Source organism: Dermacentor andersoni, chromosome 7 (genome assembly GCF_023375885.2).
Source record: "Dermacentor andersoni chromosome 7, qqDerAnde1_hic_scaffold, whole genome shotgun sequence".
Taxonomy (NCBI): domain Eukaryota; kingdom Metazoa; phylum Arthropoda; class Arachnida; order Ixodida; family Ixodidae; genus Dermacentor; species Dermacentor andersoni.
The window spans coordinates 108,299,449-108,371,537 of NC_092820.1; the positions used below are offsets into that span (position 1 = coordinate 108,299,449).

Here is a 72,089-nt window from a genome sequence, read left to right on the forward strand (position 1 = left end):
CTGATCAAGCAATAAACAATGTTAGGGAAGATTCCCACAGGCGAATTCCCATTCACTTTTTGACCACAGTTCATTTCTTCGTTCTTAAACTAATGTTTATCGGCCACAGTGGTTACTCGCTGCCATCTTAAACCTGCCATTAAATTACTCTCGCAAGATAGAAAACATGATTTCCGCCTGTTGGTTGCGGACCACAGAAGAAAGCAGAAAACAGTTGGTGAAACTTTAGAAGATTAGGTGAGTTCATATTGACACATTGTTCAAGATACTTTTACAGAGTGCCCCTACTGCAAGTTAATTCATTTTGCTGCTCCCTTAAATCAATGCCAGAGAAATGAGTATCCCACCGATCTCAAATGGAATAGATACACAAAATACATGACAGCCCCGGAAACCCCGAACATTTATTAAATCCCGGGTCGCATGTCAGGGCCGTGTAATTTTTTATAGAATATTTTCCTGTTTTGTTGCTTTCCTTTTTTCTTGTTTGCGTGAGTCTTCGTGTAATGTTACTTTATCCTCTTTCTTTCCTTCACTTAACTTCCCTACCATGGGGAAACTATGTATTTTCTTTAAGTTACGCCAAATTTTTTTTTCTGCAGGAACTACTGCACTCTATATTTTATGTAACACATAAACGGAAGGCAGAATGAATGCCCTTTTCACGCATAAAAGTTTTATTAACGGGATGTGCGTCATACAAAAAGATATAGATTGCCAAAATCAAAATTGTGGGATACATTGAACAAAGTTTGTAAAGGCCCCACGTTTGTATCTACTAAGAAAAAAAATTTAACAACATTTATGAGATATACAACATGTATTGCGCTCTAATAGGCACCATCTCCAAAAAAATCAAAATGTTTCATTGAACAGGTATCCCACTACAAAAATTTAAGTGCAAGCAGTACAGTTTGCCGTGCCGGGCTGCGGCCGCTGATGTTCCGGGCTCCCTTGCGTCGTCGTCGCTCTCAGAATCAAAGTCCGACGAAAAGACAGCATCCTCAGACTCGCTGCTGCTCGATCCATGGATAACATCGGCCGCAAACACCGCGGAATGGCGAGATCTGCGATCTTTCGAAGCGCTCACGCCATTCCCGGTGACGGCTATTTTTGCTTTCCGCTTTGACAATCGCCAAACTTCGAAAGGCGTTATAAATTAACGCGTGGTGGGGAAAAAGCGAGCTGCTTAGAAAACAAAAATATGGTTCTCCTCCTTCACGTCCTATGACGCAGAGTGTCCGTGACGTGCGCGGAAGGTCTCGAAAGTGGCGTTTCATATCATCGATAACGAGCGGCCATTTTCGCTTTCTACTTTGACGAACGCGAAAACTTCGGAGCGCGTTCGAAAATCACCGCCTGGGGGAAAAACGCGAACTGCTTCGGAAACAAAAGAATAGTTCCCCTCCTTCAAGTCCGATAGCTCAGTGATAGCTTCAAGTCCGACAGCTAATGTCGATAGCTCTGCCAACTACGACGGTTACACGAGTATTCTGCCATCCAGTATTGGCAACTCCCGTCAAGCTCTTTGCGACCAATGCGGCAACGGTATGCCATGAATGACGTCACATGTTGCGGTGGGAATGCAGGATGACAGCTTGAAGGAATGGCACCTTGCAGATGCAGTCATGTACGGCGGCCTCAGCATGTCTCTGTACGCAATCATATCAGGGCACTGTCCAAGAGCTAGTAAAATTAGCTTGACCTATTAGAACCGCGAAAATGCCACGAATATTCTGCCGCATTTTTAGCAACATGAGAGCGCTTAATTTTTTTAGCAAGCTTAGTAAAATGTCGACATTTGTTTACGACATTTACGCCGTGTTGGCAAGCACACATTATTCCCTAGCCTAAAGATGAGCACCTTTGTACCGTGATTTACAAGGATCAAACATATCCTTCGAGCGTCTTCTGGTAATAAATCTAAATAAATAACAAAAAAGGCTGTTTTACTGAAAACTCGTCAAACAACAGCTGACGTTTCCTACAAATAACAGGCTTCGTATCTAACATACTTAGGGATTCTTTAATTATTGCCGCCGACGATCGATGTTCCCGCCTGTTTTAATGAATTAATTTTGTTAACGATGCCATTTGAGCTAGAAGTTATTTGAGCCATGCGATTATGAGTCGTATTCCGGTTCCTCTGTGAAAAAGGAACGGGAAGTCGAGCTGGGAGCCTCGGGAACGCAGCAGAGGCTCACGGTTGCCATACTGCTTTCTGCGAAGGAGCGACTACTTTGTCACCTGTACAAACAAACTTCGTCGCCTGTACAAACAAGACCCGCCAGCAAATGGCGAAGCTAACCCGCCGTGGTTGCTCAGTGGCTATGGTGTAGGGCTGCTGAGCACGAGGTCGCGGGATCGAATCCCGGCCACGGCGGCCGCATTTCGATGGGGGCGAAATGCGAAAACACCCGTGTACTTAGATTTAGGTGCACGTTAAAGAACCCCAGGTGGTCTAAATTTCCGGAGTCCTCCACTACGGCGTGCCTCATAATCAGAAAGTGGTTTTGGCACGTAAAACTCCATAATTTAATTTTTAATGGCGAAGCTACAAGAAGTTTTTACTTAGAGTGCCTTTATGCGGTGTAAACTATTTTGCTCGATACATTAAACTTAACAAGTGAAACATTTCGAGATAATTAAATAAATGAATAACAATAGAGTTAAGTGACGTCTTTTTACTAACCACGCAGATTTAAACACTTTCGGCATCCCCATGCAGGCTCTTTTGCCAGAACTGCGTGACAGCAGCGTACGTGCGTCTGGATTGATTACAGTGGTAGCGCAAACGAAAAATGGAGCCGCATGACCGCAAGGTGAGAGCAGGTTGCTAAGGGTAAAGCTACTCCGTTACTTGTGTTGCGTGTATCTGCAGCAAGCTAAGCGGTTTGTTACTCGACGCGTCGTGTTGGCGAGATGTTTGCGTCACATTTGTAGCGGCTAGCCGACTTCCAGGATACACGCGCGCTTTCCCTCGACGTGGCCACGGGGTCACGTTGAGTGCATTACAAAGCAAGGCCGATCCAAAGCCGTTGAAAACTGAAGGCAATAGTCCACGCTGAGTAGACGGTGAAAGGCCTACGTTCGAAGCAAGACCACAACGCGAGCAGAATGCAAGGTATGTTTTCCAGCACTGTATTTGTTGTGACAGTCCCCTAGATCTGGAATCCCTTTTGTTGCCGTGTTACTGTGACTCCTATACGTGTGCTCGTGAATGCTGTGCTTGGAACGCGCCATCAAACAGGGACATTATTCTTAGTTGCGGACTTGTTGGACTGTTGGACTTGTTGGACTGCTTAGGAATCATTTTTTTTTTACGCACTTACGTTTTATTGCGGTGAAGCTTAGGTAAACCTTGGAAATGTAGTAGCATTATTGTTTTTTTTTCTCCGTTCTTCATTCGAAACTATTACTTTGTTCTCCGTATATCTATTGATTAAGAGCAGTATTGATTAAGAGTGGATTAAGAGCAGTAACTGGCGCCGTCAACAGGCGCCAGCGCTTACTTCAACGCAGAAAATAACAACTATTACCTAACGTATCTGATCGGCCTGCACAAGTTGCAGCATTATGGCCTGAGTCATTAAAAAGTCGAATGCTGGGTGCCATACACGCACACTAAATGATGGTTTAAGTTACAGCCACCATAAATTCAACTGAAATTGTAGAATTCTCACTCATACGCAATTTTTTTCTGAAATCTTTCCTTTCAGGGGCCAGACAGACTGCAATGGCTGCTGTCGCTGCTTTTTTAATGGTTCTGACGGTTTCCTGCTTCGCTTCTCCTTATGACGAATGTCCAGGTAATCAATATCGTGCGCAAGATAGCGCGATTCACTGATGACCTGCGAATTTAAATTGACGTAAGCAGACATCTTTGTAAGACATGCGTATATAGGCGCCTAAAGGCAGATATAAAATTTGCCTTCGAAAACTGATACAAACTGACGAGGTAAGACAAGAATTCGCTGATTGTGTAGTGAATGTTTACTCAAAACGACAGAAAAGGCAGCGTTGTATTCAAACGTTCCAAAGACAATCATTCACATAATTAATAACCGCAAAATAAGTACTAGAGACTAAAGGTTAACATCAGTTTAGAGTTCTGTCTTTTCGTGATATTGCAATACTAAGTAGGCCTACACACAGCCCCTGCTTCTGTTATTACATACATCCTCAGGCGTTCCTCAGACAGCTGCCGTAATGCGTAAAGACGAGAGCCATAGCTAAGGATGACCGCATGCATAGCATGTTCAAGAAGACGTTGTTACTGAATTTTAAGGTGAAATTAGTGGTTGAAATATTTAATTTTGCAGTCTCAAGCCGCGGAAGCAGTAAAAAGAGGAGTTATGAAATTATTTATGTGACAGCCGTTTCTTTAAAGCAATACCTTTCAGAGAGCAGAGATACAGAGTTAATGGTGGTTCCAGCAGCTGTGAATTGAATATATCAATTAGCCACGAAGCCTTCTAGTGTGACACATAGCCGCACCAATTTTAGTGCTTAGATTATTGCAGAGTAGCTAAAGTAAAAAAAAATATCAAACATGGGAAACGAACTGATAGATCAAGTCACGTTTTGTGCAAACGAACGTTGCTTTCAAAAGAATATATTCTGCACTTTCTGTAAATCTCCTATGCAAGCGTTTTTCGTAACATTCCTTAGCATCCTAAACTTGACGCAGAAAACAGATTTTATTTGCGCTATGAACGCCGTTCCAAAGTCAGCGCTCTAGAGGCGGTTCCTAGTGCGTCATCACATTATATATCAGCCTATTTATGTCCGTTGCTGGGTAAAGGCCTCCAACAGTGATCTCCAATTACCATAATCTTGTGTGAGCTGACACCTCCTTGCAACTGCAATTTTTTTTTTAATTTCCCCATACAACCTACAGTTCTAGGCAGTCACCGACTGCACTTCCTTTTTCTTTACACCCGTTCTGTGACTCTCACAGACTGCCAGATACCTACCCTAGGCATTACATGGCCTTCCAAACTCCACCTCTTCCACATAATTTCTCCTAGAATATCAGTTATACACAATTTTCTCTCTCATTCACGCCGTTGTTTTCATGTCCCTTAACGTCACGCCTATCAAGCATGTAGCTAGGTGACTATTAGGCACTGCTCCTATCCGGGAGGTTGAAATGTAGAGCAGCGGAAGAAGATCTGGTTTCTACACACAAACTAGAATGAGGCCGCACTTTATATACTTCTGCAAAAGAAACTGAACAACTTATCTTGTTATCATTTTTATTTTCAGATCTCCAGCTCGTACCCGATGTTGCCATCAACAACGCCATCCTTGCATTCACAAAGAGTGAATTCTCAACCGATGGCTCTGTGTTTGAGAAGTGGAGCTCGGGCCCTCTCGTCGCGAACGTGACATCGTGGCACTCCAACATAGAGAACGCTTTACAACCATTCACGCCATCCTGTGAAGGAGGAGACGCCATGGTTGACGCGGAGTTTGAGATCAGCTGGGTCGCGAGCGCCCAATACGCTGTCGGCAATGAAGAAGAGGATGTACTGGGCGCCGTTGAGGTGGTTTTCAGGCAAGCGGTGGCGAAGGTGCGCTTCCAGTTGAGCATGCTTTCTGCGAACGAAACATTCACACTGCACCCGCTCGCTGTGCGCGCGACGTGGCCTGGAATCGTCTCGGCGAGCGTCTACAGCGTCGCTCACGGATACTACGCGGGACCTGTGGACGTTCTCGCCAGCCTGCTGGCTAAAGTGTACGCGTTCGAGATACTGAGCTGGAGTTCGGCGCGTTCCGTCCTCACAAAGTTATTCGTGGATAAAGCAAATGAACTGGGCCCTTTTTATGTAGAGTTTTAGCAGGTTACGCTTAATCATACACACCCTTCAGGTGAAAATAACTTCTCAACGTCGAAAACTATAGTCCCATGCCATCTCTTGCCAACTAAGGAGCATGAGAAGCGTACATCTGCAGAACAGATAAAGAATGTTTATTTTTAAGTGTATTTCGCTGGGTTACCAGAATGCGAACTCCATTCGAGAACTACCTACATTAACGCCAGATACGAGAACGTGGACTGTTTTATGTCTAGCAAACACGGAAACCCCTGGTCCTGAAAGTAAAAAAAGAAATATGCTTTATGCAAAACGTTTCGAAAAGCATTAAACGAAATGAACCCGCTATATAACGCGCCCGGCTATATGGCGGCGTAGTGGCTATGGAGTTGCGCTGCTAAGCCCGACGGCGCGGGATCAAAGCCGAGCCTAGGCGGTCCCATTCCGATGGAGGCGGAATGCAAGAATTTCCGTGTACTGAGCATTGGACGCCAGCTAAATAATCCCACGTCGTAAAAATTGTTCCCAAATCCCCCACTACGTCGTGCCTATTAATGAGATCGTGGGTACGGCTAATGTAAAACCCTAAAATGTAATTATTTTTTACTTAAGCCACCACAAGACGGCATATTGCAATCCAGAGCGAACACCCAGCTGTCCACTTTCCAACTCGATTTCATAAAATACTTTACACATATTTATAAAACTTGCAAGGTCCAATCAACAGTGTTTGAAGGCGCATGAAACAAGTTACAAAGAATGTTTCCGTCGGCGCTCTTGCATTTAATTTGCTATCTTGGCGTGCCCAGTTGTATGTACAGCGCCGTATAGGGATATTTCTGCATTTCTACATTTCAATTAAAGTAACTTAATTTGTTCTATGCTTTCCTTGGCTTCATTATCTCTTTGTTTTGTATGGGCAAAACTAACGAAAACATTGAGCCGCCCTTCAGTTCGCCATATTCATCTAGAACAATTTATGACATTTAAAGAAAAAGACATTTCAAACATAGCTTTGGTATATGTTTGCTGGATTACCTAAGCGGAGCTTTTTTTCTCCGAATCCTTACGTTGCTAACGTTGCATAGATAACGTTCAGTAGAAATCACACAATTCCTATATTTAGGGTCACGTTTTACTACTTCTGAAAAACATTTAAAGATCTGCTCGTAAAAGCAAATTTCCGTTCTACCAACGAAGTTGAATTCACAAGAATATCCTGCAGTAGTCCTTCCAAGTATCTCTGAACACCCCCAATAAGCTGGTCACCTCACGGCGCTCGTTTTCGTGCTAACGTGTGCCCGTTTTATTGCACGCGTTCGTGATTGCAACGTTCCAATAAAAAATCTTTCAACATTCTCCTGGCTGTTAAACAACGGATGTTATTATGATCATCTTGGTGACATACCATCCTTTCAAAACCAGCATGTAAAAGTGCGTATGTGTTCAAGCGAAAGTCCAAGGCTGCAGTGGAGATTGACAATGTTCACTAGGCAATGTCCATTCAGCCAACTCAAGCACAGGAAAATATTTCTTTTTGTGGTCTGCCACCTGCTTCAATGAATTGTCCTCGAATAGTACTCTGACTACAATCGTTGTTTCTTGAGGCTGCTATGTAGAAGCATTATTCAGGGACGCAAAATAATGTACGACCGGAAAATTTCTTTACTGGCAACCGAAGCTTGAGAAGGAAATCCTTAACAGTTAGGGGACGAAAATGAGCCATTGCTAGATACCCCTAATTCTGTAATCTGCTCCACGGTCTGATAACTAATCTTACACCGGGGTGTGCGCACCAACCAGGTACAGATGCTGTCCCACTTGCGGAACTGGCTAAATGCCGGCTCCGAACTGCTCCCGCGACGTCTAAAGTTGGCGCTGCTCGTTCCGAGTTATTTCGGTCCAAGCGCTCAAACTCCACCACACATATCAAATTATGTAGTGGTCGTATATTCATACAACCACCGCATGGCGAATCCTACAATATGGTAGAATTTGACAATACCCAGAACACGACCCTTCACGAGCACCCAGAGGAGGCATGTAGATACCAGGGTTGCTATATGGTTGATTTACTTTCAGCCAAACTGGCTGCTTTTCGAGGATCGTGGCGGGAGCTTGCATTCCCTCGATCCCTCTATGCAACTGCGGCTGTTACCAGGTCTTCCGCGAAATGAGGAAACAGTGCTGTGCCGCTTACGTTTGGGCGTCGCATTCACCAACGCATATGCATTTCTGATTGGAATGGCTGATAGCGCCGAGTGCAATGCCTGCGTTGTCGAGGAAACCATAGAACACCTACAGTGCTACTGCCCATCTTTTGAAAATGAAAGGCAAGACCTCTGCACAGCTCTCAATCAGCTAGATGGAAAGCCGTTCACCTTGAACAAGATCTTGGGACCATGGCCTCGCATATCGCAGCTACAAAAGGCCACAAAAGCGCTGCTGCAATATTTGAAAGATACCGGATTGAGTCAGCGTCGGTGATCCGGACTGAGTGACCGACTGATATCTCCAGTGGACCTTCTCCTCTTTTAATCTTTCCGTCCCCCTTTCCCCAGTGTAGGGTAGCCAACCGGGCTCAGTCCTGGTTAACCTCCCTACCTTTTATTTATCATTTTCTCTCTCTCTCTCTCTCTCTCAACTTGTTTTTATAAAGAATGCCAATAAGTAAATTCAATTATTATGCTCAAAATGGCGCTTCACCGTACCAAGGCATGGAGCATGCAACGGCCATCATCATCATGTAAGAGGGTGTATTTCACTGAAGGGGAAGACTAAATCTCCAGCATTTGGAATTCGTTAGCGTTTCGGGAACTATTACTAAATGAAGTCTGCTGTTTGTCGCCCAGCCCTGAAAGGCGGGCTTGACTGTTTACGTAATAAGTTTTAAATAACTTCCTGTGCTTTCACTCAATTTTGGAAGCGACTATTCCCTTCTCAAGATTTCTCATCCTTCTGCAAACGAGTGTGATATCTCCAACAGTGAGCGTGTCAATTTCCTTCTATCCGTTCTTTTATGGGTATGTTTCTCTGCCCTTGCACATTCCTGTAGGAGACTATGATGACCGGCAGCGTTCATATGTCGTGCAGTAAAACTTTAGTGTTTGTACCTTGCAGTGTTTTACGCAATGAACAATAAAGAAGATACGTCGCCTGGAGAAATATGATGGCCTACCTGAAGGTCTCGCATCCCAGCCGAGGACGGTGTGCCGTCTTTTATCTTTCTTTCGTAATGCACACTTCAACGACTCGCAGTGCGCTGGACGGAACCGTTGCGAAATTGGTATCTAGTACTGCGAAGAAAGTAATGTTTTTCTTGTTTTTTTTTTTTAAGTGAAGCTTTCTTTGAGAATTTTCCTGTACTTTTTTAGCCGTGGCTACTGCTGGGCGCTGCTGCGGTCGTGCAGTATCGTTCACATTTAAAAAAAAAGTGTATCGCGTGCCCATTGGTGGGACGGAACCTTTACTGTTCGATCCCACGAACTAATGCTATAGCGCGTATCATTACGCCACAATCGCACGCGCACTTGCAACGGGCCAATGCCAACTAGCTCCTCGAGACAATCGCTGTGTACGTCACACTGCGTAGCATGAGTGTGCAAGAGCACGTGCGCCTGTCGCCAGGGGCCAACTTATAGCGTTTGATTACCTCTTTCGCGAAAGGCTTCGCGTCGCACAGATTCCAGGACGTTCGTTGGGTCTGCATATCATTTTTCTTTCTTTGTATGGCTGCCGATTGCCGCAGCTTGGTAACGTTTCTTTCAGTATAAGGTGGAGGGGGAGGTGTTTCCTTTTTTTTCCCCTTTTGTACTTTTGGCCACTTCTAACTTTTTTTGGACCTGGCAACCCTGTCGCATACAAGCGTGGCTGTAGTGGCGGCCCTATCGAGGAGACAAGCCTGCGCGTTGGATTTCTCGCGAGCGGCCACCGCGTGCCTGAACGCTTTCTCTTACCGGATGTGCTGGTCACGTGGAGACTGCGACGATGCGCCGTTTGTCGAGCTATACGGCGGTGCAAGCGCACCAGTTGCAACCTGCGCATCAGCTGCGCATTATTTGCTTCTCATTAGCAATAGAGTGTTGAAGATTTCAAACGCTCTGTATAGATAAGTTGGCATTAAATGCCTGACAAAAAAATTCCAGCTGCACTTGACAATACCGTTGCTTACTGTGACTGGCGACAAACAGCCAGTAATATGCGGTAACGTGGCGTCCTTACCTTAGTAGCATTTTTTCCACGACGCGTCCGAGCCTACTGCTCAATGCCAGGAGTGCTACTGTGGGTAGTGCGTGATTCCTTCCCGTTGACAAATTCGAATTTATGTCAGCTGTAATAGGCTCAGGGCAAACCGAGGCCACCCAGGGAGAACAGAACTGGGGCCCTTGAACACTGGTCACCTAGTTGAGTTGCAGGCGAATGTTGTTTGAATTCTGGTCTGTGGGGTGCATAGCGATGTGTAAGGTTGGCGTGTCCAAGCACGTTGGGATGACAGCATACAGCCGCGCATTGTGCATGTGGGCTTCACGCCAAAAGAAATAAGAGCAGGCGTACATTACATCGCGTGTATAGCCTGTAGCCGATGCTAACGCTCCAATAGTACGCAAGAACAGAATCAAGAAATACAGCCCATACGAAAGAAAAAAGAAAATCAAGACACCGACTAGATGACGTTTCTTTTAATGCGGAGCACACCTGTTCACATCGTTTCGGGCATCTTAAGTTTACACAAAATAATTATCCACATTCAATGCACATCATGTTGGAGCCTGTACGGCGCAAAGCTTTCGTGAAGCGGTCGCTTAAATGCTGGAAAACTAAATGCGACACGCACAGTCGTCTTTATTTTCACCTGTGCAACGTGTAATCTCGTGAAATGTTTATGTTTATGCACCGCACCAGCTGCAACGTCAATCCGCTGCAATGTTCGTGCGCTGCACAACTCACAATATAGGCCGAAATAAGCAACGCGAGTAAAAATGAACAGGAATGAGCAAAAGGCCACTCAGTGCGAATTCGCGCTGCGACTTCACTAAACACTGCGAGAGATCGACGGAAAGTGGCGTGACGTCACGAAGGTGACGTTTGTCGCGAGAAGAACGGCGAGGACAGACGTATGCCGAAAGAAGTAGGACGCGAAAGACAGGGATACGGTTACGCATCATTTCCTTTTTTTTTTTACCATTCCATACTTCCGTTCATAGCCTAATGGAAACTGGTGCGCATGCGCGCATGCTTTCAGGCGAACGTGATCTCGAGCGCACGTGCTAGTCGACGCGAGGCAGACGCCCATCAGGCAAAAAGGCCGCAACCACTGTCACGAAAGTCCGGGAGGTTTAGCTGAAAAGAGTTGCTGACACTAAACCTCGGTCTACCAACACAAAGAGTCCACTGCTCTAGCAATTAGATAACCATCGCACGCATACTCATCTCGCGCCGACGGGAACTAAACCTTTCAGAATTCAAACTGAATTCAATCTGTGCTTTGGCAAAACCACAACATGATTAGAAGACACGCCGCAGTGCAAGCGTAAAGACAACTTTTACCAGCCGGGGTTCTGGGTTTATGCGTTTCGCCCCCATCGAAATGCGGCCGACGCGGCCCTGAATCGATCCCGCGACCTCTGACTTAGCAGCACAAAGCCATCGCAGCTGTTTTCTTTCATTTCTTTTTTCGTAGACGATTTCGCAAGTGCGGCACGTAGCGTAGCACAAGCGACATCACGGACGCGCGAACCAATTTCTATTGGGCAACGGACACAGAAATTAAACGCGCCAGTAACAGTCAATCTTGCCATGGTCTCAGCTCGAGTCACGTTGCGTAACAACAATTCGGTTATACAGCGTTTCGTTGCTCCCATTCTATTCTCGCGGCAGCAAGCCATCTACGACGCTTTGTTAGATAGCAGTGCTTTTTGGATCCACCCAGGTCGCAACGCAGTAGGTTGTAACGTTGCTTCGCCGGAGCATGGAGTTTGCGACATTTATCGTGAGCGTAAATCGCCGAGGTTAACGAGGACGTAGATAGAACAACGACCCTCACTGTGGGCCCTATAACGTAAAGCTATTCCAATCTGTTTTTTTTTATCTGTTATTATTCGAATCTGCTGGCATAAATTTGCGTGACCACTTACGCAAGCATCGGGCGGTAACCCGCAGCGTTGTTTGAAAAGCCCAATCAAACGCGCTCCTCGCTTATAGGAGGTCGCTTCTTTGCTTTCAAAGTGAATAGGATTGCCTACATTGAGTAGATTTTCTTATCGAACTCGCTGGCACGAGGCAAAGAGCACGCTCAAGTGGAGCGAGTTTCGATGGGGCCGAGCTATCGCAGTGAAAGTAGATAAGCGGATGAAGAAAGTGGTACCGGCGTCAGTGGTTGATCCGCTTCCCCTTGCTTAGTTTGCGGTGATTCCTCGAAAATCGCGGCGGTGTGCAACGGAACGTTAACAATGCCGCCAGAACGGATCCTCAGCAAAGAGTTGGCAGAGCGACGTCGTCAAGGTGCCGAAAGGGCTCGATAACGTTATGCTGCCACGAAAAAAGGTTTATCATACGCAAATGAAACCAGGCTCCGCGGCCGCTCCGAATAGCGAGTGCCTGAGTGATCGGCGGGCAGCCATCTTCTATCCCTTTATTAACCGGGCAGCTTCCGGCTATTCAGAAAAGAAATCAGTTTTGTTCGGCATATTAATGCGTCTTTAACACGCACACGTCACTTTGTCGCTACGACATTTCGTGGTTTTGTGACGTCGCGTGACAAACATGCGAAGTGGGCGCAGCCAGAAAACGTTTGATCAATGGCAGAGTATTATGTCGAAAAAGGCGTCGAACGAGAAATAATTATTTTTTTTTCTTTCGTCCGGTCTAATCACGCATAATCCATGTGCACACATCATATCAGATGGGGGCGTTTTCGTGGTTTTCGTGATGTCGCATGAGAGAGAGGCGAAGTGGCGGTGCCCCGAAAATTTCTTGACCAATCATGGAGGGCTGATTGCAGAAGTGGAGTAGAAAACTTCTGTATAGCTTTACGTTATAGCGCCCGTATCACCAATGAGCTCAAAGAGCCCCCTCCTCCTGCTAAGTCAAGACACTTGTCCAGATCGTACTCTTGGCGCGACGACGAAGGCAGCTGCATTGGCGTTAGGCGAACAGCAGAGCGAGAGCGGACAAGGCATTTCGTAAGCTAGCCCTGCAAATTTCCGCCGGCTTCTTGTCACGTGTTATCATTAATATCCCCAATGCAGTACGGAGCTACTAGTGCGGAGCTACAGTGCTACCGACCTCGTCGCCGTAGTGGCCTGCTGTCTCACACAAGCTCGCGTCATGCATACGACTACTCGCCTTACACAAACGCATTGGTCCATATTGTAATGCTTTGTGGTACCATAAATGACGCTGGATAGCCAGCTAGCTGCAAAATGCTTCGGGTAACATCGATTCCCACAGGTCATGGCATCAGTACACGTTTGTTTTCTCAGTGTTTATGTCATTTCTCTATTGTTGAGAGACGGAAAGGAGGGGCTAAGATATGTACGAACCAAATAGGCATAACGATTTGTCTACGATAGAAGAAATGCTTCTTAACTCGAAAGAAGGAGCGGCATCTGCAAGAAAAGAAAGCATTCCTAGCTCCAGTGTGAAGCACCCATGCAGAGCCCATTTACTTCTTGGACACCGAGTGAAAGAAGAAAATGAGATGCGAAGAGCAGGGAGGTTAATCGAAACAGGTTCAAGTTTGCTGCCTTATACTAGTGTAAAGGTAAGGCGGATAGAAAGACGGAAAGAACATCGAAGAAAGAACGCAGTCGTGCATAAAACGGAAGTGCGGGAGCTTGCGTCTGCGCGTGCGTGCATTTGTGTGTTTGTGCACGTGCATTGTGTGTGCTGGAGCACACCGGGCGTATCTATGTGTAATCTAATATAGGTCACTGGAACGCAGAAACCTCAAGAAGGCCTTGACCAAACTTTAGTGTGACGATCGGCGATAGGTCGACATTCCAGGGTTGTCTGCTGCCTCTTGGACATCTATCGCGAACGAGATCTGCCATTGTCAGTAATGGCGTTTTCTGCTCTAGACGAAATCGAAATGCAGTAGTGGTCACACCGAAACCATGAAAGGGCCAATGCAAAAAAAGACGACAATGTCCTGGTCAGAGTGCCAAACCGAAAGGTTCTTTCTTTTCTTTTCTTTTTTTTTTTTTTTGTGGCTCTCGCTTTCGTTTGTCAAAAGCTGTTCATATCCGCTTCAAATCCTGAGGAAAAGAAATGTAACGGTTCAAGCCAATTTCCAACGGTTCATGTGCGTCTGCGTTACCTATGACTGACTACAGGAAAATGGCCCAAATTCGTTTGTTACGAAAATCGATGGCGCACGTGGGATACACGGAAAGAGTGAAAAAAAAACAATGATTAGGTACGTGCGTTGCTCTTCGTGTCGCAAGAAGTCAAAACAAAAGTTATATTGTAGAACAACACCTCAGAAGCAATACGTGATTTCCATCTCATCTACTACAATTTACGCACTAGTGTGACCAAAACCAACGTCCTAGCTATCTAATGCTTCTTCATTCCAGCGATCATGCTGGTCTCCCAGGATCGCAGAGCTATTTGACGGCTGACAGTGTCAAACGCTCACGAGTGCATTTCTAAGATGGCTGTTTTCTGAACCCCACGCTGACAACCACAATAACGGCGCCAGCACATGTTAAGTAATAGCAAGCCCGTCTTAATTTACAAATGACGTAACACTGTTAAGCCACAAGTTCAGGCAACGCAAGGATTAAAACCTCCAGAGAAAGTACCTCACGCGTACCGAAAAACGATATCTTTTTTCTTTTTCGGTTTCACTCCCGAGTTACGTTCCGGTTCAGTTGTGGCTGGTGCAAAAATAACCATCTTTATTTTATTTTAGCACTTTGTTGCGAACCTGGTTGCGATTTTACACGTGCTCACATATCTGACGCCCAAAGTTTCCCACCTTTAACATGCCGTTCATTACAAGTTATCTTCTTTCTTCGAACACTCTTTCATCTACATTACTGTCGCTCAATTCCACTTTAATATCCACTCAAACACACGCTCATTTAAAGCCTTCTTTTCTGCCACCAGCTTTCCGCCTAGTCTCTTCATTTGCCTAATTGTTCTAGCCTTTTTTAGGCACATACCTCCATGACCGCATAAGACGTGCCGGACTACTAATTTCAACAGCAAAAACAGCCCGTGGAAGAGAAGTTATATCCTGGCAATATCACGGATGTTGGTGAGTTTTCGCTAACGATTCCTAATTACCTTAGCCACACCTTCGACTTTTTTCTGATATTTTGCCTGAATCGACAGTAAGATTAATTCTTTTCGCCACCTTTGGTTTCCAGCTTCGGTATTGCCACGTTCGTGTACGTAAAGACCCATACCCATAAGTAATACGTAATAACTCAAACTGTCATTCCTCTTGAATTTATCTAAGCTACCCGTGCGGAGCAAGTTCTTCGCAACTTATTTTTCTTTTTCTAAAAAAAAAAGTCTATTTTCATCTACCTGAAGCAACTTGAGATTTCTGAGAAAAATATATTCGCGCACAATGAAAGAATACAATATTCACACGAAACAGTGCTCAAATATTCGGCGTCATGACGAATTCACTTAGCGTATCGTTCCTGGAAGAAAGAACCTGCCTCATCGCTCCCATCCTGTCGACGCCACATTCCCGCGTTGTCCCTCTTCTGTGAGTTCATCTATTGGCTGCCCAACTGCCCACCACACATTGTCCTTCTGTCACGCCGATCACAGCGCGCTGGTGAGCCCCAACTTCGGGTAGCTAAACCCACGCTTCGCGCACGCGCGCATTTTAAGCCTCTATTTCTGCCGGGCATCGAAAGGCCGGAATATCCTTCGTCGTCAAATCACTGGCATCACGTGGTCATCGCAATTTCTTCCAGTTGCACCAGCTTTTTCTCTCTATTTGAAAACAGAGGTGTCACTTTTATGTAGCATGCCTAACATTTATACAACAGCCTTACGGAATCAATAAGAAAATAATGCGAACTGAAACGTGACCAAGATATCAAACGAGCACTAACGAAGCCCTCGAGTAAAACAAGTCAAGCCGCACCTACTAGGTGCCCTGTTTGCGTTGACCAAAGTGAGTCAAGCCATACATGCATTTTGCCAGACTTTAGTACCGGCCTTTGTTGCTACGACATCTTTTCTAGCGCTAAATGCATAAACTTGGAACGAAAGGCAGAGAAGACGAGACGCACAAAAAAGAGTCTCGATTTCCGTCTCTCTTTGTCCCAAGTTTCTGGGATTAGCGATATAGGAAGCCATATATACACTGTTCCAAACGGCGACGATTGGGGCTCCGCCTCACAAATACCGGTGTCAGCGGCCCGACGCAAGGCGACAAGTCTCTTGCGCTGGCGCGCACCACCCCTTTCCTGCAGTGTTTGTCTCCCGATACCCCGAGCATCTCGCGTTCGAAGCCGTCACGAGGAGAAGAGTGCACGTGCTCTTCTGTCAGCACTCCACGACGCGTCTCGCAATCTCGAGCAGTCGGGGTCGATTCTCCTCTTGACTGGAAGCCCACAATCGACGAAGCGAGCTGTTTAAACCACCGCTCTCTTCTGCGTTGACGCTCAAGACAAGCCAAGCTCCTCTTGGTGCTGTTTGGAGGGCCCGCATCGGGACCACTGGCGTCTACGTTCGCTAAATATTCTTATCGCCCACAGGAAGCAAAAGGCGGCGTTCACGGCACCCGCGATGTGAAGGAGGCCATCGTAGGATCCCTGCTGATCCCGGTAGTAACCTGGAAGTGAAGACGCGAGCAACTTATGAAGGGAGCATTCTGGCAGATCGTCCTTAATGCTCGCGATAGCAAAGTCACGTACAAGAAAGGTGAAAGAGGGCACGGGCGTGCTTCGTAGCCGCATCGAGTGTTTCACAACGGGAGACAACAGAGGAAAACAAAGCAGGGCTACCGGCAAGAGACAAGATACAATCACAAATACGACTGAGTACAAAGCACAAATGTTCTTCGTATAAAAGAAAATTTACCCTCTACTTCATTTCAATAAGCTAGCGAAAAGCGTGTAACATTTACAACAACTACAACTACAACTTGCCAGAACTGCGACCATTTCTAAGCAGCGCTAAGTGAATTACTGTCTCATTTCGGTCAACCCTTACGCAAGATAAACGCTATAATCGATTACGTCATTGGAATTAACATTTCAAACAACAATAACCTTTATAGAATACGCACGGTTATTTGAATTCTTTCTTGATAGGTTAGCTCGTTTGGTCCGCAAATGGCACGATGCACGTTTTCTTATCAGCAGAACTGGTGTTGACTTACTCGCCCAGCTTTTGCTCTAAGGAACTGGTGTGGAGCAGTTGCTAGCCGCGCCAACGCACTTTTCTTTTTCTTTTGGTCACCTTTCTTTTTTTTTTTGGATGAAACTCCAGTAAATATAGAATGGTGGCAGTTTGAACTAGTTTGTTTTCAATATACCAATTATCGTAAAAGCGCAAGAGAAGACAGGACGAAAAGCAACATGGAGAAGCGCTTACCTCACACAAAGCTTAATGTGAAAAAAAAAGATGATTTTATACATGCTGTGAGAAAGCAGTCATGTCTTGTGCTTTGACTCTTACTAGTTCGGTAAACAGTTGTTTCTTTCTTCACCTAATTCCGTCAACACAAGCAAACCGCTCGCTTATAGGTGCTAGACGTTGCGTAGGAGTGCGGCGTACTCACCCACCAGCATCGGCCTCGTCAAGAGCAGCAGACCATTGCAGAAAGACAGGCCGCCCATCATTACGGGCAGCTGTTCTATTCCGAAGTCCCTAACGAGCAGCGGCGCTTGCAGCGAATGCCGGAATCCGTTGCTGATTCCTATGAGCGCCGAGCACACCAGCATCGTGGGGAAAGTTCTGAGCCAGACGAACAGCTCGAAGCCAGCGGCTTGAAGAACGTACCCGAAGAGCATCACAGAGTCCAGTGTCAAGAGACCCGAGTCGATGACGACGCCACTCAGCGCCCTGCAGACCAGGTCGCCGGCCGCGAAGGCGTACACGAGGAAGGCCGCTCGAGATGGGACGACGCCTCTGTCGGTGGCGATGTCCACGTACAGCATGAAAAACGTTGTCAGTCCGAAGATTATTACGGAGAAGGAGAGCGCGTCCAGCGCAAATCGGAGCGTCGCAAACCGTCTCGCGTTGGCGGTTACGTCCTGCAAAACCCCCTCTTGCGCTTGTTTCACGGAGGCCGTGTAGCGGAGGATCGAGCAAAAGTTCCTGAGGTTCCTCGCGTAATTAGTGCCCACGGACGCCTTGGGTGGCGCCAGCTCTGTTTTGCTTTCCAGAGCGGCTTTTTTCTCCTCGGAAGCGCGTTCCCGACTTTCGGAATATAAAGTCAGCAGGGGAGCTTCCGCCGACGTCTTGTCCTTCGGGAAGGTCTCGTCCTTCTTGCCGACGGTAGGGGGGTCCCTGACCTGCATCCAGGTGGGGTTTCGCACCACGATGACGGCGGGGCAGGCGTTCAGGATGAGGCCGCCGAGCAGCAGGAAGGCGCCCTTTATGCCGTACGTGACGCGGAACAGGTCCACGAGCGGCGCGGCGAAGAACATGTTGAGGCCGCACACGGTGAACATGAGGCTGCACGCGGTGGCGCGCCGCTTCTCGAAGTGCTGCGACACCAGCACCTGGACGCCGACGAAGACGCCCGACACCGCGGCTCCTGCGAGAGAGAGGCACGCGGAGAAGGTCGTCGAGTCTCGCGCAGTGGAGTTGCAGACACGCACACACACAGAGCGCGGTGGCCAAGCATAAAACGCATTGCTGTTCAAGTTGGCACGCAGTTCCGAGCTGATGGACTTGCGCTTCGGACAGATTGTTGAGTTATATAATAACAGTTATCGCATTCAATGAGCGATGGTTATCTCGAAAGTGGTGCGAATCTTCAGGATTTCTCCTAAGCGGACATGACATCAAGTACAGCTAGGCTCTAATTTCTCAGTTACAGCGTGCGTGCCGAGTAATTTAGAAGTTGAATAATGACTTTTTTTAATTAGGTATACTTGGAGGTTCCGATTTCGCAGGCAGGTATTTTTCGCCTTCTTTCAGAAATACGCGTCAGTTGTCTGACGTGTATCTGTCGTAGGCATTTGTTTTTAATCTGTTCGAAATGCAGAAACAACACGAATGATATGTTAAGGTGGCATGGCCTGACGCTTGGATTTGCTGCCGTGGGCGATTTCCGTGCAGTCATTCGTGTTAAAAGCGCGTAACAGGACTGCCGTGGCGCTGTGAGAAGTCCCTATGACAGGATCGAGTGTTCATGAAATAGCTGTTGCGTATGTAGGGCTCTCAGCCCCGTCTTAGCTTTAACGCGAAAAAGTAACAGGATGCGCCAATCAAAGTTGAACTCATAGTAAGATAAACGGAGCAGGAAAGAATATGTGTAATTTCGTACGTAATATACGCAATGCATGTATTTAATGTATGTCGTATGTAATCTACGTAATTTGTAATAAGTTGGGGGACAGGGTATCCTGGAGGGAGTGAATTACTGGTGGTGAAGAATTCCTAGTAGAGGCACGCGAATATTCGAAGTTTCGAATATGAATCAAATTGTTTCTGCTGTCCGATTCGTATTTAATTCGGGATTTAAGTATTTGAGGTTTTCGAATACTCGTTCCCTTCCAGTATTTAATGGACCCGAACCCTTATATTGGGAGCTTTGAGAGAGACAGGACGATGGGCGGGAGGACTGTTCCGAATGACTCTGCCGCAGGATATTGCTGCGTTTGGTGCGCAGGGGTACCAGTCTCTGAGCGAATGCATGGTGCAGATAACTTTGGCTCAATAATTCCCAACCATTCAATAAGAATGGCTCGCTTTTAGGTAGCCTGTTTACGTATGTGTTCCGCTTCATTATTCGGCTAATGACACTGCGTTCGTATTCCTCGTAAAACAACGTGCGTTGTTGTAGTATCGCACTTCGCTCCAGCAAATTAAACAATTATCAGTGCAGTGCAAAACTATAGTGACAACGGCATCCGAAAAAAAATATAAATTTCTTCTAGCACAGCCGTACGTGGTACGTGAAATTTCAGTAATGCATGACATTGGCCCAAATGGCGCACGCACGCAGTACCACTTCGTTTCAGCCATTATACCTAAGCGTCGAAGAAGTAAAAAAGGAATTTTAGCGGCACCTCTGCTCCTTAAACTTTTGCAGTCGGCTGCACACGCAGCTGGAAACGTGGCTGTTTCCTTGTTTAGTTACTGTCATTAGCACACTACTTCAAACAATTGAAACTAGTTCTCCTTATAATTCACGAGCTCATCTAATTGCCCAGACTTCTAAATTTGATCGGTATTACACGGATGGGACAATCTACACACACCCGATTCCTTTTTTTTTTTGCTTTTGGAAAGAGGACTCCGGGCAATATTCATGTTTCACTTTTTTAAATGATTAGAAAAAATTCGATGTCCGATTCCGTATTTGATTATTCTTTTTTTTTCTTGAATATTGTTATTGGTTCGATTCGGAAGTTTCGCCAAGCGAACACCACAAGTTTTTAGTTATGCCAGAAGGTGGGCGCGTGAAAAAAAAATGGTTAAGTCATACATTCCGGTACCCTGCTGCTACGAATTGAAAAAAGTTATATGGCAGATGACTATAACGCTGATTAATAACTATGCGTGCTCACATTAGTTGAAATTGTCATTCTTCGTAGGGCACCGTGGGTCCAATTGGCGTCCACCTGAATACCACGGAATAAGCACGCTTCCTACTTGTCCGTTTCATTTATTCGGAAATTGCTAATTTGCGCAGCAAATATTAGTAAGCCATCAAAACAAATGTTCTTTTCCACGGGCCTACGCTACAAGATCCTCTCAAGAAAAAGAACATAAATAAATAAAATTTATGACCGAAACAACAACGGGTGACAGTAGTTGTAAACAAACAAGTCCCCATTACTGAGAACACGTCCGCTGTATATTGACGAAGCCTTGCACGACAATGAAAGTTGTTCCTTGAGAGCTCGAATTATGCTAAGAGTTGACTGCCCTCTGTTTGTTGCGTATGCCTTCTGCTTCTGCTCCACACGAGACTGGCCATACGCACACGAGGTTGGTCACTGCACGTCTACAACTTTCGATATCCTTACAGCCCTAACTACACGCCAGTATTTCAAACCAATTGCGTGACGTTTCTCAGGTGGTTGCAATCTCCTTACCATGCACGAATCCCAGGACGACTGTGAGGAAGAGGACACCGTTTGCAAAGAAGCAGACGCAGACTGAGATGCCTGAGGCGAGAGAGAAGAACAGCAGCACCGGTTGACAGGAGAAACGCCGGCAGAGGTATCCAACGACGGGGCCTGCAAAGGAAGCGGATACACGGTGAAGCGTAAACTGGGGCGCTATAACGTAAAGATACTGCAGACTTTTCTATTCCAATACTGCAATCAGCCCTCCACGAATGCTCAAAACATTTTTGGGCCATGGACCGCCACTTCGACTGTCTGTCATGCCAAGTCACGAAAACCGCGGTAGATTCCCACCTAGTTTAACGTGTACGCGCTGATAAGTCATGATTAGACCAAACAAAAAAAAGATAATCATAAGATTCGACGCTTTTTTTTTTGGCCGTTAGCCCTCCGCTATTAGCCAAACCTTTTCGGGCCGCGACCGCTTTGCCTTCCTGTCACGCTACGCCACAAAACCGCAAGAACTCGCCATGTCCAAATGACGTGTACGCGTATACCGAACAAAACTGTATTTGTTTCTGAATAGACGGAAACTGCCCCGTTCCGAAAGGATTAAAAGATGAGTGCCTGCCGATCGTCCAGGCACTGGCTGTTCGCAGCTGCCGGGGAACATGAATCTATTTACGTGTAATTTATATCTTTTCCGTGCCAGTATAACATTATCAAGCCCTTTCGGCACGTATACGGCATCGCTTTGCCTACTGTTATTTGCTGGGGATCTGTTCAAGCCGTATTCTCAACCTACCGTTGCACGCCGCTGCGATGTTCGCCTAGCCACGGCAAGCTAAGAAACGGGAAGCGGACCAATCGCCGACGCCGGCTCCACCCTCCTCATCCGGTTATATATTTTCACTGCGCTGGCTCGGCCTCATCGAAACCCGCTCCACTTGAGCGTGGTCCTCGCCAATTAGATAAGAAAGGTGCTCAACGTAGGCACAGTTATTCGTTTTTAAATCAAACAAAAGTGACCTATAAACGAGGGGCTCCTGTCGCTGATGATTACTTGTGAGCGCCTAAAAGGCGGCCACGTGAACTTTGAGGAAAGGACTCTGAATCAGCAGCCTCAGCAATGGTGATCTTTATTGGTTTACTTTTAATGCGTTGGCTTTAGGAGTGTCCAAGCAAGAAAATTTATATATATATATATATATATATATATATATATATATGAAGAAAGAGGGAACCGAGGGGTCCGATTTGTATTAATCACATAATAAGAAGCCAACAAAGACGCCACGGACAAGATAGGTTAAATTGCTCGTACTTATTAATTGAATTAAACACATGATAAATTCATGGAAATGGAAGTGGATGAAAAATCAACTGCCGCAGGTGGGATACGAACCCACGTCTTCGCATTACCGCGGCGCGGTTTTCCAATCCACTTTCTGAGGTATTTATCTTTTACTTTTAGAACTAAGCCGGGGAGTGTTAGCCAGCGCCACCACGAGTTCACTCACGAGTTGACGAGTTCACTCGACACATGTTTGACATTTCTTATTATATGTCATTTGTACTGCATATATATATATATATATATATAGTGCAACTGAGTGTGGTCTGCTCCCGACAAACGTGAATTGCACTTCACTTCTTAAAGAGGCTTGTGAAAACGTATGCTTGTTTTCTTTTTGGCTACAAATAAACTTCAAACGTCAGGGATGTGCCCAGTGAGGTCGTGAGCAACAATTTACAATGTGGTGAACGCGGTTTAAATAATAAATCTAGGACCTAGAAGAGGTGCAACCTAATGCTGACGCATTCCTCCCGAATTTACCCCTAAAATGGAGGTGAATTTTTTTAAAGCCACTCTTTCATTGCGAAGCCTCCCGTATTTGCCTTACCGGGGCTGCTTGCCGGGTGCTACTTTGCATTTTGTCGAATAGCTTGCACGCAAGACAGCACTAACATCTTTACTACCGTTATAGTTGTTCAGGCTGCTGGCCTTCTTTTCTATGAAATTACTCGGTGATAAAACAAATTATACCTAGATATCCTCGTAACAGCAAATATACGCCATCAAGAGGACAATTTCTTTTACAAGTTTTTCTATGCCTACTTTTGCAACCGTTAGGTAACAATCGCACGCGTGCTTCAATCGTGCCAACGCCATAAGACCTCTTTGAAATGAGCGCTGCGTGTTGGTGATGATGACAAATCACATACTACGGCACACACGCGCCGCGGGGGAGTGGCCGAGAAGCAGGGGACACACTTAAAATACATAATAAGAAGTTCAGAAACATTACCAATATATATTGTCACGATCGTCGAAAATCTGATCAGCGGGTCAAGGGCGTCGGCTTTTATACATCAGTCGTCGAATGTTCCAGAGTAATCGCTGGGACCCGCGTGCCTTCCACAAAGTTCTACATCATTCGCGTCGCGCACACATGCGATCAGATTACACAAGGTTCGGTCACAGACAGCGGACGGAAGCATTGATAACATTCCAGAAACTTCCTATACATGCAGGCGCGTCCTGCGCTGTGCGATAACATATGTTAGGCGGTGAAACGTGTCGCCCGATATAGACAAACAAGTACACGTGCCAATATATATGGCGTCCCACATAACTTGAACCAAGAATTTATAGGTGAAAGGCGCGTCGCAAGCGAATTAAACCGAACGCATACTATTCGCAATAGCCTATAGTAACTCCGACATTTTTTTGTTTTCCCCATAACTCACTTATTAATCAGGTTTCATTACCCAAATTTTTAATTATTGGCTGAGGACCTGAAGTATGATACGCAGATTTGTAGAGCACCTTCAATTAAACTAAACTTAATCAAGTAGTGTGTTATGGAGAAAACAAAAGCTGTCTGAGTTACTATAGGTATTGCGAATAGTATGCGTTCGGTTCAATACGCTTCCGACGCGCCATTTATATTTAAATTCTTGGCTCAAGTAAAGGGGGGCACCCTGTATAACACTTGTAGTTATCTCGTAAAACGGGTGCGCGAGAGAACGCATATGCAGGCGCCATTTTCCTTCACGCCAAAGAAACAGTATTGAAATCTTAGAAGTTATAGCATTTGATTAACCACTTCACGACAGCTTCAAAGTGGGAAACGTTTTCGATGGCCAGCATAATACTGAACTGGCCTGCACCGCTGCGCATTCCTCTACGACGTCATCATAACCCCTCACCACACCACGGCCTTCGAGATCTGGAAGCGCGCGTTCTCGCCCCATCTCGGAGGCCACGGCCGCGCACTTGCGCTCCCTTTCTTCTCCTTTGGCGACAAACCAAGGTCCGAGCAGCGGCGAAGCGGTGGGCCAAAGCTCACCGTGTCCACACGAGAGGGAAATGGTGAGGTGAATGACCTGGATAGCTGGTTTCACGAAACAGCGTGAACGGGAGTGCGCGTGCTTCTGAGGCAGTAACAAGCAGCGCACGCTGCTAATTTTTGCTGGCGGCCCATTTTGCGACAATAAACGAGAACTAGTGATCGATTACAAAAAGACAACAGAAAGAAAGCAATTTCTTTTATATTTTGACATTTACTGAAGACGAATGCTCCCGCGATAAATTTTTTGTCAACGTATACTCTCAGATCACGCACAATGTGCAGACGCGGTATCGACCAAATGCATCCTGAATATTAAGAAATGGGAACGCTGGCAAGTTGGGCGACAACTGCGTTCATTTTCAAGGCACCCGGAGGCAAGGTCGATGAGCGTGTCATAAGCAAGAAAAAAATAATAATCTGTAACGTATAGAAAACGGACGTAGAGGGCAACTGAAACCGTTTTTTGTACGTATAGCTCAAGGAAACACTTCGTCCGCAAAATACTTCCTTTCCTTTCGTCATCATCGTTATCGTCGTCATTAACAGCACCAGCAGCAAGAAGAACAATGACAACAATCACAACAACAACCTATTGTATATCCAGCACAACACGAAGGCCCCTCCCAGCGGTCTCCGATTGGTCCTGTGTTTGTTCTGCCGAGAGTACTACATTCTATGCCCGCTTTCCTTTAGGCTTCGTCGACTGATCTCGTTCCCATCACGTATTTTTCTGCTATTTCCACCATTCAAAGAACAACCGATCTCGCGCAATACTTCTCATCCGTCAGCAAGAAGCCCTTCTGCCTTTCTTTGTCGTTCGGCCAGTCAGGCTATCAACCTCCTCTATTCGGCCGCAGCAGTCTCCCCCTTATACAGCGCGTTTGCGGCGTAACTGGGAAAGAAGAAAGTGCCGACGCTATTCGGCGACCTCGCCCTGCAAGTGAAGCTGCCTCGGTAATGCGAATCCTTGGCCTGTTAACGCATCTCGCCTTATCTCCTTCGCGCTTCACTGAACACGTATCAACTTAAAACAGCGACCGCACACAACGTTTGACTTCGTAACAATGCGTGCATTCAGCTGGCACCTTGGAAACGGTGCCGACAGTCGTACGCAGTTATTGCCATCGCCAGCCTTTCAAACAACGATGCAACCGTATCGACGCTACGAGCATGTTGTACACGCAAGGCACCAACATAGATTTACTCTTATACTGTTCATTCCCTTCCCCCCCCCCCATCTTTTTGCTTCCCTTTTGTCTTCTTTCTTTTCTGTCATTTTGCGTGCCTTTTTACACCCTTACCCTGTCCGTGTTGCCAACAGCAGATAACCTCTGGTTAAGCTCCCTCTCATTTACTTTCTTTTATTTCACTGCTTCACAAGCATTACCATTGAGGCTAATAAAAGCTGGGCCATTTTCCGAAAAAATAGAATGAAAGCAAGGTTAACGTGTGAAAACTAGACACTGAAAGAGCGTTAGTACAAAATATAAGGGGCAAAAAAGGCGGACAAGTTCAAGTCCTCTGTTCTCGTCGTGAACTTGCCTGCGTCTTTCTTTTTTTCTTTTTCTTTTTTTTTTTCATTAGTAATCGCGTTGCTAAACTAGTCACAACTGAAAACTCCCTTCAGCACACTAAAAATACAACTATGGACTTGGCGTTAGGTTTCCCTCGTCTAAATAAAAATTTTGAGGCTTCAGCCTTAGCGTAACAAACATGGTATTTATTTGGCTCTCACACAGACAAAACAATCCAAGAGAATAGGGAAAGAGCCAGCTGGCAATTTCCACAAGGACGGGCATAACGCCTGCCGGCTCCAGAAGAAAAACAATACGCAGATAAAAGAATAGTGCGTGAAAAGCATGGCAGCGATTTAGAGGGAGAGGAAAATGACTACAAAATGGGTGGGGAGTGTGCACAACAACACGATAATAAAACATGCATGTGACTCACACACTCGGTGAGTGGCACATAACGTCCGGAAAATTGTCCGCAAATTAACACTAAAATTGTATCAATATGGAGGGCTATAATGGGCGTTGTGGCGCCGAAGACGTAGCGGACGAGCTAAACATCGCCCCTCGTAGTTCGCGCTAACAGCGCGAAATTAGACCGGACGCAACGAAGCATACGCAGGCGCCACGAACAGCGGTGCTCAAATGATAGCACTGAGCTACAAAGCGAGATCCATAAAACAGAGTATTACAACCGCGCATGCGGGGGCGCTCGTTCTCTTACTGTAATATACCCTCTTTCCTTCTTTGTGATGAAAGCGTACGTAGTGCTCATGCAGCGATCCCATTCTTTTTCGATGCTAATTTCGCCTCGAAGACAAATCATTCAGGTGCTGATGAGAGCCCACGTATAGATCGGTTTCAGTTTGTATAGTGCATTCTTCAGTTGTGTGTAATATACCAAACCAGTTTCTATTTAATCGAATATCACGCTGATGAACGTTTACTCTTGTAGGATTTGATTTCTCTTTTTTTTTTCTGTACAAAGGTACACTTCATGACTCAAAAAGTAACGATCTGGGATTTCGCGTGCGAAAGCCACGATCTAGTTACAAGGCACGTCGTAGTGGGAACTTCGAATTAATTTTGACCACCAGGGGCGCGATCGAAGATCGCTGGAGGCGAAACTGAGCGCGAACTGAGTAAGTCTCCACACAACGGTCTGCCATCGCGCCCCCGCTTTCACAAAAAAGGGCTACCTCTCCCACCGTGATCCGCAAGATCTCCCGCCCTGCACGCTATTGCTTCCGCGTGCGTGTGGTACTCTCTAAGCGCTATCATTCGGGCGCCGTCCAGTCTCAGCAATATGGCACCTGCCGAAGAAATCACGGAGCGAGCAACCAACTAGCCCCGCGGCCAACTGCGTTTACTTGCAGACGGCGCCGCGTTCGCCATAATTCCCACCTGTGAGGCAAACGACGCTGGAGCTGAGCACGAGAGGCCAGGACGCCTCCTCCCTGCTGACGCCGTAGGTGTCGACGATGCCGAAGAAGAGCACGCCTGCCGACTGCTGCGCCATCATGGCGCCGCATAGCAACCAGCTGAGGAACGCCGCCGTCACCCAGCTCCAGCGGGAGTCCAGGCCGAAGTGCGGGTCCGACCGCAAGGACGCCTCACTGCGAGCCATTCGGGCGGCTTCCTATACAGATGAATGGATATTGAGTGGATGTCATTAGCCGCACGGTACCAGGATCGTGGGAAGCCAGCGAAACGACTAAAGAATGGATAAGAGCGCATGCGGCCAAGCATTACCAAGCTCACGACCATCCGCTTACGGTATCTTCTAAAAAAAAATCTACAATCATTGCGTTCTACGGGCAATGACATGTGAGCATTAACGTACAGTATTAACATAGACCACGGTGATTAACATGATGATGGCGATCAATTACATTGACATCCCCTACGAAGCACAGCGGCGACTAATAGTCGCCTAGCCTGCTTGAGCTGATCAGGTTTTACTCCATATATCGCAGCCTAGCATTGTGCCTATCACTTCGCGATCTTGTCTCTCTTCAAGAAAACCTCGCTCTATATTGCAAACCTACCTGTGCCTGTAACGGCTCCGGATCTATCAATCTTTTCTCTGCATTTTTTTTCACCAATACACTTGCGTACCTTTTTATCTCGCGTGAGCAGGATGATGATAATGATGATGATGATTGGCAACCCTTTAGAAGTAGGGCCAGGGCAAACAGTCACCCAGCCAGCTTAACTTATTCAGGTTTTACTACATCTATCACTACATACCAATTTGCCTATTTCATCTCAATCGTAACTTTCGTATTTTCAAACTCTATGATTATGTTGCACCATTACCTGTACACTTGGAATGATTCCGTTTCAGTTAATATTGTCCTTCCTTTTTTGCACGAATACTCTATTCGTCTCTTACTTTTCTCGACTGCTGACTAGTTCCATCTTCTTTGAATCCCAGCGCTTCTTATTTTGGCATTCAATTACCATGTGCCGAATCGTTTCCAGTCCCTTATTTTTTTTTCTTTTTGGAGCACACATCCGCCTTATTCTGTGGCGCATAATTGCCCCGATATGTTTTTGCCCTCAGGCGGCTAGCTCGGGCATCAGACAGCAAGGCACCGTTTTTGTGTTATCGTACAGATGTTCTTTTCTAATTTCTTTCTTCCCGTTCTTTCATATATCTGTGGTCTTTCCTGTTTCTATTCTTCACGCTGTCTCTGTTTACTGACCCTGTTTCTCTCAATTTCTGTTTTAAGACTCCTGGTTCTCTCCTTACACTGTCAATTAACCTGTACTTCGGTGCCAACTTTCTTGACCTCTGCCTGCATTCCCGGGGCACGCTTTTAAGGTGCAGATGTTTGTGCACTTTCGCCTGCTATTTCTTTTCATCCATGTTCCTTGATTTTCCTTCAACACTAACCTTCCTTTATGCTTCTCTGGCTTCAAAAGATGTCCAGCCCAGTTCACCTTGCACTGCATAATTTGTGTTTTTTTCGTAGGCCCCCAAAGCGAGTCGGCCCACCGCCCTCTCGTTAACCTCCAACCCCAAGGGGATTTCTGACTGACAGCCCAGAATTGCATTTGCGAACGCTAGCTCTGGTGCCATTACACTTTTTAAGATTCCTCGCACCACCTCGTATTTATTGTAGGCCCAAAGCGCTTTATGTTTTATTATTGCTAAGTTTCGCTTCCCTTTAACTTTTAGTTTATCTTAGTGGACCCTTGAGTAGGCCTCTTTTTTTTCGTTCATGTATACACCCATGTATTTCTATTGCTTCACTTCCTTTGAATTGATACCACGTCATCACTCGTCTATTCACTAAAAATCATAATTATTGATCTCTCTGTACTAAACAAATGGCCTAGATTCGGCGCTGCTTGGTCACTTGTGTTCGCAAGTCTCTGTATATATCTTGCATTGTCCGCCAGTAGCACTACATCGTCCGCATACATCAGCCCAGCGGCCTTCTGTTGTACCTATTGCTCATTACGATTAATAGTTCCCCGATAGTTAACTTCCAATGTGGACCCAGTGAAACGAGACATGCCGTAAAATAATTAAAGATTGCTGGCTAAATATGAACCACGCAGCGAAATTTTCTATTCGAGTGAAGTACACGCGGGGTGGCGTTTTATATTATAACTCCTAATAATTATGTTTGAAAGCTAAATCGATTTTGCGACGGCTGTTCGTTGATTGATATTTGTTACAGTACCCGCCTCAGTATGCTCGCCCTCACCGCTGCCTTTCGAAACCTGTTGCGGAACTAAGTTTGCTGTAAAACTGTTGCTCTAAGGTAGAGTAAACACTCCGAGCTGAAACTTCCCGCGCGTATGTATAATCCCTCGACAAGCAGACGTCACCATCGAACACTGTCTTTACAGCATCAGAGATAACAAATGCAGTTAGATAAACAAAGGGTTGTGCTCTGATCGCTGGCGGCAGCTCATGGTTTATCAGCTCAGATGATTAGAAACCACGTGAACAACGCGCGTGGCGGAAGTGAAAGTGTCCAGACGGCTAGGAGAGTGACGGGGGCACGGTCTCCTCTAAAGATAACGCATGACGCATATGGCGCTGAGATGTAAGAGACGTAAGGGGCGGGGGGGGGGGGGGGGGGGGGGTTGCACAAAACTCTGGGATAATAAACACGACACTCGAGGGATTCTCACACGACAATGACATCTCCAAAGAGCTTCGCTGGGCTCTGGTCAATTGCACTGCGACATCGCACAGGTATTCTAAAGCATCTACCGTTTCTTGGTCAGCAGCCGTAATCACTTACTTAACTCATAAATACCCCGTGAAAGAAATTACATATGCGGGGAGCAAGTAACATAACACAAGAATGTAGTCGCAAGAGTATCAAACACGAAATACATGGAGGTAAAGGCTTTAAATACGGAAACAAAATGGCACGAACAACGTAATATAGAGTACAAATATAGTATGCGAGGTCATCATTTGAACTGGTCATTAACAAAGTGTTTGAACTTCTTGTGGGTGCGCTAATTAGCAATGTCATGCCGGTACAATCAATTCCAGTCAAATGGGACAACAAGTAGACATGACTAATGAAAATAATTTGTTTTCGCATGCGTAGGCGCTGCATACTTAGGGGATTAAAAACTGTCACGATATCCATATTGGAGAAAAGAAAAAATAATTATCTAAGTCAGGAAAATGCTAATACGCCAAATGAGGCATGCAGACTCGACTGACCTGATGAAGGTGAGCTAGACCGCGGGAAGATCCAAGAATAACTGAATGTCAGTAACACTATGATGATGGTGGTGCTGTGAGGCAATGGAGCGTGAAGCGTGGTTTTCTATGGATTAAAGGCAACTAATTAGGTAACCTTGAAGGGAGTTCCAGACGGCCAAGGCGCATTGAAACTTTGCTCGTATGAATATATTACGTATGCTAGCTTACGCACAGCTGGAGGACAAAAGCGGAGCAATCGTTTGTATTGGTTTTTTTTTTCCTCTGGCAATTGATCGAATTATCGATTCTGTGTGCGTTCTTCTTTTCGTAAAATTTGTGCGGAAATCACGTAACAAGTATACCGGACTCCAGACCATTCCGTACAAATCTCAACGAGACGTTGCGACATATCCAATGCAGACTTTAGAATCTATGTGAAGCAAAGATTTCGCGAAACGGGTAGTGACATGCTACGAATTCGCCCACTTCATTTCTTCGTTTATTTTTGGGTGAAGGAAACCGTTTTACGCCATGTAGCAGCTATTATCTGATCTCATGTTTCTTAACTTATTCTTATTTATTTCATATGCGTCGCCCGCTTCTTGGCCAATCCCCCGCTTGGGTATGTGCTTTACTGCTATCGCCCGTCGGCCCATAAAGCGGTGAAGGCACTTTTGTGCTTCTTAAGGACGACGGGCTTGTGCGACCATTTGTGACTATTAATGCAATTTCTGTAAGGCCGCACACGTCAGCGAACTCACCGCAATCTCCTTCTTTCCTTCCCTCCTCTCTCTCCCTGTTATCTTTGTTTTCCCCCTTTCCCATTCCCCCAGTGTAAGGTAGCCAACCGGACGTTATTCTGGTTAACCTCCCTGCCTTCTGCTTATCTCTTTCCCTCCTCCTCCTAGCTATGCGGAAAGACAGCACCAGCACCATGGGAGCAGCCACGGTCAGGAAAGTCTGGGAGGATTCGCTTTAAAACTTGAGCGATATTTCCTTTATATATGCAAGTAGCCAAACGCCGTGAGCTCTTTCGTGCTGATTGCAGTTTTTATTAGGACCTCCACTAACGGCGATAACCCCGACGAAGACGGCCGTGACGGTGATGCTGAAGGTGAGGCGTTTCTGGCAGTCATGGGTAACGTTTCGGCGTCGCTGTTCGCGATGAGATTAAGAATGTTCATTTACCCCAAAAGTAAACGCTGGCCGATCTGCATCTCCCTGCGCTAGCAGCGTTATCAGGAGCTACGTAACACGCGAAAAGAAAACCTGCGGTGCCTTTGGTACGCTTTTAAATCCGGCCTGATTAACGGCTCATGCGAAGGAGCGCTAGTTCCAGCGGTCGACGCTAGGGGAACCTTTGTGCGCTTGCAGAAACCATTAATTTTCGTGCCGTTGACGTAAACAGTGGTGATATCACCGCGACAATCATCGCGTTTCCAAAGAAACCAACAGCGGACAGTGATCGGCGCCGTGCGTTTATCGAGCGAACGGTCCTCGCGGGAACTCTTTGCCACTGATAAATAGTTGCAGCGAACTCGACAAGCTCCCCTAGCGCCGACCGTTGGAAGAAACGCTCCTTCGCCGGAGCCGCGCATATCGCACGACCATCGCAAATAACGTTCGCGCATTCCATACAGTATGCACTGCTACTCCTATAGTACATGGAGATGTGGCACGGCCACCGCTCGCGTGTTCCGGTTACTTTCTGGGGCACCTGTACACCTTGCCAGAATTAGGCGTCTCTCCCAGATGCGGAAGATGGGGGTTCGGCTTTTACCGGCACCGCGTCGCCTTATCATCCACTCTGATTTTCTTCTTCCTTATTAGCTGCACGTTTAAAATGAACAGAACAGTATTTTTTTCCTATGTTTTCCCTGTCTTCATTGCCTGTTTGCTTTATATTATAGCTAACAAAACAATGGAGCCCTACCCCCCCGCCCCTCCGTTCACGATACTCTTCGCACTCACTAGCTGTCTGCGACTTTTCGTCGAAAAAGAGGTGTAAATTTGATATTTATCAGCTACAAGCTACCACCGCTATTTTTCAGAAAGTGGTTTGAAAGGTGACTGCGAACTCTGGCAGTACTTAATAATGACGAGAGGGCAAGTGAAGGACACTTCGACACTGGGACAGAACTGATGGTTGAAACAGCTGAACGAAATCAAAGTTGGCCAGAAGCGATGGAGCGAAGAGAAAAATACCAGCATTGTTAAAAAATAAATGCCGGCGATACTGAGCACCGTTATTTTCTTAACGCTTGATAGAATAGGAAAGTGCCCATACCACAAAAGTAATCTCGAACGTCAGTCACTCCCCTGATCCCGAAACACACGCGCGTGGCTTGCCTTGTAGCAATACAGCATTAAAGGACACCACAGTCTACATTTCCGAAGGTTCCAAACCTGGTCAGCCGCATAGAGCATTGCCCACTTTACTCAAAACGGATCCACTTTTAGCTGGATAGTTTTAATGCGCATGCATTCTAGGGCTATTGCACTCAGAAAATCTGTCCGTACGGCTGTCTGTAGCGCGTGACACGATGCGGTCCATAACTGTACATCGATCTTATGGGGGTATATATGAGAATGCCTTGTGACAACGTATGACTGCTGAGATTGATGCTTATGACTATATATATAGTGACTATATGCGAGTGACTGGGAAGAATGCCTATGCATTATAAGACAACTCCCAGTGGGGAGTTCCTGCACTAATTCACCAGTGCCGCTAGCCAGTTCCGTTCGGCCAACTTACAAGCAGACTCTCACAAGGACGCCCTCGCCCTCATCCGCCCTCCCCTTCGCCATGGAAAGGGTGAGGTGAGGATCGGCTTCCAAAAATAGGTGAAATTGACAGCGCGGGATTCTGGCGGCGACGATGTGAAGCTGAATGAGAAACCGCCGCGGGCACGATCTGTTTCCGCGCCATCGGGCTTAGTAGCGCGGCACCATCCATCATGACGGATCCTTATTGTCCGAGAACAGCGGACGAAAATCAAGTGCAAAATTTATTTCCCCTGCAAGGTGAGTTTCATCAGCAGCAAACGGTCCATTTCTTTTCCTTCAAATTTTTTTTTCGTTACTCAGTTACCCTCGGAGCTTAAAGCATTTACGGTATGCAATCTGTACCTGTACCAAAACGCGTAGAGTATATTCTATGCGCCAAATATGGTACTTGATGACGCAAATCTGAGGGATTGCATACGGGCATGAGCCCCACGAACTCGCCCAGCTCCCAGCCATAAGGGTTTCCACTTCCGCGTCACTCGTAACTCGAATGTTAAACCAGCACGAAACTACGCATGCCTATCTATCAGTCGATTTGATTTCATCATGCTGCCAACAGCGCACGCTACGAGATTCGTGTAGAAGGCGGCGCGGGCTCTTACCGACGACTAAAGGCTTTGTTTACGCGTTTCGCAAGAAGAGCTTCCGGTCAGCTGACGGGCATCGGAAATGTGAGGAAATGCAGCTTCGCAGAAGCGAGCTCGCTCCCGTCGGAACTTCGGGAGAGCTGTCACTGCAGGGCACTCAGCCAGGCAGGCAGCGCAGTGGTCGGTATAGCTGACTGCGCCCTCACCACGTCGCAACGCCCTTCCGAACCGCCAAGCAATCCCTACGCGCTTGCGATTACAGTTCCTGCGTCATCCTTTTCCTACAGTTGGCATCATCCATGGTGTCCGCAGTACACCCTCAGAAAAAACTGCGCCCTTTTCGGCTTGTCTTGTCCCTGTAAAAAAATAATAATCTATATCGCCTGCACTTCCTCTCTCTAAGGATGCATGCGTAGCCGGTACGTTCTGGGCACGAACGGCACGCGCGCATCGGCGTGACATGTGCACAGCCATAGAGTTTCTCACTATAATACCTAGAGGGAAATCTGGCGCCACCGTCTATGGGAGTTTCTTAAGGGGGCGCCGTGCCGTCATGGCAATGACGGTATATGTGCCTGCGAGGCTCGTGTTGGCTGGTGTTGTAAGAGGCTTCGTCTAAACCGTGGATATGGCTACACAAATAACGCGTCCTCAAAGTAAAATCTTAATGAAATGTTTCCATTCACGCATAATACATCTTTACTCACCCACAATGCATGACCAAGCGAAGAAAAGCAAGAACAGACGACCAACTGTTTCAAAGCGAGCGCGAACCTTGTCGTCTGTACAACTTTAACGGCCCGCTGATACTTTTTACGTAACATATAGTCGTACACGTAATAACAAGTTTTCATAGTTAAACAAAACATGTTTTCGCGTAATAATAAAGCTAATACAGCTTTTTACGCGCTGTTTTAGTAGAAAATGAATCATTGTGACAGACAGAACGGTACTTGCCAAGCGCGTCTTCAAGGTGTCCTGTCTCTCCGAGAACGATGTCAATCCGAAGTCACAACATACCGGCATTCCCATGCATACCACAGCGCAGCAGCGCCAGATTTCCCTCTAGGTAATGTAGTGAGAAACTCTATGGACACAGCCTTCCTGACAGGAAAGCGCCGAGAGCGCAGAGCTAAACGAAGGAATTGCGCGCAAGGCGTCGCTGACCATTATCCTCCGGAGACGAGATAAAACCCACAGAGCATAAAAAAGAAGTGTTTAGGGTGGGCAAACCAACCAGGCCAATCCAACACCACGCTGATCGTGTCGTTACATATTGCTGATATTGGAGTTACCTGATCGTAGGAGGCGGCGGACGGGTGAACACTGCAGCAGCGAGTAAGGAACGAGTGGTCTCAACGAAGGTTCGTTCTCCTTTTATGTCTAGCAGGCAAGTAAGAGGGTACGGATCATCCAACAAGCTCCTCTATACGCTGCTGTGTGCCGCTTTGATTAGAACGGAAGCCAAGGGCTCGCGATAGCAGCCCCCTGTGGAGTGGCAACAAATGAATCGTCAACAAGACGCCTTATCGGGCGCGCCGAAGAAAAAAAAAATAGAACATGCGAGCGTGGTTGCCACACACGGGGAAACGCGTTCAGACAAAACAAGACGATGTGTAACCGGCGCAGGCCATAGGATAACATGCACGTGCGGTCGCCGGTACGACGTACGGCGAGCACCGGATGGACCCAGCCGCTTTCGTGCGTACGCGTGCGTTCGCGCCAGTACTGCCACCTAAAAGTCAGTGTTCCTCTTTTGCCAAGGCTCCAGCTCTATTCCGCAAAACTTGTCCGTGTACCATTTCGCTTGTCTGTACAACATTTCTTGTAACCAATTGTTATGAACGAATAGTAAATTGAAACTGAAAACCTAAGCAATTTAAACTTCTGTCACCAACTATAAGGAATGTCCATGAGCGTGTGAGAGTTGCATAGTTTTATAACACCCTCCGGGCTCCGTTGAGAGAGAGTCAGTAGGACGATCGTTTGTAAATTTCTTTTTTAAGTCAGTGCTGATGGTTACTTCCTGCAAGCTTTAGTCAGTGCTGACAAATACAGAGTAACCCGCCGTGGTTGCTCAGTGGCTATGGTGTTGGGCAGCTGAGCACGAGGTCGCGGGATCGAATCCCGGCCACGGCGGCCGCATTTCGATGGAGGCGAAATGCGAAAACACCCGTGTACTTAGATTTAGGTGCACGTTAAAGAACCCCAGGTGGTCAAAATTTCCGGAGTCCTCCACTACGGCGTGCCTCATAATCAGAAAGTGGTTTTGGCACGTAAAACCCCATAATTTAATTTTTTTAAATACAGAGTAGTTAAATACTGATTTACCATATCACGCCACGCTGTTTCAAAAAAAGAAAGAGGGAACTGAATGAATTACCATATCCCAAAGCAGGTGATTACGTTACTTATTGTCGGGAACCATTGCGACAAAGGAAAGAAGGTTTCTTTCGCTGATTGCTAAGGAAACGCTGCACATCGAGCATTCCGCCAAACGTGGCAGTGACTTCACTACAGTGGTCGTCTGTAGCAATATATTAAGTTGCTTTGAGCCGCACTTATATTCAAGGGTTCAATTTACACGCAACTAGATGTCTGAGATTTTTCTTCCTCTCCTCCCCCCCCCCCCCTCCCCTTGGCATTGCTTGTCAGATCGGGGAAAAACAAGTCACGTACGCTGAGAGAGAAAGAAAAAGTAAGAAATGAAAGGCAGAGAGGTTTACCAGGGTAACCCTCCGCTTGGCCATTCTGCAATGCGGGCTCTGTATGTTCCGTTATGAATGAGAGTTGTGTTTCCGGATTTTTTGCTATCAGGTGCATAAGAAAGACGTGCACTTTTTGTCGGACTGGACACTAGCTATTGGTCCAATTAGTTTGCGTAATTCTTACCCGTGCAACTCACTAAAGCTGTCCGTCCATCCCTCTGTCTGTTTGTCAAAAAGAGTAGTTATCGAGAGAATCTGTGTGCTTGAGCTCCAAGATGGAAACTGACAATAACTACGCCGATATCTGCACCGCGACTGAAGGGGATAAAGTAACGGGAGAAAACAAGGCCAACATATTACGCAAGCGCAACGTGCATTGATACCATGAGGTGAAGCTTCAGTGAAATGGTGCCGTAAATGCTGTACCACGGTTCATTTTTTACACCATGTATGACGAGACACTAAGATCTCTAGTCACCACCACGACTCAAGCCATCAAAATCAAATTCTCTTTGATATGCCAAAACCGCGGTATGATTATGAGGCACGCGGTAGCGGGGGCACTCCGGACTAATCTTGACCAACTCCAGCTGGGGTGAATGGTACAGGGGCGTCTTTTTCATTTGGCCCCCGGCGATATGCGGTCGCCGCGGCCGATTTTTCATCCCACGCCCCCGGGCTTAGCAGCGCAACACCAAAGCCACGACGGCTGGTTACACCTACCCACGAGAACTTCGGATTACGCAGTCTCTGCGGCCGCTCGACTTTTTTGTAAACTATCTCGGGATAAGCCGAGTCCCGTATCGGATCGTCGGCAGCGTCGGTTAAATTTACCCGGTGAGGAACCAATCAAGCAAGCATGCCAAGCTCCGGAAAACAAGGAATGGGTCAATGGTCATCGGAGCTTCACTTTTATTCAGAAATTAAGAATACCTGAAGGCGTATATTCGTAGCAGTTAGGATATTTAAGTACTGTTGCTAGTTGTGTTGCGTCATCATTGTCATAATCTTCATCGTCACGGAAAGTGGCGGTAACTCGTCAAAGAAGGCACTGTCTTCCATAATGACGATGCGAAATGGACGTACCGTCAACGCTACGCACAATCGCCTCAGTGACGCAGCAAGACAGCGTCCTGCATTCTGTTGTTGGCATGATCTTTGTGCACACACACGCACGCATACGTTATGCACACACTAGCGTTCTCTCTGGGTTTCTGTGTGTACGCTCTGGTCTGAGCAGTAAGCGTTCAGGTAACGTTGTTTAATACTTCACAGGGGCTGGCTAGTCCCGCCGTCCAGCATCGAGAAGCGACGCCTGGGACGCCACTGGCGGGGCTCCTCATCCCGCCAGACGTCTGGTAGCTGCAGAGGCGCTGGTATTGAAGCGAAGCTTTCTTCACTCTTCCTGCAACTTTCCCACTGCTGCTGCTGTCGTGCACGCCACATCGGAGGGTGGTTCAGAGCGTGCACATAAATGGAAGGGGCATGACAGAGAAAAAAGATGACGCCAGAAACTCGTTTGGACCTTTCCGTGTCGTCGCATGTGCGCAGTGCGCTCTGGAGCTCCCCGGCGTCGTCACATTAGCCATTTGACAGCCGTAATGATCCGTGCCCCCCCCCCCCCCCCCGCAAAAGCATTGCAGAAAGTGCAGCGATCACCCTCTTACTAACGTGCAAGTCTTGAGGAAAGGCAGAAAGAATGGGAGAGAGGGGACAGAGAGAAAAGGCCGAGAGTGGGTAAACCCGCCGCCGTCGCGAAACGAGTGAATAACAAACAGCCTTTTAACTCTACGCTTGAGGTTGCCATACAGCCGGAGAGGGCGCGAGAGGGGAAAGGCGACGTGAGAAGATTAGGAAACGCCAGTACTATAGATACGACAGCTGTTGCGGGCAAACTGAAGGCACGGTACTATACGTTTCTGTTATTTCTGAAAAATAAACGCCATGCAAATTCCTCAAGTGGACAATTATTATTTGTTTTGAAAACATATATACATTTGACAGGAAAGGGGAAGAGAGGAGCAGACTGGCAACTGCCACTGGAAGGGGCGCAATGCCGCCCTACTCTTCAGAAAGGAGGGGACAGAAATAGAAATGGAAGATAGGAAGGACGGGAGGAAGGAGGAAAGAAAGAACAAGATGACAAATGTGAAAGAATAAAGTAGAACACGCAGCATATGTCACACACAGTTCGGCCGGTCACTGGAGGTCACACTACTACATAATGGTAAGTAGAAGAAATAATGTCGGAACTACAAGCTTGAACTTAAGTTCGTTCATTCTAGAAAGGTAAGTAGAGCGCGATGAGCCTGATCGCGTCAAGACGCAACCAATGGGGTACAAACATTCGTCGAGTTTCGTACATCGCAGGCCAAGGAGATGATAAGCCCTCACCAACGACACGCGCTGCGCACTGAAAGCGAGACACTCTAACATCAAGTGCTGAAGTGCCTCCCAGCAACCGCAAGACGTGCACGATGGACTGGCCACACGTTCTTGTCTGTATAAACGTTCGCACACGTTAACACAGCTGACCCTTAGCTGGAGTAGTTGCGCTCAAGCGCCACGAGGCAGGCCTCGACCCGACACACGGCCCGGGACGTTCCATTTGCGACACGCTGGGCTGGTTGCTGCTTGAGAAGGTGGCGATGAATCAGCATACGAGCGTCACCAAGCTTGCGCAAAATTTCAAGGCAGAGACAGCTGTTATGAGCGCAAGATGAAGCCAGTCGATCAGCCTCTTCATTTTCGGCGATTCTTACATGTGAAGGTCCATTGAGCAACGAAAGATATCCCACGTGATGAAATCTTGTTTGCAGAGTCAGTTATGTTGCGCACAACTGGACAGTCAATCTGACGGCGTTGTAATCTACTAAGGGCAACGAGGGAGTCCGCAAAGATGGCAACCTTCGGAGTTGTTAATTCCTCTTGCACGTATTTCAGTGCAACATTAGTCGCTACTAGCTCCGCAGCTGTTGACGAGGCTGGATGGGGTATTATACGTCTTACTTGAGTCGAAGAGCAGAAAAGCTGCAGAGGTGCCTTGACCGTCACTGTGTACAGATGCATCTGTGGATAGTTGAATATATTCAGGAAATCTTTCGAACATATGCGACTCAGCCAAGTGGAATATTGCCGAAGCAGCCATCTCTGACTTTTTGAGCATGCCAGGGATAGTGAGGTTAATGGGGAATACGTGTTTAGTTATATCTTTCAGAGGTGGAAGCACAACTGAAGCAGCGCGTGCAGAAATGGCAGCAATGCTCATAAATAATGCCACAATTTTTTCCATGCGAGAAAACGGGCGGTGAATCCTACGATCAAGAAGTGACTGACCATTGGATGCGTGGCGCGGATGCTCAATATGATATAGAGCTCTCTGGTCTGCTTGCAGTCTCAGTGGTAACTGATGCGCTTCAATGAGTAATGCAGCAGATTGCGCCTCAGGAAGTAATCAAAGCATTAGTCGAAGGACAACGCGATGATCTCCTTCCAGTTAGGCCATCAAAACAGGTGCTACGTTCAGGACTGGTGATGCATACATTATGCCTGAGAGTACACATGACTGGTACACCTGGAGAGTCGTTATTTGGTCGCAGCCAGCACCTCTAGCAGCCGCGGAGGCCACATACTTAAGGTGGGCTTGCGATTTGCGTCGTACGAATTTAACGGCAGGACGCCAAGAGAAGCAATCATCCACAATTAAGCCCAAATAATGGTGTTAATGGTAGCTTATTGGCGTTTCGTCAAGGTACAGTTGGCGCATAGCTCGACGAGCGAGTTGTTTAGGGTGATATGCTATTGCAGCGGACTTACCAAGCGGTATGTGAAGACCAACTTCCCCCAAGTACTCCGAAGTCGCATTCCGAGCTCTTTGAAAGCTTGCACGGAGCCGATTACCAAGGTGCCAAAGACCGCTTATCCACAGAGGAATATCGTCTGCATAGACAGCTATGCCCGCAGAGAAGTCACTGTCCCGAGGCAAACGACTTGGAAGCGCGGCGAGTACGGTGTTAAACAGAAGCAGCGATAAAGCGCTGCCTTGTGGGACACCGCACTTCAAAGCGCGGGATTCACTTGTTATTCCTCCGACAGGCACTTTCATCCGACGCTCCGATAAAAAAAAATAGCGCACAAAGCGGAGCAGGCGTCCCAAAAGTCCCACAGTTTCAAGAGCGAAAACATTCGCCTTATGTGGAACTGCGTCGAAAATTCGCTCTGTGCCTGGGAAGAGCGTATAGGCGGCATATACTTGTTTCCTCTAGTAAATTCAAGCGCTGAAACAAGGTCTGAGATGCTGTCCAGAGCTGAACAGTGGCGACTAAAGCCACTCATGACATTGGGGAAAAACATTGAGCTTCTCCAAACCTAACATCTAGGCGAAACAGGGCCATTCGCTTCATTAACTTGATGACATTTGTGGTTACGGATATTGGCCGGTGGGACTTCAGGCGTCTTGCAAGGGCGCCCGGGCTTCCAGATTAGTGTGACCACGGACGATTTACATTCAGCAAGGATTACACCGGTTCTCCATACTTCATTATGCTCGTCCAATATACGGTCGCGAAAACCATTATCAATGTTCCGCAATCCTTGATACGACAAACCGTTTTCGCCTGGGGAGTATGGCCGTTTGGCGAGGCTGAGCGAGTGTCGCAACTCCTCAATAGTGAAATCTGTTTCATCCATCTGGCAGGCTGGACCGTAGGAAGCGGTTATGGTACTGTGACTTGTCAAAGAAGGAAGGTCGCCATTTGTGGTGTCACTGGATACATGAGAGACGAAAAGGCCTGCAAATGCCTCCGCTAGAACTTTTGGTGACTGGCCAGTCGCTATGCAGAAGCAGGCGTAGGATTCTTGCTGATTTCGGGCGTGCGCAGAGCCTTCAGTAGGCGCCACACACTTTCAACACCACTTGCGGTACGTATCGAACTACATAAGGCTGCCCTGCTCTTGCGACGAAACTGTTTTGTATGCGCCGTGTGGCTGCATCAATGCTAATTATACGTAGTCCAGTCGGTGCGTCGCTTAGAGCGCTGTGCAGGTCTGTAAGCTCGTCGTCGACACGCGCGAAGCCGCAAGAGCTTAATATCGGGATTTGGTTTGCCCATACTCCGTCGTCGTTGTTTTGTAGCTTTTCGTAAACACTCGTTCATCGGTTTGAACAGACTGTCATGAGATGGTGCCTCTGAGATCAGCTGATGCAACTTGTCCCAGTTTGTCACTGTACATAGATGGCAGTCTAGCGGTCCGAAGTATGTGTTGGTGTCAACCAAATGGGTAGGTGATCTGAGCCCCACGGGTATGCTTCGCGTGACCAGGCTTAGCACACATCTCACGTTGATATCGCAAGATGTATAGTGGAGCGCTCGTTTCCTCTACCTATAAATGTAAGTGAAGCTTCATTTAGTATTTGCAGCTCATTCTTGATAATAAGCTCATTAATCTCTGCCCACGATTGTCTTGGGGACGGCTACACCATCGCTGATGGTGGGCATTAAAATCTCCGCATAACAAAAACGATGCACCACACAGAAACACTGAGCAGTCAAGTAGTGATGTGTGAAGAATGTGTAGGCCGGTTATACATGCTTGCCACCGTCGTAGTCGCACTTCTGAGGCTCACAGTAAGAGCTGTGTATTCGAACTCATCGTCACAGATACCGTATTTGTCAAGAACCTCGAAATTCAAGTCATCACGTAGGCTTTTCATGCTTTTGAAGCATTGCGCATAGGCGCCGCGTCCATACACTGGAAAGAGCCGCAAGTTGGTTCGTGCATCGAGGGCTACTGTGGACACCCACGAAGCCTGGCAGTTTATATTCGCATTTTCTTACGCTAATTTCCAGAAGCGCTATAACATCTGATGGAGTCTTCATGGCGATGAGTAGAAGAACTAGATCAGCGTGCCGCGGTCGCATGGTCCTGATATTATATAACAGCACAAAGGGGCAAGGCTGCTGACAACTGTTAAAATTGTTACTGTTAAAACATCTAGTGAAGGGCTCCGAGGACTCGAACGAGGGTCTGCAAAAGAGGATCTGCTGCTGACGCTACTGCTGTCTGGCGACCGGCGATTGGAGGTTTGATGATGTTGACAAGCGCCTTCAGAAGATTGACAAGTTGCACATGATCGTTGGCTGAGACCAGATAAGGTACTGTATTAGCAGTGCTTTCCTCTGTTGTCGCAGTCTTTGTAGAGACTGCGACAGATGTAGAAGGTCCGCCCCCTTCCTTTTCGATGTGTTGTGTTTTTGCCATTCTTTCAGCGCGCTGCTTTTCTAGTCGCTGGAGCATCACTACGGCGACGCGAGCTTTCATCTCCTACTGCCTTCATTGTGGCCCTCTCTTTTAGTACCTTTAGTTCATCCTTCAATGAAGAACATCCTTTATCAATTGCCAAATTTTCACTATTACATTTAGGACACCAATATGCCTGACTTTCACAGGCATCTACATAGTGATTCCCACCGCATTTGGCAGACCAGATCTCTGATGCAAAAGCCCTGAACATGACCAATCTTAAAACACTTATGACATTCCAAAGGCCGTGGTATGAAAGACTGAATAGGATAGCGCCCAAATCTAGCTTTTATATGAGCAGGAAGCTTTCCACAGGCAAACAGCTTCTTCATACACTTTGACGAGCGAAGTCTTCGAACGCTAATTATTTTGCATGGTGGCGGGAAAACAAGCTTGTTCTTAAAAGCGTCGTCATTGAGATCCAAGTCGACATCAGATACGACACCAGCTGCTATATGCGCACCCTGTGGTATGTAGGGCCTTGTGTGAACACCACCGATTTCAGACAAACCAAGCAGAGTTCGCACCATTTTCTCATCTGTTGTGTCAAAGGCGATGACATTTTTCCAGGGGTTCACGCGAACCTCTTGGACTAGCCCAGGGGCAAGCTTGAAGAAGAGATCATTAAGTTTCTATTGGAAAATCGTATTCACACTTACCATCGCGTCGACAGGCATGATGGCTACTGTTGTAATCACGGTAATCACGATACTGCTGTATATGATAGTCGCTTCGCTTGAGGACGATGGCGGAGATGTTCGTCTTTCATGGCGGTGCTTGGAAGGTATGAAGGCATTCATATCTTCCGATTTAGAAAGCTCAGAATCAGTAGCGCCTGATACTACAGAAGAACTGAGTCGCTTCCGACCCTCTGGCGGTCTATTCTGGCAGTCAGACAAGTTCAAGACCATCTCTTCCATGGCAAGCCCTGGGGGGAAGATCTCCCAGCAGAGTAGGAGTCTTCACGGTTCGGTATAAACGTCGTTGCCTGTTGATGATGCACGAAAAGCACATAAATAGAGAAAAACTTCAGCACCAGAAGAAAACAGCAACAGTGCGCGAAAAACTGACGCAGGGCGGGCAGACACAAAGCCGCGTTAAATCACCGTAGGGTCCAGGCGACACTACAGAAGCGGTCGCATGTCATATCAATACTTCTGTGCCCGCCGAGGTAGCTAGGCGGCTATAGCATTGCTCGACGTCGGGGGTTCAATCCCCGCCGGGGCAGCCGGATTTCGATGGTAGCGAAATACAAAAAGGTCCAGCACTTTAAAGGACAGCAGAGTATCAAAATTAATTCGGATTCCGCCACCACGGCGTGCCTCATGATCCGATTGCGGTATTGGCCGTACAGTCCCACAATTTTACCATCACTTCTGCCGTGATGCGACGTGCCTTATGAGGCATCGACAATGCTCAACCGTCTCGTACGTTGAAAACAATGGCGCATAACCACGCCTTAAGCAAACACGTATCTCTGTGTGTTCTGTGCACTACGCAGATGAACAGCAGTGGTGCATGCAAGATAGCAATTGCCATCAACTCCCTACTTAAGCAATGACAATCAACATCACCGTTATTTGTCGTCACTCAAACGAAACAGCAGAGAAAGCTTCCGGAACATCGATTCCCACCGTGCTTGGGATCCGCATAACTTTTCTGCCAGGAGAATGGCCTTGCGTGCAGCATTGCGCCCCGACATGTCGCACAGCCGTATATAGGAGATCGAACGCAGAGCTAACTGTTGTTATTGCTGTAAATGCTTTGCCCATCGGGCTGAACTGCGAACTACGGTGATTACCATTCTTGGGGTTTCGAGCCTGCTCGCTTATCTATCTATCTATCTATCTATCTATCTATCTATCTATCTATCTATCTATCTATCTATCTATCTATCTATCTATCTATCTATCTATCTATCTATCTATCTATACATACATATATATATATATATATATATATATATTTAAGCGTGGTCCTACCACGATCTTGCAATCGACGCCGTGGTAACCAAAAGCAGGCGCTCGTGCTACGTTGCAACAAGTCTGCGGGATTTTTTAACCAGCTGATTCGCGGTTTTGGCCGGCGTTCAAAACTCGTATTCCACGTAGAGCATGGATTGGAATGGCTTCCCACATCTCGCGTCTTCGCAGGCGACGGCCTGCATCCGAGCTTCGAGGGCTACACGCTACTAGCCTGTCACTACAGAGTTATGCTTCAAGAATCAACAAGACGCGTCACCATCTTCTTCAGAAAACTGCACAAGCAGTAAAACACCGTCTCGCACTCCTGGAACCGCAACAATTCAACTTCAACATGACAACGATTCTTCATCTGGCAAACTGGCAATGCGCGCAACAGTACCAGTAACGCGCAGCCAAGGTGATAAAAGCCAGTCAGCGAGGAGCCGCACAATTGTGGCACTAACAACCAAGGCGGCTACAAGCGATGCCATGAAAAGCAAGACATCGGCGAGCGAGGCATCTGCAAACAAGACATCAAAAGGCAAGGCAGCGACAAAGAAGATATCAAGTACAAAAGTACCGAGAAACAGTGAACCTACACCTTAACGCACCTAGAGATCGAACGAAAAGAAGCAAATCGACAAGGACGACAACAGACAACAGAACGACTTGTAGTGATGCTGTGGACAATCCAGTGACTCTCAAGGCAACAGCCAGCCCATCGGCAACTTCACCGACGCACTGTGCCACGTCGCCTAAGCTAAGGTTCGGGTTCAGAAGCACGCGGTCTGATCCAGCCAATGGAACCAATTGACTAACAACATCTTGCCGGGGTATCACACCCTTTGGGGACGCCTCTGTGCATTTTTTGAAGATTAGAAAGGTAATTCAAAAACACATTCAGTGTAACCTTCATGCTTCCACTTTCAAAACGTACATTGCTGTATCTACTGCGCCTAAAGGTTTACGCCTCATTTTACGTTGCAGATGCAATGACTTCGACACATTTGAGCTCCACAGAAACGGGAAATATAGTGAATATTTCTCGTAGCACGTTATCGAGGGAAGAATATAGTGTCCTATCACGGGGTTTGAACTCTTGTCCCGCAACTGGCGGATACAATGAATTTCAGCTAATTAATGACTTGCACAATTTTGAAAGAAACATGAGGTTACGCGAGTACTTCCACGATCGGTGCACCTCTAACAAGGCATCTTTATTTTCAACTTAGCACTGGACTCCTCCTTCTCGAAGAGATAAATGACTCGATCTATACATCAGTGCTGGGCAACGAGATGTACTTGAAACATACAAAATGCAATTACTATTCCGTCGGAACCTTAGCCCTAAAGAAAGGAATGCAATTGAACCATTGGCTAACCGTGCCGACATCATCATTAAACCTGCTGATAAAGGTGCTGCAGTCGTCATTATGGACAAAGCCAGTTACCTAAGTGAGGCTCACAGACAACTTAATGATCAGTCATTCTACAGGCACCTGAGTTACGATGGGACCGAACAGTTCAAAACCACAGTAAGGGAACCTTTAAAAATCTCGCGAAAGAAAACAAGATTCAAAAATCTGTAGTTAATTCATTAGGCCCCCTAAGCCCGGTAGCTGGTAGATTTTATCGTCTTCCTAAAATCCATAAGGGAAACAACCCAGGGCGATCAATACATTCAGGAATAGGTACCGCCACAGAGAATTTGTCCCGCTATGTAGATAACCTTATCAGTTCAATTCCTCCTAAATTTTCTTCTTATATCAAAGATACTAACCACTTCCTGTATGATATTGCTGACTTGCGTGTTCCAAGCGAGGCTCTTCTAGTCACACTAGATGTGGCGTCACTGCACACGAACATTCCCCATAGAGATGGGATTCAATCAGTACTCCGGGCATATAACGATTCTGTAGATGACAAACCCATCGACGATTCTACCCTTGGCAGAATTCTAACACTAATCCTTGAACCTAACTTTGAATTCAACGACGGACGTTATCTTCAAACTAGTGGCACCTCCATGGGCACAAAAATAGATCCCAATTATGCTAACATTTTTATGGGCATGCTAGAAAAGAATTTCCTCGCTACTTGTGACCTCAAACCATTCTATCACAAACGCTTCATTGATGACATTTTCTTAATTTGGTACCATGGTGAAGCTGCATTACTTTCCTTCATTAGTGACTTTAACAACGCTGCACCGTCTGTTTCCTATTCCCATTCCTATTCATCACTCAGCATAAACTTCCTTGACGTATCGGTATCTCTATGCAATGGTTACTTAACAACCAATATTTACAGAAAGCCCACTTACCGACAGCGATATCTGCATTTCAAAAGCAGCCATGTCAAACATTGCAAAACGAGTATTCCCTACAGCCAAGCTATACGGTTCAAAAGAATTTGTTCGGACGACAGTGAATTGACTCGCAACTGTAACCAGCTTCGTAACGCACTAGCCGTACAGAAATAGCCTTCACAAATAATTGACGATGCCCTTAAACGGGCCGATTGTCTCGACCGGAAAGAACTGATCTGCACGGACAAGAGATCGGCGCCAATTTCACGAACTAACCTTATCCTAACACATTCTGCATCTATTCCTAACTTGTCGCACATTCTCAGGAAGCATTATAACTTACTGACACAAAGCGACCGTCTTAAGATCATTTTCACGGAATCGCCAAGAGTGGTCCATCATCACTCTAGGAATCTGGTGGACCTAGTAACCTCTTCCAAGACTAAAGCGATTGCTCCTGCTGGTTGTCATCCCTGCAATAATCCCCGTTGTAAAGTTTGTACGCATATGACCACATCAAAGGCTGCTCGAAGCACAGCATCCAATTTTTCTGTTAAAATCAACGGCGGCTTCACTTGTGATAGTACTAACATCATATATCTGCTGGAATGTTCAGTGTGTCATATGCAGTATATCGGTCAGACCGCTACATCTTTTCGTATCAGATTCAACAACCGCAAGACACACACCAACAGCTTGCCGCACCTTCCATTATCTAAATATGTTCGACTGCCAGGTCATGCGTTTGACAACATCAACGTAACAGTAATACAATCAGGTTTCGAATCGCACCATGATTGAGAAGTACGTGAATCCTTTCTCATTCATAAATTTAACACTGTGTCATCCGGTATCAACAAGAGCGTAGGCAAAATGTCGTACCTTTCTGCCATATCTTGATGTGTATGTTCTTGCATAGAATTGACAAAGCATGCCAAATCAAGTTGTTCCTAGTTTTGCCATGCCGCAGTTGATATCGTTCTGTAACTTCATGTACAATCATCGTGATACCATAAGGATATTTCATACGCATCATTTACCGTGCTTCAGTTATACTTACTGCTGCACTTTTTCTGTTATTATTTGCAAGTGTACACGTGCACGTACTGCTGATTATGCCCACGAGCGCACGCCCATAAAAGTCGGTGCGCAATTGTATCTGTGTTTATTCTGACGAAGGGCGTGCCACGGCCTAAACGTGAAAACATTAAAAATGCAATTTTCATAAGTGTGCTCCTTCGTTTCTTCAACTACCTATGCACCGGACCTACAAAAGTTTCCTTGCATTTGAATTTTATATATATATATATATATATATATATATATATATATATATATATATATATATATATATATATATATATATATATATATATATATGCATACGCATGGCCGTGATGTCGTGGTCGCTTCTTGATCTCTCTCGTCATTCCGTTGCATCAGCTAAAGGACTTGAATTGTCCCATCTGACACTGGCGCTATTTCAAAATAATTTAGTCTTTGCTGATGGACCTGGCCTAAAACATCATCTGACAGGACTGTACACCAGCCACGCTTTTCTGCTGGAATTTCCAGCGCGCTACTGTTTCACAAGCTTCAAGCACCTGAGGCAATTGCTTCAAGCACCTGAGGCAATCTTTGTCCTGCGGCCGAGATGGCATTCCCTGCCGCCATTATCAAAGCATATGGCAGTATCTTTGTACCTGTGCCGACATCAGTCTTTATCACTCTCTAAATAAGTCCACTTACCCGCATTTTTGAAGGACCACTAACATATTTTTTTTTTCATCTTTAAATCCGGCCCTATAACGGATGCCGCAAACTATCGGTCGATTTCTATTCTCTCTGCAAATTCCAAGCTTTTCGAATTAGCTATTAACAGTGTGTTGTTGTTCAATGTAAAAAAAAATGTTCTTCCTCAATGTTAGCGTGTAGTGTTTTTTTTTGTTGTTGTTGTTGTTTTGTTTTTACCGCTCAACGGTCACCAACCTTGTCTTCACGCAAAGGGGTCAAGCTGATGCTGGGTACGGCGACCTCGGCGAATTCTTTGGCGTAGGCTATCATCTCCTACTGCTCGAGAAGCTTGAGCAATACAGTGTTGACGCTGATATTGTAGTTCTACTACACACCTATCTCCTCGAGAGGTCCTGCTTCGCGAGCGTCAGTAATCAATTTTCTCTTCTCTATACGGGATCTACTGGCGGGCCTCGAGGTTCCGTGTTACGTCGGCTTTTCCTACAAATTTTCATCAGTCACGTTTCCTCGGCAATCTAGAAGTCCTCAATTCTTTTTTTTTTTTTTACGCTGACAACATCAAAACATTCAAGGAGATACAGTATTGAGCACTGCCGCGCTCATCAGATTAATCTATCATCATTTTCCGGATGATGCCAATTAAACAGGCTCGCTCTAAATTCATATAAAACCAGACTTACATCAAATTCATGTAAAGCCCATAATATCGTATTTCCGCATTCTATTGGTCGTACAGTGTTGACCAGGATTGTTGAAATAAGCGATCTCGATACGCTTTTTGATAATACTTGCGCTCTATGCACGTCGCAATACGAGGTCTGCGCGCACTTGGTTCCGTCTGCAGACTTACAAGAGATTGCTGTACCCCACTTCCCTTCCTGAAGTTATTTATATCCATTTGTCTTCCATTACTTGAGTAGATCTCTGTGGTGTGGAATGGCACGAGCAACTCACATAGCACGTTAATCGAGCGTGTACACAAAATGTCCATGCTTATATAAATAAACATCGTCTCTCTTCAAAACAAAACGTGCTCTCTTCTTTCTGTTCAAAGTTTCGCACTGTCTCATGAGCGTTGTTTCTATAGCTGTACTCTTCTCCTATCTCCTCATAATTGTTTTCTACTTCTGCATATGTACTCTGTGCTTCTAGTGTGTGTTATTGCTTGATTGTTGCTCCTTAGGTACCCGGTAATGCGTTAGCATTGCTAGGGTACTCTTCACGCTTTTCGGTGGTTATCTAAGTTAGTGCCTACGATTGTATCTGTCCATGAGAGTCTGTATCTAACCGTTTTCCCGCCTTCCTGGATCACTGGGTAGCGCGTGGTCAAATGGACACCATGTCGGGCTGTTGTGCTTAGGTTGCAGTGTTCGAAACCAACCAACGGACAAATTTGGATCACTGAGTCTGTTGCAATGTGTGCATACGTGCCGCTCTTCAATAAACATCTTTCACGCCGACATGGCTCACTGTAGATACGGAACTCGATAGGTACCACTGTTTGAAGAAACTCTTTGACGCTCACTTGGAGTACCGGGTATGTGCTATTCGGTCAGTGCTGCGTGGTCTTCAATGAACCTCCTTGATGATAACTTGCATCACTGGGTATGTGATATTAGGTGTGCGCCGCTCTTCAATGAACGTCGTTAACGCCGACTTTGGCAGCCAGGTAACTGCCACTGGGAATGGGGCGCTCTGCACTGACGAAAACGGTCCCTTAAGTTTCTTCGATGCCCGTCAGAATGAAGCCCACGTCACAAGGGTTCCTTAATGACAGCAACACAATGCTTTAGCAGGCTGCGCCGCGAATACACTGGATGTTTGCCGCTTTTCAATGGACGTCTTTTACTGCAACGCTTTAGCGAGCTGCGCCATGAATGCACTGATTATATGCTACTCTTCAATGAACATCTCGCCAACTTGAGTAACTGAGTATGCGCCACCAGGTGTGTGGCATGCGAGGGAACAATTCTCAAGAATTCGCAGGTACCAGCGAGCCGATCTTCTGGTCTCGGAGGCCAAGCGCGGACTTCTCGGCAGCACAGCTAGATGGCACAGCATGTCCAGGAAGAGTACGGTGCCTCGATGGTAGCGCCGCCTCCCGCCATTCGGGGTAGTGGCACCCTTTGAACAGGCCCGCGGCGCACTTTCGCTGTATTGTGTCGGAGCTGCTAAACCAGTCGTACATGTGAGTGCATAGACATTGCGGCGCGGTTATATTGCGTGGTGTTTGTCATTTATACATTGCTGCGAACATGTTCGTTAAGTTGACTTTTGAAAGGTGCGTGACAGTTTTATCGCCAAAAATACTCCCTCATGCACGTTTGCGGCTCATCTTCGCGCACATAAAATGGGCACAGCAAACGACACCTTTGTCTTAGATTTCTCCCTGTGACTAGGAACGCAGGAAAAATCGGCATGAACCTTGTTCATCTCTGTCATCATGCTTAAATTTGTGTCTTCGTGCCAAACGGTCTTCAGAACATTTCTTTAAGTAGTGGCATTTGCCGTCTAAGTTTAGCGATTACATCACCGCAGGCCTACTGAAACCCAATTCGCCGTTTCCAACAATCGCATGCACTGAGCATCGAAATCTTAAAAATTTTTTAAGTCGCATAATTCTTTTAATATGCGGACGAGAACATGTGCATTAAAATATTATTGACATGTCTTTATTAGGAGCAAATAGCGTGTTTTGTCATTTAAGATCTCTTTGAAGTTTACATTTGTTTTGGAATGCGCAACGGCGGTTTCTGAAGTTCCGCACGATGTGACACGGTGCACGTCAACAACAGTTGTTCAGAGCTGGTTCTTCAGCGCTGTGTGCTGTCACCTGCGAAGTTCTGACTGGTGTTGCGGAAGTCGCGGGGCGCGGTAGTACTCAACTTAGCGTAATAGTTGGCGGCTCGACTTTATATATATTGACACGTGTACTTATATTTATCGGGCGACCACGTTCCGCCGCCTAACAAATCTTATCGCACAGCGCGGGACGCGCTTGCATGTATCCGAAGTTTCTGGAAAGTTATCGATGCTTCTACCCGCAGTCTGTTGTCGCCGAACCTTGTGTTATCTGATTTATTCGCCTGACGCGAATGGTGTAGAACTTTGTGGAAGGCACGCGGGTCCCAACGATTAGTCTGGAACATTCGACGATTCTGTATAAAAGCCGACGCGCTTGACCCGCTGATCAGATTTTCGACGATCGCCGACTGTGTTCGCCGCTATCGTTGTGCTTTAAGTGTAGCCTGTTTTGTGGGCACAGGTTCGCCCAATAAAAGCTAGTTTTGTCTTTCACAGTACTGCTACTGTGTTCTTTGAAGTCACGACCACGTGACAATATATATATATATATATATATATATATATATATATATATATATATATATATATATATATATATATATATATATATATATATATATATATATATATATATATATACTAATTGTAACAACGTGTCATTATTTCGCATTATTGGCGGCGCCTCCGGGACACCAAAGCGGCAACGGGGACACCAAGGCTAGAACCCGGACTGGTTCGTGGGTTGAGGCTCGCCGAGGCCTGCTCCTGCCAGGGGTGTATAACATCGGCTGTCCGCGATAGCGGACAGCCACTTTTTTATACGAACAACCCCTGGCACGCTTCGGTCTCCGTGGTCCCAACCCACGGGCAGCCCTGCTTCGAGCTTTAATCCCCCCGCTACCCTTTGGGTGCCCTGGAGACCCTGCACCGCCTGCTTTATTATAACCTCAGGTGCTCCCCTGCCGGTTTGCCGGTTATATGTGCCGGTTATATGCCGGTGTGTTATATGTGCCGGCTATATGCCGGTGTGCCGGTTATATGCCGGTGTGCCGGTATGTTATTTGCCGGTTATATGTTTGCCGGTTATATGTGCCCTCCTGGAGAAGTGCTTGTAAAAAACCCAATCTATCGTCGCCACGAAAAAAGCAACCCTTGACTTATTTATTTTATTTATTTATTTATTTCTGGTACCCTCAAGGCCTGAAGGCATTACAGAGGGGAGTGTGGAAACGGGAAGCATAACAATGAAATACGGAAAATAAACAGTGTAACGTGTTAGTAATTCCTAATTACACAATACTATGTAACGTCTTGCATAATGTTTGTGAGTACGACAGACAATGTAAACAAAATAGCATCTTAATAATTCCTGTTAGTACAATGTTAACCAGTGCCGTCCTTAGTCGCTTCTAAGTACGGTAAGTAAATGAAATAACATGTTAATAGAGAGAGGATGAAGAGGAAAGGCAGGGAGCTTAACCAGATATGAGTCTCCGGTTTGCTACCCTACACTGGGGATGGGGGATAGGGGTTGGAGAGATGACAGAGAGGAAAACGCTAAGAAAAGGAAAAAAACACGCACACATGGAGGCACACACACAAAAGGCGTTCCAGTTAAAGTCGTTCACACACGCCGGTAGATCGCTAAAAGCGCAATAGCGCTTGCACGGCCTTCTTCTGTGACGGTAGGTCCTTTCGATGTTGTAGAATTCTTTTTTCGGATAGCACTTGGTCGTCCAGTTGGTCGAGTTCGTGGCGAAGGCATGCCCTCTGTGTACTGCACTGCGGGCAGGCACACAACATATGGCCAATTGATTCTTCATGGCCGCAGTGGTCACAGGTTCGGCTGTCGGTCATCCCTATGCGGAATGCATAGGCTTTAGTAAAGGCAACGCCCAACCAAAGTCGATATAAAAGCGTGGCGTCTCTACCGCGACTGTGATGGCTCTCGAAGACTTAGTGTTGGATCACGTGAGTACAGTCGCGTGTTTCTTAAATGCGGCTGATTCCATTGCGACGCGGTGCACTGCCGAGCAAGTAGGCGGAGCTTCCGTGCTGCGTCAGTTCTAGAATGAGGAATTGGGACGTGGCGCTCCTCAGTATGTGCTGAGCGGGCAGCGTGATCCGCCCGTTCATTGCCGATAATCCCACAGTGACTTGGAAGCCACTGAAAGGTTATCTCATGGCCTGCTTCACTTATATGTTGCAACGTCTCTGTAATATGGAATATTAGTTGTTCGTGTGGTCCGCGTCGTAAAGATGACAGTAGAGACTGCAGTGCCGCCTTCGAATTGCAGAATATTGTCCATTTATGTGGTGGTTCATCACCAATGTGATGAAGGGCAGTAAAAAGCGCTGCGAGCTCTGCTGCCGTCGATGTTGTTGCGTGGGTCGTCTTAAATTAGATTGTTGGAGCTTTCGCTGGTATGACGATTGCCGCCGCGGAGCTACTTGGAAGGACAGATCCATCAGTATAAATATTGTTGGAATCTCAGCGCTGACGCCCCTTGTTGCAATCGGACCGCTGGCACGAGTTGTTGCAACTGGGTCGCAAGCCCCAAGGGTAGCGTTGGCCTGGCGGCCTGGGGCACAACTGGAAGCATCCGAAGGTCCTGGCAAAGCATGAGTCGACTGCTAACAGAACAACTTGTTTATTCGAGCATCGCACAAGAGCGGCCGGTCAGGTCGACCGAAGTGGAGAGACGGGAGAGCACGTTACTCAACAGAAGAAATCGGAGCCTCCCTCGGCGTCCGGGAGCAGCTGCTCTTATACTCTCGGAGTCGAGGGGAAGAAGGAACGCCTCGTCAGAGGCGCACGTGATGCGCAGCACGGACAGGCTGAGACACGTTGGGACGAGTGTAGTGACGCATCCGCCGGGCCGGCGCCGGTCAGACCTCCTCGCTTCACACTTGGGGAGCTCCTCTCCCCGGCTGCCGCGCTTTGACAAGCGTGGGCACCAACATGCACACACACACACACGCACACTTGAAGACACGTGGCATTGAAACATGCCTGGACGCGCTTGGCGGGGAGGCGCATCGGCGGCGCTGAACGGGCCAAAATGTCCGCCGCTTTGAACGAAGCCCCGGCGTCCGTTGCATCCGCGCCGGCTATACCGCGCGTTGTAGGCGAAACGTAACAATATGCGTAGAATCACCGTAGTTCTCGTACAAATGTAGTAGCGTGAGCTGTCTAAGGGCTGGCGATGATAGATCAGCTTTTTTCGAGATACCAGGTATTGTGAGGTTGATTTTTGGCTGAGCGAGGCACCATGGAGGAATCGAAGGTCTCGCAGCCGGGGTGAAACAAGCTGGCAATGATTCATCATATGCGGTTATCGTCCGGCTGAAAGATGTGTGTGGTCTGTCTGCTGTTAGGGAGGCCAAGTGGTGACGAGGAGTCCTGGTCAGATGCCTTATATGGGTCCTGAGTACTTCAATTTCAATGTGGGTCCTGACAAGGTGATCTCCAGCGATTGCTATCGTAGCCACTGTTGAAGCACTCTGAGGCAGGCCTAGACAGATCCGGAGCACTTGACCCTGAAGACTTTGTATTGTGCGTAGATTTGTTTTACCTGTGTTGTTTATTGCTGGCAAGCTGTATCGCAGAAATCCTAGGAAAAGCACCCTGTACAGTTCCAACATCGCACTTGACGACATTCCCCAGGTCTTGCCGGCGAAAAACTTGAGGAGGTGACAGATGCCTGTCAACCGTTTTTTCATGTATGACACGTGTGGGCTCCATGACAAGTCCCTGTCGATTATGACACCTAGGAACTTGTACGATCGGACCCGCCGTATTATTTGACCATTTATTATTACACTGTAGTTGGCCATGGGTTTGCGCGTAAATGGCACTAGTGCGCATTTCTATGAGGAAATTTCCAGGCCTCGATTACGAAGGTAGAGAACAGTTTGTGTGGCGGCTCTCTGAATTCTCGCTCGCAACTGTAGGCGTGTTACTGCAGACGTCCATATGCAGATGTCATCCGCGTACATTGATAGCCTGACTGTAGTTGGCACGTGCTCAAGGAGAGCAATTGGTGTGAGATTAAATAACACAGGGCTAAGTACGCCGCCCTGGGGGACGCCGCGGTAGCAATAATGTAGACAAGTACGGCCTTCTTTGGTGCTTACAAAAAAGGATCGCATGGATAAATAACTCCGTATCCATTTAAACATACGACCACCCACTCCTACCTCTGCGAGAGCAGAGAGGATGGCTTCATGCGTAACGTTGTCATACGCCCCTTTAACGTCGAGGAATAAAGAAGCGCAGAGACGCTTACGGCATTTCTCATGTTGAATGTAGGTGACCAGGTCGACGACGTTATCGATCGATGATCGACCGCGTCGGAAGCCCGCCATGGCATCTGGGTAGGTGTTGTGGTACTCCAAGTACCACTCCAGACGTCCTAGGACCATCCTCTCCATTACTTTGCCCACACAGCTTGCCAACGCGATCGGGCGATATGATGAGAGTTCCAACGGCGACTTGCCAGGCTTCAGCAGTGGAACAAGGCGACTTGTCTTCCAGGTTGTTGGTAGTGTGCCATCTCTCCAAGATTCATTGTACTCCTCAAGGAGAACTCCTCTCGCTCGCTCCCCCAGGTGACACAGAGCTCGGTAGGAAATTCCGTCAGGTCCTGGCGCTGATGTGCGGCTACACAAAGCTAATGCTGCCTTACGTTCGTGGATTGAGAATGGTAGATCCATCCGGTGATCACGTGGTGGCGGACAGTTACTCGAAGGCGATGGAATGTTGGTAGCTGTGAGTTGGCCGGATAATCTGGCGCAGAAATCCTCTGTCACGTCAATCTGCGATCTCTTTTGAGAGGGGGCAAGCGCCTTGAATGGGAATCGCTGTACGGGGAGTGTCCGGAGACCGCGCACCGTTCTCTATAGTTGCGATAATGGCTTGTGTGGATCTAGCGACTCACAGAAGGCTGTCCAACGTTGCGATTCGAGCTTGTCTAACCGGCGCTGTATCTTCTTTTGCGTGCGCCTGGCGGTCCGTAAATCGTCCATTGTTTTCGTACGTCGGTATCTTCGTTCAGCACGTCGTCGGATTGCTCGAAGTCGTTCTAGTTCCACATCAAATTCGTTCAGTTTCGAAGAGCATGTGAGAGTGCGCATAGTGTCTTGCACCGTGCTCTTGATTGCCTCTTCCAAGTCGAAAGATGGATTGGCGTCGCAGTGTTCTTCCATAATAGACTGAAATTTAGGCCAGTCCACTTTTTGGATCGCATCCCGTATTTTGGAAGGGGACAATCCTCTGATCTTGATGTACGTGGGGATATGGTCGCTTCCGTGCGTCTCTATGTCCGCAAACCACCCTGCACATCTGACAAGGCTTCGTGAGACGAAAGCCAAGTCAAGCCAGCTGTTGTGGGTGGAGCCACGTAAGAAGGTAGGACTTCCATCATTCAGCAGCCAAAGTTCATTACTGGAGGCGAAAGATACCAGAGCTCTGCCTCTTGCGTTGATCATCGGACTTCCCCAGAGTGTATGATGGGCGTTGAAATCGCCAATGATAACCCAGGGATTGGAGGTTGAGGAAAGGATGTCTTGCAGTCTTTTCTAATCAAATCGACTTGATGGAGTTAGGTAGGCGCCCACAAAAGTAAAGGCCAAATTCTTTTTCCTTACGTTTAGGCATATATATTGATTATTGTCATTAGGTGGTACAGGCTGATGAGTGTAGGTGAGGTCACGGCGAATACACACCAAAACCTTACTGTTTTCATAAACAGTTGACCACATAAATATTTCATATCCAGAAAGCCTGATCGTGTTCGATAAGTTCGGCTCGCAAATGATGATAATGGGAAACATAGTGGCGTACACGAAGCGACGGAAATCCGAAAGGCGCGCTCTGAGTCCGCGCGCATTCCACTGAAAAATAGTTGCTTGTCGGACCTCTTCCCTAAAAGACCGTGGCTGTGGAGCCATGATCTACTCAAGGGTTGCAAGCACCGGACTCAGAGCGTCCAGTACTTGAAGCGCACTTCTGGCAGACGGTGTGTGCATGTTGCTTAGCAACACGCGAATGGCATTCATTAAAATCCTAATAAGTGCTATCACTTGCTCATCTGTTTTCCGCGACTCCTCGGATACAGCACCTTGCTGTACTGGGGGCGGCTTCTTCTGCGGCTCTTCTGGCGGTCGTGTACGTGGAAGTGGCGGCCATTTCTTAGTGGAGAGAGATCTGGCAGTTTTCTCCCTTCCAACATCGGTGTTCGGAGGGCTGGAAACTTCCGCTGGTGATGCTGCTTGACGAGTTGACTGTTCCTGAAAACTTGATGTTTTCCGTCGTGAAGACCTTCGACGGTGACGTCGTCTTCGCCGTACTTTCACAGCAGCCTCTTTGTGGGTAGAGTTGTCTCTCACCATTTGTTTAAGAATGGTGATCTCTTTCTTGATCTGGGGACAGTATTTGGAAGAGGCGCAGTGATCACCCTGACAGTTAGGGCACTTCAACTTGATTGCGCTGCAGTTGTCTTCTGAGTGGGGTTCAGCACATCGAGGGCACACGGCCGAATTTCTGCAGACACCCTTCACATGGCCAATCTTCTGACAATTGAAGCATTGTATTGGTCTTGGAATAAATGGTCGAACCTGGTGGCGAAAGTGGCCGACCTTCACGTAGGGTGGAAGGCAGTCGCCTTTGAACGTTAGTCTCACACAACGTGTGTTGCCGAGGCGACAAACATGCACAATGACGTTGCGTTCACTTGCTGGTTTTATAAGAACTGGGAGATCTGCATTAGGAATTTCATTGTCAATGTCATAGATGACTCCTCTTATTGTGGCACCATTCGTTGGCATGATGGATCGTACCTTGATGTTTCCCAGCTGCGTTACATGTTGCAGTATGGTCAGCGCGCTCGGGTTCATCACATCGATTGCCAGGACGTTTCGCCTAGTGTTTATCCTGTCATCCTTGATCTCGTTTGGCACAGTGTTTTCGAGATACACGGAGAGTGCTTGCCTGTTGAGGACGCGCAGGTTGTCGGTAGCGTTCTCTGGCACAAACAGGATGGAGTGAGGCCATCGTTGAGGCGCTGTTTTCACAGTGTTCGAGCTGGACGCTGAAGATGAGTTGATAATTCTTCGTTTGGTCTTGCGGTACTGGACAAGTCGAAAGCCGTCTTCCGAGGACTCGTCACCTGACGCGGAGTACAGCTCTGTGTCCTCGCTACCACTCGATGTATTTCCTCGCTTCCTTGAACCGATGTCCGCGGGAGAACGGGAACCGGGAGGATCCTCGGGGTGTTGCACATCCATCACCGCGATGTAGGGGGCGGTAGACCCCACAGGTGCAGTGAGAAGTCCAGAAAAGCACAGAGACGGGCGAGATGTGTTCCGCAAGAGAAGCACTTCGTCTTCCACCTCCAATAATTAATAATTTCTAAGTTCTAATAATTTCTAATTAATAATTTCTAATTATACAATGTTAGCTAATGCCTTACGAAAGTGTTTGTTGTCGACAATAGATACAATTTCACAGGGAAGGTGGTTCCACTGCCGTAATGATCCGGGGAAAAAAGATTGACTGAAAGTGTTAGTGTTGCCTGTTTGAAGTCAGACCTTATGGCGATGATCGATGCGGTTCTATAGTTAATGAGGTTGAGAAATGAACTTACTGTGAAGGGAGGAAAGGTAATAAAATGTGTGAAACAGTGTCAAACGTGCTATTGTTCTACGAGATGCAAGTGATGGAAGAGATAGATTGTCTTTCATTGATGTTACGCTAGCTGTACGGTTATAATTCGAAAATATGAATCGGACTGAATTATTTTGGACAAGCTCGAGTGAAGAAATAAGGTTTTCATGGTATGGGTCCCACACAGCTGCAGCGTATTCTTATTTAGGACGCACTAATTACTGGTAAAGTAATAATTTTAAGGATGGTGGTGCTTTGGAAAACTTGTGGTGTAAGTAACCGAGCATGCTATTAGCTTTACTTATTATGTACACAGTGTTAATGTTCCAGGTTAGCTTTTCTGTTATATGAACTCCTAAATACTTGTACGAGTTAAAAGGTTCTAGAGGAATTTTGTTTATATAATAAGTAGGAAGAATACTGGTGTTCCCCTGCACGCGGATAAATTTACATTTATTAATATTAGGTTCCATCAGCCAAGTGTTACACCAATCAATCACATAGTCAGATTGAAGACCATAAGTGTCGTTGTTAGTAATTATTTCTCGATATATCACGCAATCGTCAGCAAACAAGTGAATGTCAGATGTCAATGAAGAAGGTAGGTCATTAATATAAATCAGGAAAATTAGGGGCCCTAGTACTGATCCCTGAGGCACACCAGAACGAACCTCATTCAATGATGAACCATAATTATTCGCAGTAACAAATTGATAACGGTTAGTAAGAAAACACTAAATCCATTATACAACACCAGTTAGACCCTTGCCGCTGTCTCGTGCCTTCTATGTCCATGTTGTTCTGTTTGCGCTACAACAACCAATAAGATTACCTATCAACAAGTTCATATACCCTTACCGCATATGCAGTATTCGAAATTCGGCTGCAGCGAAGTTGTCGTGTCAGCCCAACGAGATCTTCGCGCTACCCGTGTTCAGCGTCCGCATCTGGAGAAACGATGTGTGTATATTGCTCGTGACTGCGCATAAGCGGTTCCTGCTCCTAGTCATATTCTTTCACCAACACAGCAACAAGCACTAACCCGAGAGCCCACGTCTGCCCCTGAAGAAAGCTACAAATGATCTGTGTGTGATTACTGAACGTGGAATGGAAATTGTGTTGTGACATTCAACCTTTGCGCTGTTAAGAACGGCCTGCAGAGGTGCAAGTTTTGCCAGCCAGTTGCCACAGCGGCGTCGACTTTTCCTGGAACGCCACCGCAAACCTCTAGCCACGGCGTCACTAAGTCAACTGTGTGTGGAGAACAATACGCGCGCCCTCGACTCGCCGTCGCTGGCGCCAAGATGAGTTCGACGAAGCAGGCTTTGTGCCTGAACCCGCCACCGCCGACCTGGCCTACTGTGAACAAGGGAGTCCCCGAGGGAACGTAGTTCGAGGCCCCTTCCCACGCGCCGTTCAAGACGCAAGACAATGGGCAACCGGAAGCCACGCTGCGGGGGTCAGCTCGGGGGATAAAAGGCGCCTTTCCTGACGTAAGCCCGGAGTTCTACGAAGTCCGTCTGACGCCCGTTGAGGACCGTGAACCTGTGCGGAAGTGTGTGTGTGTAATCCCTCGTGCAGACAGGCGACTCATTTACGATGACTGGTCGAACGTTTCCTTCACCTTGGGATCGACGGAGGACCGAGTGTTTACAAACCGCTGTTGTGCGGCTGCTCAGTGTACTTTCTCTCTTAGTCATGCTGGACTGATGAACTGCAACGTCCTGATGTAGATACTGTAAATAAACCCATATTGCTCGTTCTCGATGAGAAGCAGTCCTTCCCTTCAACAACGTCCTCAGCGTGGATAAGTTGGACGGCGGCATCGGCCAGCTACCTTCTCATTCATGCCCGACTCCAATCTTGACAACTCATTACGAGCGATAGGATTGACCTCCCAATCCCTAAATCGCTAGCCTGGTTCGTCCATGTCGGAGCGCCTGCTGTTCATATATGCAGGAGTCCGCTTTTCATATTTCTAAAGGCGCAAAAGCCCACACATCAAATTTTTGAGCAGCTACCGTCACTTGTGTAGAAACCTGCACCTGGCATCATAGCATTCTGAGAGACACGCCTGTCGTCCACATGTCATTTTGCATATTGACACGTGCACTTGTTTGTCTTTATCGGGCTACACGTTTCACCGCTTAAAGAATGTTATCGCACAGCGCAGGACGCGCCTGCATGTATCGGATATTGGGCACAGGTTCGCCCAATAAAAGTTAGTTTTGTCTTTCACAGTATTGCTACTGCGTTCTTCAACGTCACCACCACGTGAAATCTGGTGGAGGTGCTTTTCGTTCATGTACCGGATGCCCCCGACAAGCCGTGATCCAAGCCCGGACCGCAAAGAGAACACCAACGTAGTCCCGGACCTTCGAGCAAGCCGCCGTCTTCAACAGCTGCCCCCGGAGCACGGACTTGTACCTGAGAAGACCAAGACGATTGTGGCCAAGGCAACCCCAATGGCAGCCGCAGCGCCCCCCATCGTGCTGCAGCAGCCCAGGAAGCCTCCGACGTTCCGCAGTTCAACATTCGAGGACCCGGAAACCTGGCTTGAGACGTACGAGAGGGTCGCTGCATTTAACAGCTGGAACAGCAACGACAAACTGCGACATGTCTTCTTCTCATTGGATGACGCTGCCAGGACGTGGTTCGAGAACCGAGAAGCCACTTTAACGACCTGGCACCTTTTCCGAAGCGGCGTCACGCAGACATTCACAAGCGTCGTAAGCCGAGAACGAGCCCAAGCACTTCTGGGAACCCGAGTGCAGCTGCCTAATGAGACCACTGTGATCTTTACAGAAGAAATGAGCCGCCTATTCCGCCACGCCAACCCGGAAATGTCCGAGGAAAAGAAAGTCCGCCTATTGATGCGTGGCATAAAGGAAGAACTTTTCGCCAGAATGGTACGGAGCCCAGCGAAGACCATTGACGAGTTTCCTCGCTAGGCCGCCAGCATCGAGAATACACTGGGAATGCGGAACAGGCAATTCAACCACCGCACTAACTCGACAAACTACGCCGGAGTTCAATCACTGGCCACCGACGACCTGCGCGAAACTATCCGAGCGGTCGTACGGGTTGAGCTACAGAAGCTGTTCCCAACACCACAGCCTCAAGTGGCTTCGATTGCCGACGCCGTACGTGAGGAGCTTCAAGAACAACTCGGAGTAGCCCCTGAATCACCGCAACCTCAACCGCAAGCGATGACATACGCCGCTTGCGAACGTGACGTATGTCACGTTCCTCTCCACGCCCACGGCAGGGCCCAGTGACGACACAGTTCCGTCGTCCACCACCACCCCCGCCGCCCGCAAGACAACCCGTCAGCTCACGTGGCGTTCCAAGGAAGACTGACGTTTGGGGTGCCCCCGACCATCGTCCGCTTTGCTATCACTGCGGAGAAGCCGGGCACATCTACCGCCGATGCCCATTCCGGGAGATGGGAGTGCGAGGTTTCGCCGTAAACGCGCCGCGACCACAGATTGGCGAACGACCTCACGATATCGCCGACTACCTCGCCACGACTCAGTGGAGCCCTCGACAACCGTCCCGCTCGCCGTCCCCAGGCCGCTACCGGTCGTCGCAGCGCCGACCATACACCGGTCCAGCCCGGGGCCGCTCTGCGAGCCCATATCCGGAAAACTAAAAGCAGCAACCGATGGAGGTGCGGTTGCTGTTCGTCGAACTGACGAAGATCCTCCGCCGCCGATGAAGACGCCGAAGAAACTACCTCGACGACATAACTACACCCCGCCATCCCGACGAAGTTTGGAAGCAAAGAATACGACGACGAAAGACGATCTGACGACGTCACTTACCAGCCACAGGTCAACGCGACGCAGCCGTGATCCGACGCCAAGACCAAACTGTAATGCAACACAAAGAACCACCGACCTCGACGTGCTTCTCGACGGCCACGCAGTCACCGCTTTAGTCGACACAGGGGCCGATTACTCCGTCATGAGTGGACACATCGCAGCCCAGTTGAAGGAGGTTAAGACTGCATGGGAAGGCCCTCAAATTCGGACCGCAGGAGTACACCTCATCACGCCGACTGGAATCTGCATGGCAAGAATTACCACCGTTCATGACCGGATTTACGCTGCCACCTTCGTTATCCTCCAACAGTGTTCACTAGACGTCATTCTCGGCATGGACTTCCTGAACCAACACGGCGCAATCACCGACCTGAAGTCGAAGTCGATAACACTGTCGGAAGATCGAGCGATACCGCCGGAGCGCTCTCGTAGTCACCATGCCTTAAGCGTGCTCGAAAGTCAAGTCAGCATCCCGCCTCGCTCTAGCATTCTCATTTCCGTCGGCACCAAAACACCTGCCGACGTAGAAGGCGTCATCGAGGGTGACCAACGTCTACTGCTAGACCGTGAAATTTGCGTCGTAAGAGGGATCGCTCGACTGCACGGACGAAAAACTGAAGTGTTGCTGACAAACTTCAGCCAGAAGTTCAAGCACATCAACAAGGGCACGACGATCGCGTACATCGAAGAAATTCTGGAAACCATTAATGTATTTGTCCTCTCGGATTCCGCCGCATCTACTCCGACGACCATGGTTCTCGAACCAGACAACGACATTAATCCAAGTCTCCCCATGATTAAGGAGAACAGCTCAGAAGTCTGCTCCGACGATACAAAGGCTGCTTTTCGACGTCATCGAGGATTCGACAAACATCAGTCGCAATGCATCGCATAATCACCGAGGAGTGCGCTCGACCACTCCGCCAGAGCCCTTACCGAGTTTCGCCACGAGAACGTGAAGCTGTAAGAGAACAAGTCGACGAAATGCTGCGCGACGACATCATCCAGCCGTCGAAAAGCCCGTGGGCATCCCCTGTTGTCTTGGTGAACACAAAGGACGGAACCCTACGTTTCTGCGTCGATTATCGTCGACTGAACAAGATCATAAAGAAGGATGTATACCCCCTACCACGGATAGACGACGCATTAGATCGGCTCTGCAACGAAAAATACTTCTCGTCGATGGATCTCAAGTCTGGCTACTGGCAAATAGAAGTCGACGAGAGAGATCGCGAAAAGACCGCCTTCATCACGTCAGACAGCCTCTACGAGTTCAAGGTCATGCCATTCAGACTGTGCTCGGCGCCTGCAAACTTCCAGCGCGTCATGGACACGGTGTTAGTAGGATTCAAGTGGCAGACCTGTCTTGTTTACTTGGATGACGTCGTTGTCTTCGCCGGAAATTTCGACGATCACCTTAGGCGGCTTGCACCAGTTCTAGAGGTCATCAAGTCATCAGGGCTCACTCTGAAGCCAGAAAAGTGCCACTTCGCTTACGATGAGCTTCTGTTCCTAGGCCACGTCATCAGCAAGTCTGGAGTCCGCCCCAACCCGCAGAAGACTGCTGCCATCGCGAAGTTCCCACAGCCCGTCGACAAGAAGGCAGTGCGTCGATTCCTTGGGATGTGTGCCTACTACAGGCGCTTTGTCAAGGACTTTTCACGCATCGCTGAGCCGCTGACGCAGCTAACTAAATATGACGTCGAGTTCAAGTGGGAAACGCCGCAGAACGACGCATTTCAAGAACTCAAACAACACATGTAGTCGCCTCCCGTACGCCGATACCGAAATCCACGCTGACGCCAGTAGCCTAGGCCTCGGTGCCGTCCTAGTCCAGAGAAAATATGGACATGAACACGTGCTTACGCTAGCCGGTCGTTGTCAAAAGCGGAAGGCAATTATTGTGCAACCGAAAATGAATGCCTCGCCATCGTTTGGGCTACAGCGAAATTTCGCCCTTACCTGTATGGCAGGCCATTCAAAGTCGTGAGCGACCGTCACGCCTTGTGTTGGCTAGCGAATTTAAAGGATCCTTCATGACGGCTGGCGGGGTGGAGCCTAAGACTGCAAGAATATATCACTGTAAACTATAAATCCGGACGAAAACACTGTGTTGCCGATTGCATCACGCGCCCCCATTGACTCGCCACCGCAAGTTGACGAAGATGACGACGCCTTCCTTGGCATTCTAAGCGCGGAAGACTTCGCTGAACAGCATCGAGCAGACCCGGACTTCAAAAAAATTGGCTGAAGGCTTAGCTTGGTTAAGCCTAGAAGATTGCGAAAGCAATACCCTTGGCTGCGCCTAGGTTCGGCTGATGGTGTGGACATGTTTGCCCTTTGTTAAACTTATGGCTATACATCATCCGACATAGCGCAAGGCAGCGCGCCGACCACTGCGAGGAGCCGAGCTGTAGCCCCATTTGTCCTCCTAGCGTGACGTCACACCAGCAAGCGCCCTCTCTCGGTAGCGCCGCAGTAGCGGCGCGCAAGGCTTCGCCTCCACCATCGATGCCGCGAGCTGGTGCCCCGTCTCTCGGTCTGGCGGGACGTCACACGGTCACGTGACGCGCAGCTGTGTAAGGAGGCGCCATGACCACCGATGGGCCGAAAGTGCGAGCAGTATTGCTTTCGCAATAAAACTTCCTCGAGTATTTGGAAGGGCACAGCGACGTTGTCCCTACAACATTTAAGCGAGGATTGTCTTCGTTCTCGCTTCAAAACAACCTACTCGTAAAGAAGAACTCACCAGTGCGCGCCAACTACATTCTTGTTGTTCCGTCGGCGCTGCGTCCAGTACTGCACGCCCTGCATGACGATCCGACCGCTGGACACCTCAGATTTTCCCCGACACTATCAAGGATACAGGAAAGGTATTACTGGCCGCGCCTGACCGCCGACGTCGCCCGTTATGTCAGAACATGCATAGACTGTCAGCGATGCAAGACACCACCGACAAGGCCAGCGGGATTACTACAGCCAATCGAGCCTCCTTGCCGACTATTCCAGCAGATCGGGATGGACTTGTTGGGACCCTTTCCGACGTCAACAACCGGAAATAAGTGGATCGTCGTGGCGACGGACTACCTCACCCGCTTCGCTGAAACTAAAGCTCTACCAAAAGGCAGCGCAGCCGAAGTGGCGAAATTTTTCGTCGAGAACATCCTGCTGCGACATGGTGCCCCAGAAGTCCTCATCACCGACAGAGGAACGGCTTTTACAGCGGAGCTCACCCAAGCCATTCTGCAATACTGCCAGACAAGCCCCAGGAGGACAACTCCGTACCATCCGCAACCGAATGGGAACGAGACCCTCGCCGACATGCTAGCAATGTACGTCGATGTCGAGCACAAGACGTGGGACGCGGTCCTGCCGTATTTAACCTTCGCTTACAACAAGGCGGTGCAAGAAACAACACAGATCGCGCCGTTCAAATTGGTTTACGGCAGGAACCCGACGACGACGCTCGACGCCATGCTGCCGCACGTCACCGACGAAGAAAATGTTGACGTTGCCGCCTATCTCCAGCGCGCCGAAGAAGCCCGACAGCCCGCCCGCCTGCGGATAAAGAACGAGCACAGGACCGACAGCCGATACTGCAACCTTCTACGACGTTACGTCGAGTGCCAGCCCAGCGACCTTGTTTTTGTTTGGACCCCAACACGCTGACTAGGACTGAGCGAGAGGCTTTTACTGCACTATTTTGGGCCCTACAAGATCATCCGACGCATTGGCGCATCCGGCTATAAGGTCGAACCAGACTGCATTTTGCTATCACAGCGGCGCCGTTCACGGCCTGAAAGTCCACGTTGTGCGACTTAAGCCGTTCTTCCAGTGCTATTGAACTTTGGGACTTTGCGTAGCTGACGTTTGGACTTTCTTTTTTTTTTGGACTGCGTTTCTTTGCACTTTGTTTCTTTGAGAAGTGTCCTTTTGTGTTTCGCTGATGTCATGTTTGTAGCATCGCGACTATGCTTTTTGAGAGGGGGACATTGACACGTGGACTTGTTTATCTTTTTTGGGTTTTCCACCGTCTAACAAATGTTATCGCTCAGCGCGGGGCGCGCCGGCATGTGTCGGAAGTTTCTCGAATGTTATCAGTGGTTCTGTTGTCACCGAAGTTGTGTAATCCGATTGCATGTGCAACGCGAATTGTGTAGAACTTTCTGGAACACACGCGGGCATGATCGATTACTCTGGAACCTTGATGGCTCATGTATAAAAGCCGACGCGCTTGACCCGCTCATCAAATTTCGATGGTCGCCGACCGTGTTCGCCGCTGTCGCTGTGCTTTGAGTGCAACTTGCTTTTGTGGGCACAAGTTCGCCCAATTAAAGTTAGTTTCGTCATTCACGGATTTGCCGTTGTATTATTCCCCGTCACTACTACATCACAATATTGATTCATTGCTGAACGCATTACCATGGACAGTCATGGTGAAGATAAATGTATATCATAAACGTATATAACACGTATAAATATGATAAATGTATATAAATAAATATAAATGTATAGATAAATGTTGTAGAAGATAAATTTTATGGTTGTTTTCAATTGTAGTTTTCCCTCAAAATACATGCATTATTTAGATCAGACATAAAAAGACAGTTATATAGTAGAAACTTTAAATAGTTACAGAGAAAATATAGGTTCCCATTGATGATACCCGTAATTTAAGCTAGCTTACCTATCACTAGAGTGATAGGTGGTCATCCCAGCGTAAGCGACTGTTACAAGATGGGTGGATAACAATTTTTCTTCCCTCTCATGAACTTTTTTCCACTTTGCGGACTTCCGCAGAACTGATTAGCCAGAATGAACGAAATGCGCATGAGAACTTGTTTTTGCCTGAAACATTGCTTTGAAGAGCTCTGGCCTGGGTTGTCTCGAACCGCAGTCCCCAACGACCATGACTTCGAGAAGAATCGTCGTACTGGATATCATCGCACCAGATTCTTGGGAATGATATGAACCGAAATTCACGAGAAAATCACTCATGGCTCTGCCTAAGCTTATCAAAGACGAAGTAGGTTTCGGGAAACTAACCTGGAACTTTTGGAGGATTGTCACAGGCGAGCTTTACAAGCGACTACCAGCTTTAAAAGCATGGTACGCTTATTGCATAGTATTATATAGCGAAATATATTGCTATTACTTGAGGTAGACACCACAGACTGAAAGCAATCGATGAAAGGATTTGCTGGTTCAGTACCACTGATTCCTCAATCACTTCTCCGATAATTTACGTAACTGTTTCAGGGGGCTGCCCAATAAAAACATTTGTCATCTTCAGCGCATTTCCTGAGCGTCCAGTAATACAATAACCGATGTGTGCGTTATTGCTGATTGGCTGCACAAAGTTACTTTGTAACGTTGTTCCTTTACTACTTAAACTTTCTATCGGGGCAGCAAATTTCTATATATTTGGCATAAAGCTTATCTCGTTCCTTCATAAGCTTCAGCATGCCACATAAGTTTCAGTAGCCACACACGATAGGTAAGCTTCTTAGAAATGCATTTTAACAACGCCGATGCATATTCCTAGCACATTTTGGGGGCGAATATCTCGAAAGTGGTGCCAGTTTCAATTTCTAGCTCTTGGCAGAAATTACTTCACGACCATTCATCTTCAATTTCTGAATCTTAACATGCGCTTAAAATGAAAAACTGAAAGCTAACTAGTAAATCCCGCCAATTATTTACCCGGTCGCTTGTATCATTTTCCTTTCACATAAGAGCATGCAACATATTATACTGTACAGTAGACATATGTTACGGTGCGAAGTTTTTTGCAAACGAAAACAAGGTGGGTGTACCAAGTAAGTTCGCTGTCAAGATATAAACCCAGATGCTTTACGACAGATGAATACTGCAATGGTCTGCAAGAAGATGAACAATCTGAACTGTTTAAAACGAGAATAATCAAGGGCTACCTTCCTATAGAAGTAAATTAATTGTGTCTTAGGTACATTTACATTAATTAGGTTATTCAGAAACCAGTCCACAGCTTTTGAAGCAGCAGAGTGTAAAGAAGCAGTCGCATCATAGTCGCTGTTGGCAGGAGTTAAAATCAACCTGTCATCGGCGTATTGATAAAGGGCAACAGGTACCGTGCCATGGGAGTCAGTTATAACAGAATCACCAAAAAGGCAGGTTAGCTCGAGCGCAGTGTGATCACTTCTGCTTGGGAAAAGGAAAGAAGTTAATTGTAGAGCTGCCCTTCTATTTATTACTTATAAATGAAACGGAGGTGCCTCTTCCTTTTCTGCCTGGACGCCTGTATGAAAAAGCTTGGTAACCTGGAAATTAATACTGCGGAACGCTCTCGAAAGAAATATTAATTCCTGTAGAAGTACAAAAGCGTCGAACGTTAGACGAGGATGATGAAGTGACGGCAGAAAACTGATTCCAATCTTTCCGAAGGCTGTGAAGGTTCACTTGCGAAACTTTAGCAGTGCTAGTGGAGGCATCAGAAATAAAAATTCAGAGCCATCTCACTCTTTCAAGGTGGGTGACCAGGGGAGCTGTACATATGGTAATAAATATGTTGACGATAAATATGCTCATTTAAAGTAAAACACGTACCACAATAAACTTTATTTTTGAACGATTCTTTTGTTGCGTTATTAAATAGCATACTCAATGCTGCTGCTTTCTTTATTTTTAATCTTCTTTTGTTTGCTTTTTTTTATTATTTATTGTTTTGTCACCAAGGTGACTATCGCTTTATGATCGCTGTGATATACGGCCAGTGGATACGTGGCGACACTGGAAAGGTTCTTGGCCAATGACAGGTCTATACACGACCGTTGACGCGTCGTGGGCACACTGATGTTTGTGTAACATTGAATGCCAAACCTTTCCCAGAGAAACGCCATGAACCACTTTCCGTCTGGCCGAGACACGTCTATGTTAAAATCACCGAAAATTAAGATGGGAGTGGAGTCGTTAGGGGTGGAGCCAACAAAAGGGTTCATACGCCTGGCGTTTGTGGCACGATCTTCGTCCGCATTACGTGCCGCCCTGCCGTTGCCGCGTACATTCCCGCTACTGCTCACGACGGGGTTCTTCGTAGGTGTTAATCCGGAGTCTCCCACGACAGCGTGCCTCATAATCAGATCTTGGCTTTGTCATGTTGGCACGTAATACAGCATAATTTAATTTTGTTGTGCCCAACGTTTCCACTCAAGCATAATAATAAAATACCCAATTTTGATGATCACGCAGTGATCGCACGACCTGCCTACATATTCAACAAACGTATAGTAGAAATTTCCAAACGTTATTCCGCACCAAAATTAAAATTTTCTTCAGCGCTTCGGCATCGATCTCAGCTACTGTATAGGCACAGAGAGCTCTAACGCATCTAACTGCCGATAAAATTAATTCGTGAGCGCATATGCGTGCCTACACAACAAGCAGCAAATTTCCTACAGTTGTTCCTCGAAGTTGAGAGCTAATTATCTTCATAGCAACTGCAAGAACTCCCGGCTTACCTCTTCCGTATCGAAGGAAAAATCAGCCCATTTGCTCCTGCTTGCGTCAGTGAAAGACGGAGATCCTGCTGTAATGTCTTCACAACAGAAAAAGAGTAGTTTAGGAAATCAGGCGAGCACGTGAGCAGACAGTCAGAGGAGCAGGAGAGCCGGCGATATGGCAAAGTGGCGACAGTATACTTTCTAGCGCATAGATAACGCCGCCAGCTGACGCGGTGAGGCGAACAGCGAACGCGGCTGAAATGGCCGAAGTCGCCAACGGAGCGATAACCTCTAAAAACGCCGCCTGTTGACGCAGCAAACGAATCGACCAAGTGCAAGCGTGGCCTCCGAGATCACACCGGCGCGCTGTGGCGATCTCGCAGACCACGGTGCAAAAAGTGATGCGCGAACATAAAGAATTAAGAGAGACATAATTTTAGTTGCACATCCCCAGGGATAAAAAAATAGCCGTATGTCCCACAAGTCCTGTGTCCATAATCATATACGATCGTATACGTGAGATCTCATATAAAAACCCTTACGGTCTCATATAAGTTCACATGATCATACAGGAATATGGTACGTGGCATATGGGTATTTTTTAAGGAATATAATTTATACAGACTTCGTTTCCTGGTTATTCGCAGAACTAGTAGGTGGTTGTCCAGGAGACTTGCTTAAAGGCTTTGAAATCTGGACGTAGCGACTGTTCTCATGCAGAGGTGCAACATCATTACTTGAACTCTTCTCCGAAGGCGTAAAATGTAAATTAGATTATTTTATGCTGCCACAATGTTAAGTAACTCAATTGTTTCTTTTTTTTTTTTTTTTGCAACTTCATTTTTGTAACCCCTCGCAACATTGGGCAACATTCCTCCTTTATGTCCTAAGGGTATAAAGGAGGAAAAACTTTTATTCAGGAGGAGGAATAACTTAAAGATCCGACATGCGCCTGCAAAATAATTCAAGACAAAAGCAGGCTCCCGGCGATAGCGCCGAAGTAGATGCGTTGTTTATCAGCCTGGCCTTACTCAAGTACCTCAAGGTGTATATATATATATATATATATATATATATATAAACTGCGGTATTCTATACTGTGGTACGGCTTCAGTCGGCTGATGTCAACCATCTTGGGCTAAGGCCTGGAGACTGGAATGGCAGCCGAAGCCAGACACGACAAAACACGGCGAAGGACTGTGTGGGCTGATCATGGTCGCGGCGATCTTTTTGGCTGGTTTGGGTATCCGACATGAATGAGCGAGCCAGTTTACGGCACTCATCAGCATGGAGAGAAACTTCGGAAGGAG

At 47.2% G+C, this 72,089-nt stretch overlaps 1 protein-coding gene across 1 annotated transcript; it reads right to left on the reverse strand.

Annotated features, from left to right (window-relative positions):
• Nucleotides 1-10,483: 10,483 nt before the first annotated feature.
• On the reverse strand, nucleotides 10,484-35,358 carry LOC126534635 (monocarboxylate transporter 14-like). The gene is made up of 5 exons (XM_055072545.1): nucleotides 35,264-35,358; nucleotides 27,312-27,546; nucleotides 21,068-21,211; nucleotides 17,575-18,555; nucleotides 10,484-16,623 (listed from the first exon to the last, which is right to left on the reverse strand). Exons 2-5 carry the CDS (start codon nucleotides 27,532-27,534, stop codon nucleotides 16,454-16,456), a joined length of 1,518 nt encoding a protein of 505 aa, XP_054928520.1. The 5' UTR covers nucleotides 27,535-27,546; nucleotides 35,264-35,358; the 3' UTR covers nucleotides 10,484-16,453.
• Between the last annotated feature and the right edge of the window lie 36,731 nt (nucleotides 35,359-72,089).

Bases quoted from the DNA above. Each gene is read 5' to 3' on its own strand.
- LOC126534635 (XM_055072545.1), bottom strand. From the start codon at position 27,534: ATGGCTCGCAGTGAGGCGTCCTTGCGGTCGGACCCGCACTTCGGCCTG. The intron at 21,212-27,311 runs GTGGGAATTATG...CTTCCTTTGCAG, and splicing joins CAGCGTCGTTTGCCTCACAG to GCCCCGTCGTTGGATACCTC. The intron at 16,624-17,574 runs GTGAGTACGCCG...CTTCACTTCCAG, and splicing joins GACGAGGCCGATGCTGGTGG to GTTACTACCGGGATCAGCAG.